The sequence below is a fragment of the Medicago truncatula genome, chromosome 7, assembly GCF_003473485.1.
Source record: "Medicago truncatula cultivar Jemalong A17 chromosome 7, MtrunA17r5.0-ANR, whole genome shotgun sequence".
NCBI classification, from domain to species: domain Eukaryota; kingdom Viridiplantae; phylum Streptophyta; class Magnoliopsida; order Fabales; family Fabaceae; genus Medicago; species Medicago truncatula.
Window position 1 is genome coordinate 28972486 of NC_053048.1, and position 72089 is coordinate 29044574.

The 72089-nt window shown below is 32.5% G+C and overlaps 4 protein-coding genes across 4 annotated transcripts; 2 read left to right on the plus strand and 2 right to left on the minus strand.

Moving 5' to 3' along the window:
- Nucleotides 1–22979: 22979 nt before the first annotated feature.
- Nucleotides 22980–24176, plus strand: LOC25498495 (F-box/kelch-repeat protein At3g23880). The gene has a single exon (XM_013593419.1). It carries the CDS (start codon nt 22980–22982, stop codon nt 24174–24176), a length of 1197 nt encoding a protein of 398 aa, XP_013448873.1.
- An 8852-nt stretch (nt 24177–33028) lies between these two features.
- On the plus strand, nt 33029–36202 carry LOC25498496 (scarecrow-like protein 9). Its single transcript, XM_013593420.3, has 2 exons — nt 33029–33173; nt 33523–36202. The coding sequence occupies exon 2, from the start codon at nt 33600–33602 to the stop codon at nt 35826–35828; it is 2229 nt and encodes a 742-aa protein (XP_013448874.1). The 5' UTR covers nt 33029–33173; nt 33523–33599; the 3' UTR covers nt 35829–36202.
- Nucleotides 36203–38823: 2621 nt separating this feature from the next.
- Nucleotides 38824–43553, minus strand: LOC25498497 (uncharacterized protein At5g02240). Its single transcript, XM_013593421.3, has 7 exons — nt 43050–43553; nt 40825–41096; nt 40444–40480; nt 40247–40344; nt 40087–40148; nt 39510–39633; nt 38824–39179 (listed from the first exon to the last, which is right to left on the minus strand). Exons 1-7 carry the CDS (start codon nt 43324–43326, stop codon nt 39060–39062), a joined length of 990 nt encoding a protein of 329 aa, XP_013448875.1. The 5' UTR covers nt 43327–43553; the 3' UTR covers nt 38824–39059.
- Nucleotides 43554–47118: 3565 nt separating this feature from the next.
- LOC25498498 (uncharacterized) lies at nt 47119–50829 on the minus strand. The gene is made up of 9 exons (XM_013593422.3): nt 50676–50829; nt 49712–49786; nt 49564–49629; nt 49355–49452; nt 49148–49185; nt 48922–49009; nt 48320–48655; nt 47654–47719; nt 47119–47532 (listed from the first exon to the last, which is right to left on the minus strand). Exons 2-9 carry the CDS (start codon nt 49770–49772, stop codon nt 47380–47382), a joined length of 906 nt encoding a protein of 301 aa, XP_013448876.1. The 5' UTR covers nt 49773–49786; nt 50676–50829; the 3' UTR covers nt 47119–47379.
- Nucleotides 50830–72089: the final 21260 nt, after the last annotated feature.

Consider the following 72089-nt stretch of genomic DNA (forward strand, 5'->3'; position numbering starts at 1 on the left):
TTTACGTACATTTGGGTTCCACATGACTCGAGAGATTATTCTAGGTTGATTTCTTTCAATCTAATATGATGAGATTGATTTCTTTCAACCGAAATTTAGCCATAAAAAAAACAACATATGATCAGATTGATTTCTTTCACCAAAATTTAGCCATAAAAAAAACAACATATTGATTTCTTTTCAACCTAGATTGATTACTCTGTGAGGGAATATTTCACTTGACAGATATACTAAATATAGAATGTAATTTATAAAAAACGTCCACAATTAATTAGATATGAGAAAAGATCTTTATGGAGACTAGTAGTTAATTAGCTTTGGAATTAACTAATATAATTATTTGCAAGCTATAATTATTTACAAAAAGTAACATAAAAAAACTTAAAAATGTTAACAAGGCACAACTTATTGCGATCAAAACCCAACATCACAACAGGAAATCTCCACACACCTATGAAGGATTGCAGAGAACCAACACAATCAATTGCTTAAAAGTTTTGACAAAGAAGACTTACAAAATCGATACAAAACAAAGGTTCCAATAAGTCTTAGAAAAAATTTCCTTTGCAGCAATATTCATATCTTAATCAAATGGTTCTGCAAAAAAAAAAAAGACTCAAATTTCATTTGCATACAAGATTTGACCGAAATCTAGGAAAGGATTTTAGTGATAAGCTTATCAAGGAGGGATACTTTCGGCAACATGACAAGTAGTATTGATGGCGACATCAGTAATAGCGTCTTTATTGTGAAAGAATTTTTTATTTGACCCCATCTCCCACATCTATAGGTCAACTATCAAATCATCCATTATAAGATAAGATATGGAATTTTAATTACATTTCTCTTCGATTGACTTCGACTTTGGGTGCAGATACACTACACTGCATAGAGAAGTTATTTTGAAGTTTCTATTTATCCTTTTCACTTTCTCAACTTTATGCTTATGTCTAGGTGTGAGAATGAGAACCAAAGTGAAATCAACAACTTAAAAATAGAGGTTCATCTTCACTTTATAGCAATGAAGAACTTTGTTGGTCATTACACACAAAAATTGAATTACAACAACTTTACTTTTAAAATTTGGATCCTTTTCTAATGTATTCTTGACCAAATTATCAATGTGTTTCACGTCAGGTATATGGATCTTACTCTGAATGCGTCATACAATAGGCTAAGAGGTATTCATCTTTAAAAACATCAATCGCGACAGATTAAGGTTATTGATTATCTCCCAAATATGATTTCGATAAAGTTTTCCGGACAATACAACTTTCCTTTGGTGTTTTTACTTTGGCATTGGACCTCACCATATTAGTGTTCTTATTTATCGTGTTGTTTGGAACTCTTTATCAAAATCATATTTGGGCGATAATCAACGTTCTCAATCTGTTGCAGCTGAAGTTTTTAAGGTTGGAAACAACTAAACATATTGTTCAACGAATTTAGAGCAGGATCCATATGCCCTGTGGCTATAATTTATAATTTGCACGAAAAGACCATAAAGCTTCTTCACTATTATAAAAGAGATTTTCTTAATGAGCTTTCTGTCCTCGTAGATTTCACTTTGGTTCTCAATCTTACACCTACACAGAAGCATGAACTTGAGAAAGTTAAGGAGAATTGGTTTAAAAAATGTTTGAAAATAAAAAAATTAAGGTGAAACTAAACCTATTGCACACTCAAACTGAAACAACCTCGTTCCTTTGTTGCACTTATCCACATGATCCCTATAAAAACCTTTATTTATTATTTTGTAAACTCTTAGTAATCATAAAAGTATAGGGTTTTGAATTGTTTTTAGTTTTTCGTAAATAAAAGATTAAGATTTCACCTGCCATTGAATCGTGATTGGGCGTCTGAACAAACTCAAATTCATCATAACGACGATGATTCATCATGCAAGAGGTTTTATTTTTATTCATATTTATTCTTTAATATCTTTTTATTGTAATTAGGTCATAATGCAACTATATGTTTTATGTGGTTAATTTTATTTATTGTGTAGATTAGGAAAAAGAAGAATGCAGCAAGTGGAGATAATTCAGAATCTGGAGCAGCAGGTACCTTTTCAATTAAATGTATTTATGTTGTTTCCACCTTTTTTAATTTACTATGTTTAGAATCAAAAGTTGTGATCATGAGAAATGTAGTATATTACGAATGTGAAACATATGACCAAACTTGTTCATTTCCATCCAACTCAAAGTTTAAAAACCATTTGCATATAGCCACATTTTCACTCTTTGGCTTCGTGTAAGTGTTGCTCCATCTTCGTAAGGAGTAGCACAGTTGTTAGTATAATATATATTTGTACGAATGCCCACATTCATTCACTTTGACAATTTGTAGCTTTGAAATTATTGTCGTGGAATGATTATCGGGATGTGAGAAAAATGTTGCTGATGCGTTACCAAACGAGCACTTATTGTATATATGCTTGGTATACACCTGAGAAACTGTAATTGCATGTTTGGATCGAAGCGTGCATTAGAAACAGAAACCCTAACAACCCTTAATTCAATTGTCTATTTATTTATTCATTTATGATTCATGGATAATGTTTGAACATAATTTTTTGGGGATTTTGTGGGTCAGGTCAAGGAGCGGGTGAAGCAAAAAGGGCTCTGTATCATTGCAATTATTGTAATAAAGATCTTGCAAGACAAATCCGGATTAAGTGTGTCGTGTGCCCAGATTTTGACTTATGTGTTGAGTGCTTTTCTGTTGGAACTGAGGTGACACCCCACAAAAGCAATCATGCTTATAGGGTCATGATTGCTTTTGTAAGCATGATTGCTTTTGTGGGGTGTCAGCTCAGCTCCAACAGAAAAGCACTCAACACATAAGTCAAAATCTGGGCACACGGCACACTTAATCCGGATTTGTCCTGTAAGATCGTTATTACAATAATGGCAATGATACAGAGCCCTTTTCGCTTCACCCGCTCCTTGACATGACTCACAAAATCCCTAGAAAATTATGCTCAAACATTATCCATGAATCATAAATGAATAAATAAATAGACAATTGAATTAAACGTTGTTAGGGTTTCTGTTTCCAATGCACGCTTCGATCCAAACATACAGTTAAAGTTTATCACGCATATACCAAGCATATGCACAATAAGTGCTCGTTTGGTAAAGCGTCAGTAACATTTTTCTCACATCCCGATAATGATTCCACGACAATAATTTCAAACCTACAAATTGTCAAAGTGAATGAATGTGCGCGTTGGTACAAATATATATTATACTAACAGCTACGCTATTCCTTATGAAGATCGAGCAACACTTACACGAAACCAAAGAATGAAAATGTGGCTATATGCAAATGGGTTTTAAACTTTGACTTGGATGGAAATGAACAAGTTTGGTCATATGTTTCACATTCGTAATATACAACATTTCTCATGCTTACAACTTTTGATTCTAAACATATTAAATTAAAAAAGGTGGAAACAATATAAATACATTTAATTGAAATGGTACCTGCAGCTCCAGATTCTGAATTATCTCCACTTGCAGCATTCTTCTTTTTCCTTGACCTACACAGTAAATAAAATTAACCACATAAAACATGTAGTTGCATTATGACTTGCATTATGACCTAATTACAATAAAAAGATATTAAAGAATAGATATGAATAAAAAAAAACCTTTTGCATGATGAATCATCGTCGTTATGATGAATTTGAGTTTGTTCAGATGCAAAATAATAATTCAAGATAAGGGAAGATGAAATCTTAATCTTTTATTTACGAAAAACGAAAAACAATTCAAAACCCTATAATTTTATGATTACTCAGAGTTTTTTTTACAAAATAATAAATAAAGGTTTTTATAGTGATCATGTGGATAAGTGCAACAAAGGAACGATGTTGTTTCAGTTTGAAAATAAAAAATTCAAAACGTTATCTATAGGCAGTGTGGTGTAAGTGCACACAAAGTTTAAGACAATTGAAGAGAATCGTGATGAAAAGTATATATGTTTATCATCATATAAAGGATCATTTTATAGAACACAAAGATGAAGGGAGAGAGGGTCAAATCAAACTTATTTCACAAAATTCTTGTTAGTGAATTGGAAGGAGGATCTTGATTTGATATGCTAAAATTTGCTCCTGAAAAAAAAAATAAAGAAATTTAATAAATCAAAAGTCCACACAGCACAAAATTAAAAAAAATAAAATCAACTTAATAATTTTATGTTGAATGAAATCAGAGATAGAAAAGTAACCAAAAAAAAAAACAGAGAGAATAACCTTGCCAAAGAATTGCAGTTGAGTATTCTGTTGTATCGTTTCCGTCGACATGATTTTCTTTTATAGAGTCAAAAAATATTTTTTTTATTATAAAATTAATTTCATTTTTTTTTTTCTTTGACCGCAAAATTATTTAATATTGTGTTTCCTTTTCTGTTAATTTCACCTTCCTATTATAAATCTTTTTCTTTGACCGCTAAATTATTTTAATATTATGTTTCCTTTTGCAGCTATTTTCACTTTCATATTATGTTTTTTTCTTTGACTGTAATTAATTTATTATTATGTTTCCTTTTCAGCTATTTACACCTTCCAATTAAGAATTTTTTTATTTGACCGTTCATTTTTTTTAACAATGCAAAATGAATTATATTAACTATAAATTAATTTAATATTGTGTCTCCTTTTCAGCTATGTTTATCTGCCTACATGCAATGGATATAGAGTATCGTTGAATTGACTTATTTTTAAGCTTATGAAAGATAGCTTATGCAAATAAATAATTTTTTATGTTAATTTATATGTTTTTACTAACAAAAATTATATATAAGTTTTTATGTTAATAAAAGCTTATTTATTTTCATAATATATTTTGCATAAGCTCAAATATAAGTCAATCCAAATGGGTCCTTAGTGTAGCACCCCGATTTTCTTTATAATTATTTTTTTTATTTTATTTAATTGTTTGATGTGTTTTAATTGTTGGGTTACTTGGTTTTATTAGATATAGAGGATTTAATGGTATTTTGGTAATTTTAGAATCATGGATATTTTAGTAATTTCGGCATGTAAGATTATTATTGAGGTTAGTAGCAACTTGGTAGAATTATTAGAAAAGATGTATAACGTAAAAAGGGATAATTAAGTGAATTAGAAAGATGGAAGTTATATGTTAGTAAGAATAAGATTGAGCCCAATTGATATTAGAAAGTTGCTCTAAGTGATATATACAAATGTCAGGAAAACACAAAAAAAAAAAATCTAATCCTCCTGTGGAATATGACTCATACTCATCTTCCGCGGAACCAACACCTCCTGCATAATGCCCTCCATAACACCGAGAACGAATGAATTTTAAAACACATCAATGAGCATCCAAGTGATGGGGATGTTTAGAAGACATGCCACATTATCTACTACTGTGGCGGTCATCTTCCCAACAGGTAGATGGAAGATGCTAGTGTCCTCAAGCCAACTCTCTGACATGGCAGAAATGAGCCCATGAGTGATGTTGTCTTACCCACTCTTAAGGAGGGGGAAAGACCGAAATCATTCACCGGCCCCCAGAGCCAGTCATTTTCTTCTCTTGGCAGCGGAACTGTCAAGTTACTAAGCCTAAGCTTCATCCCGTGCGAGACACTGGTCATCGTATGGACTTTTGAAATTGATATACAAAAAAAAAAATAAACAAACAACAACACCATTAAAAATAATAATAAGTAAAATAAACATGAAATATTCTAACATAAATTTTAATTCTTAAATGAGGCGTGTAATTTAAATGAACGCGCGTAATTTCGTTTGACACGTAATTTAAGTCAATTTAAATCATAAAAAGTAACATATAATTAAAATAAAATAAAGCAATTATACTTACTTCGAGATCGACCCAGAACCTGCATGCCATATGTTTACTGAAGTTCGGTAGAAGTAACAACTCATAAGATCCCCAAGGAAAGCCTTGTAGTCCAGCCTCGAACTCCATCCTTGGCTCCTCCTAAGTCCCACTCATAAAATATATTTTTTTATTATAAAATTAATTTCATATTTTTTTCTTTGACCGCAAAATTATTTTAATATTGTGTTTCTTTTTCAGGAAAACATATCAAACAATTAAATAAAACAAAAACAAAAAAACTAATCCTCATGTGGACTATGAATCCTCCTCCTCTACGGAACCGGCACCACCTGTAGAATGTTATACTCTGACTGGATGCCCTCCATAACGTCGAGAACGAGTGGATTTAAAAACACATCAATGAGCCTCGCAGTGATGGGGATGTTTAGAAGACATGCCACACGTCATTAGTGTGACGGTCATCTCCCTAACAGGAAGATGGAAGTTGTTGGTGTCTTCATGTCATCTCTCTGACAAGGCACAAATAAGCCATCTGGTGATGTTGTCGTACCCAGTCTTAAGGAGGGGCCAAGACCGGGATCATTCACCGGATCCAGAACCAGTCATTTGCTTCTCCTGGCACTGGCACTGCCAAGTTACTAAGCCTAAGCTTCTTCCCGTGCGAGACAACGATCACCGTATGCGACTTTTGAAAATGAAATACAAAAAAAAAAAAGATAAACAAACAACAACACCGTTAAAAAAATAAAAAGTAAAATAAACATAAAATATTCTAACATAAATTTTAATTCTTAAATGAGGCGTGTAATTTAAATTCTTACACGTCAATTTAAATGAGTGCGCGTAATTTTAATTGACGCATAATTTAAGTCAATTTAAATTGATTTAACATAAAACTTTAAATCATAAAAAGTATCATATCTTTAAAATAAAATAAAGCAATTATACTTACTTTGATAGAAGCAAAAACTCATAAGGACCCCCAAAAAAGCCCTGCGCTCCAGCCTTGAACTCCAACATCAGCTCCTTCAAAGCCCCACCCTCCTGCTAGTGAGCCTCACCCTCTTGCTGGTTAGTTTGCTCCTATTGAGGCTGATATGCCTAATGTTGATGTTGAGGTTGATCCTGATATTGCATCGGGTCCACTATCTGGACGCACCCGCCTGTGACGGTGATCCCTCCACGTCATCATCCCTACCAAACCTCGTGCCCAACCTCTCTATCGACCAGCCTGAGGAGGGCGTTGTGCAACCTTTTTTCTCTGTGCACTCCTTGTAGCGGACTCCATCCCTGCTCTAAGTCTGTCAGGCATCTGAGACAAATCTACAAAACATTTCAAAAATAAAAAAAAAATCAATAATTTATTTCATACGGACATTGTGTCATTTATAACAATTCAACAACAACACTTAAATTTTGGCAGTGTCATTTCAGTCCGTAAACTACCACATTGCAATCAAACTAACTATAATCAACAATAACAAACCAATTTCTAACTAATTTCATCATTAACAATCCAAAACACAAACAAAATTTCATTGAGACATTTTAACAAACACCTAGAGTTCAACACAATTTCTAACTAAATTTAAACCGAAAAAGGGAAATGCAAATACTTACTTAATTTTGTGGGAAAAATTGAGTTTGATTGGCGCAAGAATAACAAAACTCGCACTTGAAGGTGAAAAATTGCACTAGGTGATGTTTATGAAATGTTTTGCAAATGAGTGTTATGTTTCTGACTTGCTGCATTATAACACCAAGCAGCGTGACTTAATTCACGATGGGTTTATAACCTTTGTTAGTTAACTCGCGCTGAAAGTACCTAGTGTGACTTTAGTCATGCAGGGGTATTTTCGTCCATTTAGTTGGGAGGGAGTGTTTTTTTTATGAGATAAGAGCTATTCTCTTGATGCTAAGTGAGTTAAGTCCAATAGGATGAGTATATAAGACTAGAGAATAGTCATAACCCTTGTTTTGAGATCCATTTGGTAAGTTCACTAGAATGAGCCAAAGTGAGAATAAAGAGAAAATTGAGAGAGAAAAAAGAAGAAAGAGACCCAACAGGAGAAAGAGGTAGAACAAGTTTGAAGATCATAGCAGAGGGGAAGATTGGAGCATAGTCTCTACCTTAGAGACCCAAGTTTATCTTCACCATTTAGAAATTATGAGTGATTGTGTGGTTTTAGGTCATGTTTTGTTGTTGTGAATTTATGAAATTGATGTTAATTTAAGTTAATTTTTGTGCTCTGATTAAGTTTCTAATTTAGTTAATTTTTGTGCTCTGATTAACTTAATTAACTTATGAACGGAGCAAATACCTTAATGGATATCCATAGATAAAATAAACAAATATTTTAACTACCTGCAAATAATGGATACGGATGTGGGTTTAATGGTATCCGCATCAGCAGATATCCATACACGTTATTAAATTGAATAAATTACATAAATAAACTTAATATCTTTCAACTTCTAAGGAAAAAACCTCGGTATTGTGAGGGTTATTAGTTATTACACGACTATTTAAATTTGTATTAAAATCCCTTAAAAGGAAGTGAAAGTGGTCGGGATTGTTGAAACAAGAAACTTTGTTTTTGTTGAATATGATAAACTTTATTTATGCTTTTGTTAAATCAAAGAACTTTACTTTTATTAAATGTAATGAACTTTATTTATGTTTCGTTGAGTCAATGAACTTTGTTGTTTTTGTAATGTATAGATATTATGTTTTTCTAAAAAGAAAAGAATATGCATGAGATGCACTTTTGTTTTTAAATTATAGCTAAAAAAAAATTAACACATTTTTTTTATAAATGATATCCATGGATATTTGTATAAACCCGATGATACCTTAAAATTCGTGGATTACCTGCTAAATGGATATCCACGCGGATACGGATAGGGTACGGATTTCATAATTATCCAACCGAGCAGACAAAAATATTACACTATCCGTATCCATGGATATCCATTTACATCCCTATTTATGATTAACTAATAATACTATTGGCCACAAAATTAAAATTAACATCAAGACTTAAAACCGTTGTGATATGAATAGATAACATATAGCTTAAAAATTGTTACAAAACCACAACTATTATAGTAGTTGATTAGAGTTAAATATTTCGAAAGGTTAAAATGTAGTAGTGAAGCATAGATTATTGATATAGTACTAAGTGTACTTAAATTATTCAAAGATTTTAAATTTTCATCTACCTTACTACATTGACAACAAAAAGTTTCTACAAATATTTTCGAAGAAACTCTAATGAAAACTATTGGGCCATAAATGTCTTATACAAAAGGAGTACTATAATTAAAGAAAATGAGCTGCAACATGCCATGAATAAGCGAGATCTAAACATTGGAATAGGATCTGTAGGTTTAATCGGCATATCTATGAGAAAGCATTGAAGTAAAAGAAATAAGCATTGTATTATACAAATTACATGAGTTAAAAAATAGCTACTTTCAACAAATTGAAACCAAGCTTTCAACATAATCCATGAGTGTATTGGGAATTCTCGTTCTCTCAACACTATTATTTCTCGTATTATAGAGAATTGCCTGGTCCTCTACGGTGCTTGCAAGTATCAGTGTTTGACAATCCTCTGAAAGATGCAATGGCACCAAATAAAATATCGGACCTCCAAAGTAATCAATTTGAAGATTCTCATAACTAATTTGAAGCAGTGGAGTCCAAGACTCTACAACTCTAAAATCCATCATATGCCATAAAACAAAATGAGTCTGCTTCACATCATATGAAAAAGAAAGGCGTCCATTCAACACACCGATAGTTGGAAAAACTTGAGGCAATTTATCAAAACCTTGAGGCAGCCGCATCTGTGTGTATCTCTCAGTTCCTAAATCAAGTGAAATAATCACATATTTGTTAACAGAATCAATGGGAAAGTCGAAAACGGCCAACCAATTAAGCGTTCCTTTCAAATACACAACGTAATGCTGGCGAAAGTTGAACACTTGAAGAGGAACCGCGGGTAAATTTGTTATATTTCTCCAAATGTTATCACCCAAACTGAAAACTTTCGTCTCTAGTATCATCATATTTTTACAATGATAACCTAACATCACTACCTTATACGTGGATGTTAAATTATCATAACCAAATGTAAATTCATAATATATCGGTCCATAGTACTTGTTTCTAAAAAGGCGTATATACCCTAATTTTTCAGATCTTGTCCTTGTGGATGGGTTCCAAAACTGAAGCCATGCATCTCGATACCCAAGTGAATAAGTGAAAATGAGCAAGCAAATCAATCCATTGCATGAACCAACAATACGATGAACGTTAGATCCTTCGTTATCAATGTTATTGACAATAAGGTACTGAGGATCCTCATCGAGGGAAATTGAAGGGTTTTCAAGTAAATTGCGTACTGGGAACGGTATAACCCTCTCGATGTTAGTAGTGATCAGTGCTAAGTGAGGATTTTGTGCTGATGGTATCTTAGTAGTGACCAATGCTAGGTGTGGATTTCGTGCAGATTGTTGAAGGTGCATTTTGACGAAGATAGGATCAATAAAGAGGGAGTTATATGACTTACCCAAGCACCTCATTCGCATCATAGACTTCACTGGAAGGAGGGAAAGAACTTTAACAATCAGTTCTTTTGGGAGAAAGCTCCGCGACTGAGATGGAGGAAAATTCATTTTCATGACCAATGTTGGATTTGTGTTGAGCCCTTCCACCTTTAAGTTTTTTTATTGGGTCACGACCTTTGTGTTTTATTTAACTATGAGTTGTGAAAGCAACAAAAGATAAGTTGTCTATATATATTGATTTCTCAAATGAAATATAATTCATTTTTTAAAAGACATTTATTATGGTCAAAAATAAAAATAAAAAGTCATTTATTATAGTCAAAAGACATTTATTATGGTCAAAATAAAACTTTTTTTTTTAAATATAAAAGATCTTTAATAAAAGGGTCTTGCTAACCAAGACAATGGTTAAGAAAGTCAAAAGTAGCATGTTTGCATTGGTTTCAACAACATTTTGACTTTTAAGAAGTTAAATTTATCACTTCTCATCATTTTCCAATGCTATATTTCTAGTTTTATCCTCTTATCCAATGCCCAATGGTTAGCATTCTCCTTTAAAAAAAAAATTGGTTTTTTTTTTTTTTTTGCGTTAACATGTAAGTTCTCAAATGAAATGGGCTCTAGTAATCCGGGATTCGGCCATGACTTAAGGATTCCCAAGAAAAATGGGCTCTTGTGATCCGAGGTTTGGCCATTCGTCCTTGGTTAAGCTCATTAACCAGTTGAGCTCAATTGCTTGGTTTAAAAGTTTTTGGTTCAATTTATAAGAAAAACTCACAATTTTAAGGTATGTTTATTCCTTGAAAAACTACTTTAACCCTCATTTAATAAGTAAGGGTAAATTAGTAATTTGGTAAATAAGGGTAAATTAGTAATTTTATTGAGAGGTTATATATAGTGCTTTGGTGAGTCTTTGGTGGAGAACATAACCGGAGGGAGTTATGTTAGTACGTAGTTGGAGGGGATTACATAGTGGATTCAAAATGGTAAATTATCTCCGGAATTCAGTTGGTACCACATGCATGTAGAAGTGTCTAAGAACATTGCATGCACTTGAATTTTGTGAGATGTATCATAATTGAATGTGTGACTTGTTGAATATACACATTGATGAAATTTGATGAATGTTGTGATGACGTGAATTTGTGGTCTTGTATATGTTGAATGGTATACTATATTGACGATGTGATAATATATATGTGGAGCTAATATTTTAAGAATGTTGAATATGTACTTGTATATTTTATTTGGAAACGTTGATGTTTTATTTGATTATGTTTATTATGTCGATTAGTATCTAATCCCTAGTGGTCGTTCGGTTGACCACCGCGTCATTTCTTTGATTGCATAGGTGACTTGCAGGATTGAGGTGATTGTTTTTCTTTGATGCTTGAGCGATAACATGGAGGCTTCCTCGTTTATCTGTTTTCCCCTTAGAGTCTACATAGGATCTGATGTAGGAGTGTCGGTCTTATGACCTTATCTTTTGATACCTTTTGGAGTTTTATGTTAATTTTATGATGAGGATAATTGTACCATGGTGATGTATTTATGTGGAGTGACACATGCCAAGTTGAGATTTATTACTTTGGATTTGAGGATTATTACTTGGTGATGAGATATTATGTATGTTGAATGTCTTCCGTTGCAAAATTTTAAAGAAACCAAGTTATGCATGTTTTGGAAAAATGTAGATGTAGCATCTAAATCTCTTGAATTATTGAATTTATTGCATGATTATTGCTTCCGGAATTTATAGTGTTACAGAAGGCAAATCCTTGAAGAAAGTGAGAATCCTCACGAACTCCCCTACTACATCAAGTTGCCATACCCATATCCCAAGAAATTGAAGAGTGCAGGAAGTTTCAATTCAATTGGGAAGTTGTCCATAAAATAAGCTAAATTTGGTCTTGGTGAAGGCATTAACTCTATCTCATCGTTGCTGATTAGAAAGATAGAAGTAGTTCAGGTAAAACTATTACATGTCACTTTCCAGATATATCAATTAAGAATATTCCATTAGAAGTATTAGAGGATGCAGTGGTTGAAGCAGACAAGACCTTCGTGACATCAGAGACATAAAAAAAGGTGCAATGGCAGAAAGAGTCTCATTGTTCAAAAACAAGAAATGATATTAATTCTGAAATCCTACCAACTGAAACATGTGAAAAGTTACATCTGCATGCCAAATTCATGAACATCCTACCAAACAAGAGGAGAAGGAAGGAGGATATGTTATTTCTTTCATACAAGCCACCCTAACAGTGGTTGAGGCGACAAACTAATAGACGTTAAACAAAGTGTTGCATGGGAGGCAACCCATGAGATCCGTCAGGCTCAATGTTAGAACTTTTATTGGGAAGGCGTTGCTACACTTTGAACAAATAAGATATTGATGTTGACTGCAATTGAAAAATTTCAAAGTGCGTGAATTACGATCACACTAATCTTTAGAGTCATTTCGTCCCCATCAACTTTCTGATATTGGATGCAAATGAGATGTACAACAAATTCTTTTAAGGATACATTGTATACCATGATGTGGGTTTGCATAAACATAACAATCATATTTTTTTATAATAGTTTACAAAAATATATTTCCTACATTTCAATCATGAATTAGAGAAATGAATGATGATTTAGAGTGGTGTAAATGGGATAGAAAAGGCTTAGAAAGTGTGCGGTTGTAACTTCTCTTTTTTGAACTTGCAACCTTAAACGCATTTCCAACATGTACCTCCACTAGACCAAACAATAATACTCTTGTGAAAATAATTCACAATAAGTATTTGACTAACTAATACACAATAACAACCATCCAAATTTATTATTTTTTAAATATCTTTCACACTCAAGAAGTAAAATACGCGCTATATAGGAGGTAACCCATAATTTTTTTTTCTACAATTTCTTTCTTTTGAAAGAGTTTAGCTACCATGCAGTTGATTAACCTAGGAATAACTACTAAAATTATTTGCAGTGAATTAGCAGCAAAAGGTATCATTTAATTTATAAATTGTTGGTTATTAAAGCACGGTTGTAAGATAGAAATTGGCATCGTTTAAAAAAGTTGTGTTGAGTATTTCCAAAAGGTTTAAATATATTAGTGAAGCATATATTACTGTCATATCATTCAGAGAATTTTGTGCAACTAAAACAATAAGTGTGTACTTAAATTACTGATAGAGTTGGAGATTTTCAATCCTCTTTACACACATGAATAGACAAAACAATTATTAAGTAACAAGTTGCAACAAATGATTCCAAGAAACTTCTACACATAATTTGAAGAGAAGTTAGCTGAAATTAAGCATTTATATCCTTCCATCTTGATATGTATCATCAATAACATTGAATTTGCTCAAAGTTGAGGCTGTGAATCTATAATTTGAAAAGGAATCATGTTAGGCAAGAAAGTGAAACAAAAATACACATAAAATGATACAATAGTAAATGATCAATTCTTAATAGCAGTCATATCCAAAATAAATTATCTTCTACCGTGATACAATTGTACAAGTCTGTACCATAGGTGATACAAGGGATTTTTGGTATAAATAAATAGATAATTTTCACTTCCAAAATCATGAAGGGTGTAATTATATTGGTGTAATAAGACCAAAAAGAGTATTCATTATTTATTGATTTGCAAAAATTATATGCTTTAAATAAGCAAAGATAATAATTGAGTTATAAACATATCAATAGGATCAATCGATTGATCCAGCATATCTATGAAAAAAGTTTTGAAGGAAAGTAAATAATCACATAACTGAAGAAGAACTTACTTTCAAGAAGTTGAAACCAAGCTTTCAACATAATCCACCATTAACCAACGTATCTTTTTGTTAATTCTAGTTTTCTTTGCTTTGCTAGTTCTCTCCGGTTATAGAGAATTGCTCGATCTTCTTGGTTGCTTTTCAATACTATCGTATCCCCATTCTCAGAAAGATGTAATGGTCTTAATATTAAAAGTGAGCTACTACCAATTTCATGATTCATTTGAATATTTTGATAGCTAAATTTAAGGAACGGGATCCAAGACTTATCTCGAAATTTCTTCATTTGCCATATCATAAAATCGGTTCCCTTTATGTCATGATAAAAACAAAGGAAGCCCTTCAAGACACAAACATGTTCTGGTACTGGTACAATTGACAGCTTCTTGTCAAAAGGTTTAGGGGGAAACATCCGTGAGTATGTCTCTGTACCTAAATCAAGCGAAACAATCACATATTTCAGAACACTATTATGAATCGAATGGTCTCTCATACAAGCCAACCAATTAACAGTGCAATTCAAATATACACTGTTACAATGTCCAGAATCAGAGAGCAAGAGTGTCCTCAGGAAAAGTTTTAATAGTTCTCCAAACATTATCACCCATGGTAATGACTCTCACATCATTACCGCCTGAATTTAAGGCTACAACTTTATAGGTGTCGGTTGAATTATCATAACCAAACACAAACTCATAAAATTCGCAATCATCATAATCGAAATCAGTTCTCAATATATCGGATATTGTTCTCGTAGCGGGGTTTCAGAAGCGGCATAATACTTTTTTAAATTTAGTACCCTCACCATGACCATAACCGCGCAAGAAAAGCAATCCATTGCATGAACCAAGAATAATGGGAACTACCTTGTCCCACAACCGGTAGTAAGGATCCTTAGGAAGGGTGATGGAAAGGTTTTCCAGTAAATGAGCAAGAGGGAAGTGTACAAAATTGGAATCGAGATCATCTATAAGGAATTCCGATGACAAGTGTGGGTTTCTTGCAGACCGGTTAAGGTGCATTTTGGCGAATTTAGGATCAGAGATAATGGTTTTCCAGGACTTACTGACGCATTTCAACTGCATCAGAAGTTTAACTGTAAGCCATGATAGGATTTCAAAGATAAGCTCATCAGGGAGGATTGGAGGCTGTGATGGACTAGATTGACGACAACAGCGACGCGACAACTTTGGTCGTATACAAGTTGATAGGAATCAAAAATGGATACAATGCTTTGTAGTTTCATGAACGTACAAGCGAGCTAAAAACGTGAACTTGGTTTTAACGATGAAAATGACTTATAATATACTCCCTCCGTTTCTAAATATAAACAAAATTTATTTTTAAGTTCATTCATTTAATGATGTATGTGGTTCATAAAATGACTAAAAATCCATAACATAGCAAAAGAAGGATAAAACCGTTACAAATCCTGAGCATTACAGTTGAAGAGAATGGCTAAAAATTCAAAGGGAAGCAATAAAAACTGAAATTCCTAAATCTTAAACTCAGCTATGAGCTTGTTGAGATTTGCCTTCGAATGATCTAGCTTGTTATCAAGAAGGTCCCCTTCGCTGGTCAATTTTGCTACCTCAGCATTTAGCCGTTTGGCATCTTCGACCTTCTTGATGGTAAGATATGCTTCCTTCCTAAGACTTTCATATTTTTCCAAGAGGGATTTTTTGTTCGACTTCAATTTTTGAATTGCCTTTTCATGTTCGAAAATGGCAAGGTCGTACTCTTCCATTTTCTTCTTGAAATTTGGAACTTCCTTTCTGAAGCTGGAAATCTTGGTCTTGGTTTCTTCCATTTTTAACCTGTGTATTTTTTTTTGGGTTAAGACCTTTGTGTTTTATTTAACTATGAACTCATTTATAGGAGAACTTTAAAAGACATTATAATCAAGTCTTTCAAAAAAAACTTTAAAAGACATTATTATGAAGTCATTATTATGAACTATGAAGTCATTATTATGGTCAAAAGACATTTATTATGGTCAAAATAAAACTCATTTGTAGGAGAACTTTAAAAGAACGTTCGTCAACAAATTGACCAAAAGTTTAAAAAAGATTTTTTTTTTTTTATTCCATTTCCCTTTGGTATCTAACGGAAATGAGCTCCCGAGGTTTGGCTATGAGGTAAGAATAGTTTGACTAAGAATTGTTTCACCCAAAAATTAAATTCGGATTATTTCGAACGATTCCTCCTTGATCTCAATTGTTTGGTTTAAAATTCTTTTGTTTAATTTATTAGTAAAAGTCACAATTTTTAAGGTATATTCATTCTTTAAAAGACTCTTTTAACCCTCATTTTTTTAATATTAGTAGATATGTTTAATACATTACAGATTTCTACGAGGGTATATTTGTGAAGTCATAAAAAAATTGCAAAAATTAATTATTGTCTTGGTTTTTGATTTTTATTCTTCTTGAATTAAGAACGGGAAGGAGTATTATGATCAAAAGAAAAAAGTCACGTCCCATTGAAAAAAATTACGTGGTGTTTTAACCTTAATTTTATTTTTTTAGGTACATTGACGAAATGATGAATAACCATCAAAACTCACACACATAAGTAGAGAGTTGAGGTTTGAACTCTGATAACGATGTTCGTCAAACAATTTCGGCATTTTTGAGAGTTGACCTAGGACTTGTAGATCACCCTAAATTTTATTTATAAAATAAAATAAAAAATTGTTATAAATATTATAAGTGGATGTCCACAACTCTTGTGCTTATCTCTTAAGTGACACCTTTGTTTAACTTCCAACTCACACCTGTACTTATCCCTTAAGTACTTAACTCTTATGTCATATCATTATATTTCTCTATAAATAGATATCACATGTAACATATTAGATATAACAAGAAAATAAATGTAATCCTCTTTCTTTTCTCGGTATTCTCTTTTCTTCTCTTTAATCTTGTTCTTCTTATTCTAATAGTTTTATAACACAAACTATGCTTTTTTTTTAAAAGACAAAAAAGTTATGTTGTTTGGATATAAAATGAAACAACACATCTAATTTGGATATACATATATACAATAAGATTAACCTATTCAGAACCACATTAAATAGACACTCCAATTGTGAAGTATAATATACGGGTGCCTATGGAGAGGGGTGGATATGGAAGCACCCTCTCTCTCTTCTAATTTTTTCACGGATCCGATTGAATAAATCTTAATAAATTAAATAAATTTTGTTGAAATGAAATGATATATAATTCTTTAGGGACCTGTTTAATAATTTCGTTTAAGGTGCTGTGTTGGAGATAAAAATTAGTGCTTATTAAGTATTACCGAAAAAATAATGATGTAGTCACAGGGGATCCATTTAAACATCCAATTTGAGGTGCTCTGTTGTGGAAGGTCTAAAATGTTGCAATTTATTAAATATCTAGAAAATACAATTAATTACAATTTCAAATGCCAGTAACAATTTTCGTATGTGTATTTGGATATAATTTAGATGGTTATAATGTATATGTCATCTATATGTGAACGCCTAAAAATAATGGTTAAGAAATTCCAAAGCACGATTGAATATATGTGGATTATTTTGGTTAAAAAGTTATGGCACTTTGTTATATTCACTACGATGATCCTCAGAACATAATTAGCAACTTATTAGTATAGACACACGTGTCAAGTAGGAGCAATAATTTTGTCATATTTGAGGAGAAAATATTGTGATGTATTAAATGTTAATTAAAGTCCAACATTGAAAAAAAGACAAAAGGTTGAACAATAAATTAGTGCATGAACTCGTATATTTAAGCCTTAAATTTTTTTATGAACATGGGTTATCATTCTCACATTTGTGGTTCCTCTTGCTCTAAGGTGTCTATCCATACAAGGGTTGGCTACCCCATAAGGCCCAACAGTGGTATTATATCTTGGTACAGCAATGTGGGGAGCAGGAGTGATTCTTAGTAGTGAATCATGGATACAGAGAGTTTGACACTTGATAGAAAGTTATTAATATGTTATGTGTGAGTTAAAATTTTACATTGTATGCAAGAGTAAATGTTGAGAAACATATAACTGATATGACCCGTATATTTAATACCTTGAGATATTGGATGAAGATGTGATGCCAAATTCACTTGTGTGATTTCTCTTAGCCGAATGTGAAGATACAATCTGTAACATCTCGGACGACTTTAAGCATTGTCGACTGACCCTACAAACCAACATGAGTCTTTTCAGCGTATTTTGTCCTCACTCACACGCTTACCGAGAAACTTCTCAGTAGGTCACCCATCCAAAGACTACTCCAAGTCAAACACGCTTAACTGTGAAGTTCTTTTGTAATGAGTTACTGAAAAGAAGATGCATCTTGTTTATATAGATAGTACCAAACATTTCTTATAAGCCTTCCTTCAACCATGTAGGCCCATACTTACATGACCTCAGGATCCCTCTCATTCGGATATGATTCGGTTCGTCTAGAAGCAGGCGGGAGCCGCTCATTGTCACGCCTTGTGTAACACCCCGATTTTTAATATTAGTTTATTAATATTATTTTTAGATAATATTAGTATTAATGTTATTATTAGTATTGGTTATTAGGTAGTATTAATTTAAATATTCATATTTATTTGAAGAATATGCAAGGAGAAAGTAAATGGGTTGGTTAGTCAGTTAAAGAGTGAGAGAAAATAATGTTTAGGAAAAAAATAGTTAAGTAGGCTATGCACAAGTCCCTAATATGAACTCCTAAGACTAACTTCTAGAAATTACTAACCCGTGGTTTGAACTATTATTATCTTGATCCTTCACTTAGTTAGTTTACAAAGTATCTGACTCACTCAATACCAAGTTTATAGGTGCGTCAAGACTTTTTATTTTCACTTTTGAAATCGAAAACTATTAGGTAGAGCAAACAGATGATTTGAGATTTAAAATACTTTAAAAATAATAGTAATAATTAATAATGATGATAAAGTGATTATTGTTATCGTTAGATGTAAGAAACTGATCGATAAGTATTTAACGATGTGTAATTGATGTGTTATTTAACGATGTTGTATTTGACGATGATGTTATTTGAAGATGTGTAATTTAAAGATGTGCTATATAAAGATGTATTATTTGAATATGTGTGATATAAAGATGTGTTATATAAAGATGTGTAGATGTCGAGTCATATAAAGATGTTCATTGTTGAGTCATTATGTGATGTTCAAGCATTCATGGTCAGTCCGATTTAAATATGTGATTTAAAGATGTGGGATAAATCAGTAACATAACTCTGATATCCAAAACCGGTACCACATGCATATAGAGTCGAGTTAGAGACATTGCATACATAATTGTAGGTCTATCTGAAGATGTGTAGTTAAAAGACGTGATATTTTAAGATGTGCAACTATTTAAAGATGTAATATTCAATGACGTGCTTCTATATGATTACGTGTGAATGATTTGTATTTTATTAATGTCTACTTGATATTCTTAAATGTTGTTGATTCTTATAAGTTATTAAAAAATGATTTGCACTCCAAAACTTTGGCTTAAAGTAAGAGCAATGATACAGAAACATCCTGATCTGGAAAACCCCCTCCTACACACCTTATGTGGCATTTTTTTTATTAATTTTAATGAGGATAATTTTGTCTATTCAAGAAAAAAAGAGGGGCAATTTTGTCCAATCAATTCTGCATATTTCTCACCCCACAGGCCACCAACTGCCGCCCTCCACCACTACCTTCCGCCGCCTGAAACCACAAATCACACCATCACCATCGTCGCTCTCAATACTCACCAGCAACGTCGCCGCCGTACTCACCATCGTCGTCCTGGTCCTCACCTCAAACTAACTATCATCCTCCTTCTCAGATCTAATCAACCACCATCACCTCTCTCACACTTTTGTCTCGCCGTCACCGCCTCTCTCCTCCGATCAATAATTGTGATGAAGGCAAAAAACGAAAACGACGACGAAGTCGTAGTAAGAAAAAAGACGTGAGAAGACGAGAGTAACGGTGGTCGGAGAGAAGAGACGGCGAGGAAGCGGCGGTTGACGGAGATAACAGTTAAGAGAGAAGGCGGAGAGGGAGAGAGAACTGAGGAAGAAGAGAGAAAAGGAGATAAGAGAGAAGGAGAAAATCAGAGGGAGAGAGAACGACAAGGTAAGATTTCTGGAGAGTGAATGAGAGAAAAAACAAATTAATTAAAATGCCATGTAGGAGGTGTACAAAGTGGTAGAGAAAAAGGTATGTTTATGTATCTTTTTCCTAAAGGAAAGCATGAGAATTTGCACTTGGAGAATGATTTTGAGTTGTCCAGCAAGCAAGAAAGAGAGAAGCACACGCTTTTGAAAGTTGTTGTTGTTGTTTGCGTGAACCAACTCATATGAAGTGACTTTGATGATGTCATGCCATGACATTTTGCTTATGTCACTTGTATACTTCAAGAGATAGATCTTTTTCTTTAATGGGTCAAAACATTCTTAAGGCTCATTTATTTGTCCACATCAATTCATAAGATCTTCCTTAATTTGGCAAGACTATTATTTTTTTGATGATGATTTAATGCTTTTGATCAAAAGTTCGAAACTTGTCCTTTTATGCGTGAATGGCCATGGAGATGCTTATGGTACAAGATTGTTCTTGAGAGATTTCTTAATAAAAACAAGTCTCACAAAAATCATTATTAAATAATAAGATGATTATTTTAAACATGTTTGTAATCTTTAAAATATTTAAAAGAGATTTTGCTTCAAAATACCCAACCGAGAAATTCGTCTTTATCTTTCCATGTTTCTCGACTTGAAAAGAAATGAGATATGTCCATTTTGTTGTCACGAAGTTTGGACACACCGGAATTGACGCTTGAATCTTCTACTTTAATGGGAGCTTCAACTTTCTTTGAAGCTTTGATCTCGACGAAATAATCGTAAACAATAAGTTTTCGATCAAATGGATCATCACCCGCATTCTCAACCATAGATATAAATAAACAACATATACTTACTAAAATAATTAATTAACTTGTATCTAATATAAATAATGAACATAAATAAATCAATAAAAAATAATAATTAGGCTGCATGGTTCTTCTTCCGCAGCGGTAGTCAGAAGAAAAAAATATTAAGAAAAATGACTCAAATGGTAACGAGTTTAACGATGCAATACCTATTTCTTGACGTCAAATGTGTGTAGAAACCTTCTAGCAATCCATCTACAATGATTTGGAACTAAGATTTGAAGACATTTTTTTGAAAGAGGGATTTTTTTTGTGGTAATGTGATGATGATGTAAGGTGATGAGTGAATAGGGAGATAGCCTATACTGGTTTTGAGGGGAAATCGTGACAGTACTTAACTACCACTGGAGGGTATTTAATATTTCCATGTGTTATTAGGCAGAAACTGAAGTCGGAAAAACAATTTTCTTAGGTTTTAGTATTGTTAACGAGTCTATAGTGATATTGGAGTTCCTTTTCTCTGTATTATGAATGGGTTATATCTTTTTCCTATTCATAAGTGTGGAGGTGACAGATGCTTCCAAATTTTGAAGTTTTCATCCCCTTTTCAAGCGTTTTTCCATTTTGAAAGTCCTTGGAACTTGAGATGAATTTTCCATAACTTGGATTGTCTTCAAAAACTTTCTAAGAACCATTGATATTCATTCTTCGTATCCTCGATCCATCATGTGATGTCTTGTTTGCCGATTTACATGATTTCTCACTAAAAATACTCATAACACATCAAGTTCCATGATTTTTAGGATAAAAGTGAATTATAGCGAATCCAATGAAAACAATAGAAAATGTTCCTCAAACCATGGATAACTCCTCTACATGACCTTTTATTTTCTTTCAAATACAAATAAAATAACTAAAAACATAGCCTAAAATATCATATGATGCTCCATCATTACAACATTTTTGGCTTCTCACACCAATGGTGATGCATCCGGTCATAGCGAAAATACGGCCTCATTGGCTGATGCATCATTTTGAATATCTGCAACCAATAGACATGCTTGACAACACGTATTAAAGATAATTCTTTTATTACTTCAGGTGAAAACTCTTGTGAGAGACGTCCAAAATAGCATGTTGTGACAAAAAACCTTGAACTAATACAACAAGCGCTAGGAACAACGTCTAATGATAATGAGGAATCTGTTTCGGAGACGCCGTTGGAAGTATCACCAAATCATCCACTTTTAAATAGCGTTGCTCAAGAAGACTTGACAATTATTCAGGAAGTTTTTGAATCTAGAAATGCATGCCAAAGAGAATATTGATAATATGGTTAATAGTGTTTTACTCTTTGTAATATATTTTGTTTTGACAAGAAGATTACCCAAACATATGTTTGGTGCATTTTTTAATTATCAATATTCCTTATTTATTTTTAAAAGAAAAAGAAAAGATTAAAAATATGCTATGGATTTGAGATCAGATTCATCTCCAACTTTGAAATTCATACCCTTGACCAATCTTTCCCCATTTAAGGCCCATTAATGGTATTTGGAAAAAGATAAAAAAAATTGGCCAAGATATTTGGAAATTTATTGACTGACGACTTTAAAGGAAAAGTATTCTCATATTATTCAAAATGTTCCTTTGAAGGAAAAGTATTCGTTTAAAGGTTTCACCATAGAATTTCCCATTCTGATATTATTCAAAATGTTCGTTTGACTTTTTGTATTAAAATCGTAATACAAACGATAAATCTTTGACAAAAAAATAACATATAAGTCATTTTCATCGTTAAAACCAATTCGTGCCTGAAACTGCAAAGCATTGCATCAACTTACCTCTCATGAATACCATACGACCAAAGTTGTGGCGTCGCTGTCATCGCCAATCTAGTCCATCTCAGGCATCACCCCTCCCCGATGAGCTTATCTACGAAATCCTATCGTGGCTTACAGTTAAACTTCTGATGCAGTTGAAATGCGTCAGTAAGTCCTGGAAAACCATTATCTCTGATCCTAAATTCGCCAAAATGCACCTTAATCGGTCTGCAAGAAACCCACAATTGTCAACGGAATTCTGGATAGATGATTGTGATTACAGTTTTGTACACTTCCCTCTTGCTCATTTACTGGAAAACCGTTCCATCACCCTTCCTAAGGATCCTTACCACCAGTTGTGGGACAACGTAGTTCCCAATATTCTTGGTTCATGCAATGGATTGCTTTTCTTGCGCGGTTATGATCATGATGAGGGTACTAAATTTCGAAGAGTATTGTGCCGCTTCTGGAACCCCGCCACGAGAACAATATCTGATATATTAAGAACTGATTTCAGTTGGGATGATTGGGAATTTCATCCGTTCGTGTTTGGTTATGATAATTCAACCGACACCTATAAGGTTGTAGCCTTAAATTCAGAAGGTAATGATGTGAGAGTCTTTACCTTGGGTGATAATGTTTGGAGAACTATTAAAAGTTTTCCTGAGGACACTCTTCCATTGAGCTCTAATTATGGAATTTATAATGGTGCATATTTGAATTGCACTGTTAATTGGTTGGCCTGTATGAGAGACCATTGGATTGATAATCGCGTTCCGAAATATGTGATTGTTTCACTTGATCTAGGTACGGAGACATACTCACAGATGTTGCTCCCTGAACCTTTTGACGAGAAGCTGTCAAATGTACCGGAACATGTTTGTGTCCTGAAGGGCGTCCTTTGTTTTTATCATGACATAAAGGGAACCGATTTTATCATATGGCAAATGGAGGAATTTGGAGATGAAAAGTCTTGGACACAATTAGTTCAATTCAGCTATCAAAATATTGGAGTGAATTATGAAATTTTTCGTAGCTCACTTTTAATATTAAGACCATTGCATCTTTCTGAGAATGGGGATACGCTAGTATTGAAAAGCAACCAAGAAGATCGAGCAATTCTTTATAACCGGATAACTAACAAAGCAAAGAAAACTAGAATTAACAGAAAGATACATTGGTTAATGGTCGATTATGTCGAAAGCTTGGTTTCACCTTCTTGAAAGTAAGTTCTTATCTCCAGTAAGAGATATACTATTGTGAATTTTTGTTATAGACATGCTTGAAAGTAAGTACTTGGTTTCAGTTGTGTGATTATTTACTTTCCTTCGAATTTTTTCATAGATATGCTGAATCAATCGATTGATCCTATTGATATGTTTATAACTCAATTATTATCTTTGCTTATTTTATAAAGCATATAATTTTTGCAAATCAATATATAATGAATATTCCTTTTTTTTTTTAAGCAATAGTTGTTAATCCTCTAAGTTAATCAGCTGCATATAGTTGCTTGTAGCTACAAAATTTATTTTCTCATCTCAAACTGATTGTGGACGTTTTATATATAGTATTCGTCAAAATTTTCTACAACAAGAATTCAAAATTTCCCTCGCAGCTTGTTTAAATATTGGTGCTCTAGTTAGTACGCTGTTTTGAAGCAAACGCCAAGAAAACACTGCAATCTTGGATGGGATAAGATTTTCCCACACCCTTTTGTAAGCTTTCAATTATCAGCATGAGGGACGGATGCATGTGCATCTCTACGTAGGCTTGTGCCTTCACTAAATTTTGAGAATTTTTTTTTAGATGGTAGTAATATAGTAATATATAGTTATAGTTGAAATATTAACTAAATGGCCCACACAAAACACAAACACTTTTCTATTGGCTCACACATAAACATACACTTTGACACAATTATGATGTATATTTTATGGTATCCTGGGAAGCCTTCGTCCTATGCCTGCCAAACTCTAAATTTAATTAAAAAAAAAAGGAAAAAGTATGTAGAGAAAAAGAGGGGAGACTAGACCAAAACCCTAAAAAAACAAAAGAAACAAAACAAAAGAAATAAAAGACTAAGAAAATCTATAATTGGATAGACCAATTATGGATAGATCAATTATGTCTCGATAGAAATCCATATGCAACCCAGCTGAAAGCGAATCTAACCAAATAGAACCATAGTTCAAGCCAATTATTTTCTTTGATGACACTTCTTTCTTTGATTTTTCAATAAGCTTAGTTCCTACACCTATGTTTGAGAAGAAAACACACATATTTTCCCACTTTTGTAGAGAGCGGCATCAATCAACAAATCATCATTGAATATAGTAGGAAGATCATAAAGATAGATAAATTTTCCTAAACAAGGATCCATAATTTTTGTGGCATCTTTTTTAATACTGCATCGGCATTGTCTGTAATCAATGAGGTTGATTTTGAGAGACTGATTTTGAGCTTCAATTGATAGCTTCTGAAGTTCACACATAATTGTGTCTACTCTTTCTCTTAGAGCAGTCCACTTATCTTCATAGTTATGTATGTGAATGGGATCATGTCTATCTTTCACCAGCTTGTTCAGATCCTCAAATATGTTCTCACATACCTCTTTTAATATAATAGAATCTAGTAAAAGGGTATGAGGAGGTGAGACATTTGTGGTTTGAGGTGTAGGTTTAAAAGTTTGATCTTGGATAGGCTGGATTGTGGATGAGGAAGGTATATCAATTGTTTATTGAGATGAGATGTTGTGGTTACTGTGAGCATTAACATCAGGCATTTCATCGTCAGAGTCCTTTGAACTGCATATGGTCCAATCTTTTTGATGAGATATTCCTGATTCAACACATTCATGACTGATAGAGGCTGAGACATTTGTAGGTTGAGTTTCAGTCACAGGTTCAACACTAGTATCAACTGTAGCTTCTAAAGAATTCTCAGGTTTTTCTACATTGATTGGTTCAACAATAAAAGTTATGTCTTCTAATACTGATATGGATGTATCAGAGACTGATTGGTCTTTGATTGATGAAGACTCTGGCTTGAGTTCAAGTTCAAAAGGTTGAATGGTTTCTGGTTCTTGTTGATTTATCGAAACATTAACATCGGGAGTTGTTTCAGAGGCTTTATCTGAGTTATGGATATAACCAGGTAACTCACCTTTGTAATGATTAGATAAATCATCAAGCACAGATTAATCACTAGTCTGGGTTGTTGGTTGAGTTTGAGATGATGTTGATTCAAGGTTATCAGAAGCTATCTTAACAGACTCATCTTCAAACTGCTCATCAGCAGGTATAGTTTGAAGTGGTTGTATAAATGGAGGTTGAAACAAATGATTTATAGGCAACTTTTACAATACTTTAATTTACTATTTATTGCTTCACATTTTTAATGATGTTGTGAATCAAAATGTTAGGGAAAAAAAAATATTATGAATGAGAACTAGAGAAAAATATGCATTAGAATCTTGTTTATATCATCAAAAAGGACCTACAATACCCCGTTTCGTTAATTATTATTTTTTTGTTTCTAGACGAATAGAAATAAAATAAAATATTTAAAGAGTGATGTGTAGATTTTAATATAAGAGTGGACGGAAATATAATTCAAATTTCTTTTAAGGAGGAGAATTAATTTTCTCTAAAATGCTTTGCATAAGAGAGATTAGAGTGTATATTGTAACATAAGAGGAAAGACTAATGTAATATTAGTATCTCTTAGCGGAGGATAGTATAATTTACTATTGTTATTTTTAATTTTAAGGTTTGTCTATCCTATGAAATCATCAAGACAACTAAAACCAGTAATTATTAAGAGTTTGATTACTATGCTCTATCAGGATACAATTATTTTAGGCTTATTAGATCGTTTGCTCCCTTATTTAATTTTATATTTTCATTTTGGTCCCACAATTACTAAAAATGACATTTTGATCCCTCACGTTTGTCTCTGTTTGCCAAATAAATCCAACTGTTAATTTTAACCTCAAATGATGTTTACGGTGAACCAACCTTAATAGTGATCCACCATAGATCCTATTAATTATTTTAATTTAAACCGTTTGATTTTTTTTAAAAGGGAACCATTGGATTATGCAGGTCTATTTTATCTTACGATGAACCACCAACACCTAATTTTTTTTCATTTTCTTCATCTTCTATATTTTCATCTTCATCAACCATTATCATTCATTCATACAAACAAACCCAGAAAAATAATGGGTAAAAATAAAATTCATTCAGGAAAGAACAAGAAAGAACCAAGTCTGTTCCATGAAACTTCTTTCTTCTTCTCCCAAATCTAGCACCATAAAAAAACTAAATCTGACCCATTCCATTCTTCTTGTTTTAAATCGCTGGAAACCTCAAATTCATCACACATGAATTCAGATTTAATTCTTTTCTCTCCAGATTATGGTTTTTTTTTTTCTTTTCGAAATCCATTTCTCATAGATTAGATTTCAAAACACGTTTTTTTCTTCTTCTTCTTTTCTTCCTTGGGTTCATCGTTTCCCCATATCAAAACACAAACAACAACATTCATTTCTTCTATATATTCGAAATCAGTATGTTGGTGAACCATTCGTTTCTTCTTTTCTTTAAATCTGACCCATTCCTTTCTTCTTTTCAAGTTCTAGTTTTTTAAACAACAACATTCAACATCCAAAAAAAAGCACCCTTTATAAAGATTCGAGGAATCATCATAATGTTCTTGGTGTTACTGTTGAATCTGGAAAAAGAGAAGAAAAATAAGCAAAGATTTGAGGAACCCATCAAAGCAATTGATTAAAAAATTACGAAAGATTAGATTTTTGGTTGAAAATCATTCAAGGGGAAATGGGAATTTCTATTGAATCTGTTGAATGTTGTTGTTATGTGTTGTTCTAATTTCTATTTTGCGAAGAAGAAGAATTGAAGAAGAGAAAAATGGAAGTTCAGTTTTGGATATGAAGAAGATAGGGGTAAATCGGTGATTTCACATGTGTTTGGTCTCATTAAGGGCAAAATAGTCCATTCACATGTGAAAATCTAACGGTCCCTTTTATCATAATTAGATCGAATGATTGAAATAAACAAAATTAATGAGGTCTACGATAGACCGCTTTTAATGTTGGTACACCATAGATATTTGGAGTTAAAGTTAACCGTCGAGATTTATTTGGCAAACGGAGGAAAAGATGAGGGACTAAAACGTCATTTTTATTAATTGTGGGACCAAAAAGAAAACATGAAATTAAATAAGGGACCAAACGATCTAATAAGCCATTATTTTATACATGTATGTGTAAACTAATTGTACACTAATAAGTATACTAATTAAATTCAATTTTTATTTATTGAAATTAGTTTATTAAAGAGAGGAGCTAAGCTGACCTTAAGTGGAATTGGAAAAAGGAAAATGATAAACATAGTGAAGAAAACATCCTGATGGGATTGCGATTTTTTTAATTGGCTAATCAAACCACTACCCATTTGGACGTTGTCTAAACAAGTTAAAGGTATTTTCGCCCTTTCATGTCAAATTTTAATGAGTCAGCTCCATTGATGAACAATCAACAGTGCTACGTCAGCTAATAAGTGACGTGAGAGTGATTAAGTGGGGAGAGAGACCAAGTTTAAATAATAAAATTTTGATAGGATAAATTGTCAGGATTAAGAAATATATTGACCATTTTTTAAATGACTCATATTTGCAGGGACTAAATATATATAAAATCTTTTAAAAAATGTATAGTACTCAGCAATTTGGATATCAAATTTGGTCAAACTCAACCTTATACAATGAGTCATTTAAATTCATCAAATATATTTTTATTATTCTCAAGTTTAGTCCCTCCAAATATGAGTCATTTAAAATATGAGTCAAATTTAGTTTTTTTTTTTTTTTCATTAGTGAAAAAGAAAAATAACATTTTGACAATAAAAAGTTATCTGACACCGTATTTTTATCTCTCTCAATCAAACTAAATTCATCAAATGTATTTTTATTAGTATCAAAATTTATCACATTTAAGTTGTTTAAACATCTTTTCTCCTACTGAAACATTTGGGACTTGGGAGGATAGAAAAAAGTAGAAGATATTCAAAATATGTGTGTGGAATGATGGACTCAATTGCAATTTTCATAAATATTGATTAAATGATTTACCATGGACAACACTATATTATATGCTAGCTCTTTTTTTTGGACAAATATATTATATGCTAGCTTTCCTCGTAAAAAAGTAGGCTAAAATATGGTTTTGATCCCTCCAAATATGCCTCATTTTGGTTTTAGTTCCTGTTTGTTGTTTTTGATTCCTGCAAAATATTTTGTTTTTGAAATTAGTTATTAGTCCCTCCAGGGACTATTTTCAAAAGTAAAATATTTTGCAGGGACCTTTTTAAAAATCAAAAGATTTTGCAGGGACTATTTTTCTAATAAATGAGTTCAATCATCATGTGCCAAATGTGCAAATCATCACAAAAGTGGGATCAGAGACCAAAATCAAAACGAGACATATTTACAGAGACCAAAAACAAAAACAAAATTACAGGAACTAAAACCAAAACGAGGCATATTTACATGGACCATATTTTAGCTAAAAAAGTATTATTGCCACAAAAAGTGTTGTTAGAACTTAAAATATATATTGTTGATCAAAAAACGAACTTAGAATATCGAAAAATACTTTGAGCCGACAAATAACATAGGACCCTATTTTATATTGCATGTATAAGAATATACGTGTCTTCCTCTCACTCGCTTTAGTATCGAACCTTTTCTTTGCATATAACACGTGTCGATTTCTCATACGCTTTTAACCTTTTATGAATTATTTTTTTGGCTACAATCCAGCATTGTAGACCTTAACTTCACATGCTCCCATGATGCTTCCCATTTTATCAGATTTCCACTTTCTATATTCTAAAGTAAATTGAGTCAGAAAATATATTTTAATTCCAAAAGGTCACAGGGTTTTTGGTTTTTTTTTTTCACCCATCAAAGCAACTTTCAACATCTTAATACATATACTTAAGTCACAAAGCTTGCGTTATCAAATTCGACTTTCTGGATGTCTGTTAATGTGTGTTATTTGAATAACTATTTGTGACAACTTTTAGAATAGTCATAAATTTACAAAAAAAAATATCCATTTAGTCACATTTAGAAGCAACTTTTATTTTTTCAGATTCATTAAATAAATTATGTATCTGGACTAGGTTATATTTTAGATACAACAATTATTTAATAAAACTAAAAAAGCAAATGTTTCTTATAAACGTGACCGAAGGAAGTAGATATTAACATAAAAACCAAAATAATAGAGAGAGAAAGTAAAAATATAATGTGAGTATGTGAGAGATCTGTCACAAAATGATTGTATAAATACCTTTTTTCTTGTTAATAAGTGTGGAATATGCTAGTCGAACTAGACTTTGTAAGATCTAAGTTTGATATGTTAAAAATTTAAAGGCTCAAGCGTTCTATCATATGTTTACTTTTTAGACCCGAGTTTTACCATTTGAAAGTCAGATATGATCTGTTAGTCTGTTTAAAAATCTATTTCATATGAATATCTTTAAATAAATAATGTGATCTAATAATCTAATGAACTAATAAATTAATGAGATTAAACTCTCTTTTGATATTTAACATTATTTTTTAGTGAACTTGACTATATATTATATTATATTCCAATCGTAGTTTATAATGATACATTTAAATTTGTGAAGAATTAATGTATAATAATAAGCTTAAATTACTGAAAGATTAACCAATTTATAATTTAAATCTTGTACAAAATATAATATAATATAATGATAAATAATACTATTCATATTTACTTAAGTTGATCAATCTAATAGACCTAAGAGACTTTTTTTTAATGGTTTGTGGTTTGACCTTCTAAACTAAATAGACTTCTAAAAAAGTCTAGGCATCATGTCATTAATGTAGAATAATTTTGTCAAACAACTCAATATTTATCTTTCTCATATAAAAATGGATTTGTTAACGAATGTCTCCAAAAGACGAGTCAAGATCCTCTCCATTTTGTACATTCTTCATTTCTTCCATTTGAAGAGATATAGACTCAATTTTTTTTTTGAAAAAAGTAAAATTGTATACTCCATTAATTTTTAAAATGAAGAAGATTCTAACCCCCAAAAGACATTCTTTAAGAATTCTAAATTAAGAAATTATTACTTATAAAGTCAAATATTTCAACTTTTATTACATTGAATGCGCGAGAGGTGTTCAAATTTATTATAATATCTCTTACTTGATATCCGATTTAATATAACTTTTTTTGGTGTGAATTGTTGTGGCATGTGCGAGTCGAGTAAGAAGTCTTATATTGTCCTAAGAGGATCTATAAACTTAATGTCTTGTGTGGTGAGAGGATTCATACATTCAATGTCTAATGTCTTTGAGATTTTGTGTTAAGATGTGGTGTCCAACTCATTTATATGATTGGTCATGACGGGAAACCCAAAGGGTTGGATCGATTCATTGGAACATGAAAAATCTCAAAGACATTAAGTGTATGGATCCTCTCACCACGCAAGACATTAAGTTTATGGATCCTCTTAAGATAGTATAAGACTTCTTACTCGACTCGCACTTGCCACGACAATTCACACAAAAAAAAATTATATTAAATCGGATATCAAGTAAGAGATTTTTTTTTTTAAAGAAGATATCAAGTAAGAGATGTTATAATAAATTTGAACACCTCTCACGCATTCTCTCTCCAACCCAACACTTTGCACTTCGCACAGATAGTAATACCAATCATTTAATCTCTTTAATATGGATATCTCCTACATACTAAGTTTTAAAGACGAAAGACCCCATAAGATATGGTCTCACTCAATTGTAGGTACCTATGAAACCCGGGTACGGGTGCGGGTACGATACGATACGATACGAGTACGTGAATATTTTTAAATTTAGAATACGATATGGCTAAGATACATTAACAAAAAATATATAATAAAACTTAATGTATATAAAATACTTGAAGAAAATAAACATTGATTACTCTTCATTATTATATTCTTATAAAAGTCACAATTTTTTAAAAATAATACATCTAATCAAAATAAAAAAAAATTAAAGTTTTCTTGTAAGTTATAGTATATTTAATGTTGATTAACTGAATCACCTCTCTCGTTTTTTTTTTTGAAGAAACTAAGAATAATATATTAAAACACAAACAGTCCCTCAAAGCACAAGGTGTGCCAATCACCTCTCTCGTTATCTTCATCTATAAGAAATATAATTTTAAGTGGTTCATGGAGAAACAATTCCGGGAGCTGGCACTTGGATTTGTTACCGTGTTGACGGTCGGTCCATTCACCTGTTTAAACCCTCACTGTTGGTTGCACATTTTCACTCTTCATATTTTTTTGTAACTTAGTTTCGCACCAGTACGCGGGTTCGCTAGGTTGTGCATGTGATTAGTGAATTTGTGTTAGAATAGATTAGGGTGGATCCGCTTGGTTTGTTATTACACGATGTATTCTCGTTTGGGTTATTCCTGGGTCAGGTTTAATGCCCCAAGTCTCTGTATCTCGTTCTTTTTATTTTATATTATTTTCCTTTGCTTAAAAAAAAATTCTATTGATGCACATCTTAATGCCCCCAGTCTCTGTATCTCGTTCTTTTTATTTTATATTATTTTCCTTTGCTTAAAAAAAAAAAAAAATCTATTGATGCACATCTAAAATTGAATCATATACATCTCAACTGAATGTTTACAACATTCTCACTTTTTACCTGTCATCTTTTTCTAAGATATGTATATGTGAAGTATCTTAAGAGTATTTTTGTGTATATGTAGAGTATCATATAAGTATCCGATAAAATATTTTTTAAAAATTAAAATAATCAGTTTCGATACTTTGTGATTATGTATCCCTGAGTATCCGTAGAATATCACTATCTGATATATATCAAATACGAATACGAATACGTCTTTGTTTTGGAGTATCCGAGCTTCATTGGTAGGTACACTTTTTAATTTTTTTTTATTAGTCTAACCTTTAAGAATGATTATTTTTTTTACTTAAAAAAAAAAGAATGATTATTTTTTGACATGTTGTAACAAACACATCTTAGTATGATATTTCAGCGCCCTTTTCGCACTCTCTCTCCTTTTCCTTCTTTCTCTCTCTAACTTCTCTGCTTGCTTGGAACCAGTGCTGTCTGTGTAGTGGTGAGGAAAGGTAAGCAACCAAACTTGTCTCCACTGCTTCCATGTCTTCTTTATTTATGTTTTTATGTTACTCTTTATTTTATAGCTTCACAGTTTGTATCTGCTTATTCATTTTTACTTTTTTTTTTTAACTATTTTGTTATGTTTATTTGATTTTCAACCACTTTATTGAGCTTCATGTTTGAAACTATAGCTCTTGGTGTATTGTATAGTTTGTATTTGATCAAGTGTTAAAAATATAGTTTTTTTCTTATGTAAATATCTTTGAAAGTTTTAATATGTTTTTTTTGCAACCCAATTCATGACCTATGTTAATAGGGTTTAGTATGAATATTGATGACTCTATTTTGATTTTGAAGGAAAAGGGTCATTAATTTGAAGACTGTTTAGGACTAAAGATTGAATTTTTATGTGAAAAAGCTGCAAAAAATAGATTATGATGGATAATCTTAAAGGGTTTTTTGGTTCAACAAATGAGATCCAGTTGAGGAATCAATCTTTACCTGTTCTTCAGAACCAAAGATTTGAAAATGGTTTCTTTGATCAAAGTATTGAATTTGGTTCCAATATGATACCTGCTGAGTATACACCTTCTTCAACAACGACCTCGATTTCGACACATGAGGAACCTTCTCCTGAGGAGTGTGAATTTTCTGATGCTGTTTTGAGTTACATCAATAACATCCTTATGGAAGAAGATATGGAAGATAAAACATGTATGCTTCAAGATTCTTTAGATCTTCAAATTGCTGAGAAATCATTTTACGAAGTTATAGGCGAAAAGTACCCGGTTTCGCCGTTAGAGAAACCTCAAAGTCTTAGTAGTGAAACTGATGGTGTTGGTGATAATTACTTTTTTGATAATTATGGTACTTGTGTTGATGATGGTGATCTTAGTAGCATTTTTACGAACAATTCTTTGCGCGGAAACTTGAGGGAAGCTCAATTTCCTCATAATGGTTTTCAAGGAAATAGCATTGCACAATCATCTTATAGCTCGACAAACAGCGTAAAAAGTACTGTGGAAGGGACTCTGGATTCTCCAGACAGTATTCTACAGGTTTCTGATCAGAATAGTGAGAGTCAACCAATTTTGCAATTTCAAAAGGGTGTTGAGGAGGCTAGTAAGTTTCTCCCTAATGGAAACGGCCTCTTTCAAAATTTCGATGTTGATAAGTATTCGATGCGAGAGCCTAGAGTGATGAAAGATGAACTATCGGTTAAGGTTGAGAAGGATGAGAGGGATTCTTTTCTTTTTGGATCCAAGGGAAGGAAGCATCCACACGGAGGAGAAGTAGACATTGAAGAAAATAGAAGCAGCAAGCAAGCAGCGATCTACTCAGAACCTTTGCTGCGTTCAACTATGATGGATACGTTCCTGCTTCATAGTTTAGGAGATGCTAAGACGCATTTTACGGCTCGTCGCGAGGCGTTACAAGTAAAAACAAAGATGATGACATTGCCAAGTAATACATCGAAAGCTTCAACTAGTAGGAAAGGACGAAGTAAAAAACAAAACGGGAAAAAGGAAGTGATTGATTTGAGAACACTGCTTGTTCTTTGTGCACAAGCTGTGGCGGCAGACGACCATAAAAGCGCACATGAGTTGCTAAAGCAGATCAGACAGCACTCGAATCCTTTTGGAGATGGAAATCAGCGGTTGGCTCATATATTTGCGGATGGCCTTGAGGCACGTTTGGCTGGTACAGGAAGCCAAATTTATAAAGGACTAATCAGTAAAAGAACATCTGCTGCTGATTTTCTGAAAGCTTATCATCTATACCTTGCAGCTTGCCCTTTCCGGAAGATGACTAGTTTTGTCTCGAATGTCACTATAATGAAATCCGTCGCAAGTTCAATGAGGGTCCATGTTATAGACTTTGGTATCCTCTATGGTTTCCAATGGCCTACTTTCATACAAAGAATTGCATTAAGACCGGGAGGACCGCCGAAACTTCGTATTACAGGAATAGACTTTCCACAATCTGGTTTCAGGCCTGCAGAGAGAATTATAGAAACCGGTAAGCGGTTGGCAGCGTATGCTGAATCTTTTAATGTGCCATTTGAGTATAATGCCATAGCAAAAAAATGGGACACCATTCAGCTTGATGAACTCAAGATCGAAAAAGATGAATTCCTAGTTGTTACTTGTTTTTACCGTGGTAGAAACTTGCTGGATGAATCTGTGGTAGTCGACAGTCCAAGGAATAAAATCCTCAATTTGATAAGGAGGATCAAACCGAATATATTCATTCACGGCATTGTTAATGGAGCCTTTAATGCTCCTTTCTTTGTTACTCGATTTAGGGAGGCGTTGTTTCACTTCTCTTCACTTTTTGATATGCTTGAAAGTATCGTGCCTCGCGAGGATTGGGAAAGGATGCTAATTGAGAAAGAGATATTTGGGAAGGAAGCATTGAATGTTATAGCCTGTGAAGGTTGTGAGAGAGTAGAGAGGCCAGAGACATATCGGCAGTGGCAAATTCGTATTCTTAGAGCTGGGTTTTCACAACAGGCTTTCGCGAAAAGCACAGTAGAAAGAGCAGTGGAGAAAGTTAGGTCTAGCTACCACAAGGATTTTGTAATCGACGAAGATAGCAAGTGGTTATTACAAGGTTGGAAAGGGCGAATCATTTACGCACTTTCTTGTTGGAAACCTGCTTGACAAGTAAGATAGTCCAAGTGCACCTCACTAGTGCTTTGTGAATTAGTTTTTGACATATGAGGAAAACAGGTACTGCAACCATCCCATTTCTCAGCTCTAGTCAACAATGCTGGTTCTTGTCATTGTTGTTCAATGTATTTTGAGCTAACAATTTAATCTGATAACTTAATAGTGTATGCTCAATATGTATGATCAAAGGTGAAAAAATAAGATCATTTAGGAAGTAGACTATCTATGCCATTTGGCTTTATGATCATTTAGGAAGTATTTTATTTGATAGCTAAATTGAGGATTGTCAAGTGGACATGATTCAATGTAATGTTATTGATAACTTTGACATGGAATAAAATATATCCTTTAATTGATGTTACTCATTTTGAGGTTTCTGTCTTAATCCTTCTGATAGTTTATTTATATCTTGTGTTTTATATTGTAGACAGAATCTAATGAGCCTTATGCTCTCTGTTCCTCATTAGTACTATGGAATGCACACCATATGGATTGTTAACTGTGTTTTATAACTAGGTTTGGTTTTAAACAGGGTTTAGACTCAGGTTTTAACTGAAATAAGTTTCAAAACTGGTTCTAACCAAGATTAAAAAAAATAAAAAATAATCATGGACTTGAGTATCTTGTAAAACCAAGGTATTTTTGTTTGTGTGTAACTGTGAAGACTAATTTATCGAAGTAATTGAATTCTAGTTAGTGTGTGTTTGGATCACCCTCAATCGCGGTGAAAACGCATGAGATTGAAGCTAATGCAAGTGCAACACTATGGTGGCGGTGATTCATCGAACATCCAAACTAACGCTTAAACGATTGACATTCTTAACATATAATTTTTCATACATACTAGTTGGATCAAATCTGTAATCAAATGGTTAAGAGATTTAAATACATATTATTTATATCACAGTGCAATACTCCTTCTAGTTTCCAATATAAGCATAAACCAATGGAAAAAAAAAATGATGTATTTGGTCTAAAATTTGAACCAAATATATCAATATTTTTTATTAGTTTTCGTTTTTATTCGAGACATGAGAGAGTAGTATATAATTTTAATATTTATAGTAAAAACGTTAATAGTTTTCATCAGATCAGATTGGTTACACACGTCAAAAGAATGGAAGATGCCACGATGATTTGTCACATCATATAGTGACAAATCATTTATAATAAAAATATCATGTTTTTAGGCACTATATTAGAATACCAAAAAAAGGAAAAATGGAAAGAAATTGCATATTTACTTTGATTTCATGTGGACAGCAAAAACCTCTTTGATGCACTCCCAATAGTGGAAAACAAGAATAAGACTATTGAAAGTGACAATTTGTCAATATCAGTCAACATGTGCTTGGAATTTTGTGAAGAAGAAAAAAAACAAAGTCTTTAGTGGGGAATGCCAGATTTTTATTAGTCTATTATGATGACTTTTCTTGAACAAAACAAGCTAGATGACAAACAAATAGTGCAAATAATTTTGCAAAAGTGATTTTTTGAGCTTATAATTACTTCTGTGATTGCTAAGCTGCATGAAAAAAAGACCCTACGTCATTTGAAATGGTTGATAAAAAATTTCGAAGATTTTAAATAAAGTCACAGTTATCATGTATCTTAAAACATCTTAAATAAAGTCTCCGAGCATAGCTCAGTTGGTAAGGACATTGCATAATTTATACAGGGGTCAGGGTTCGAACCCCGAACACCCCACTTCTCCACATTTAATTGCGTGAGCTCCAGCCACTAAGCTATTAGACAAAAAAAAAAAAAAAACGTTAACGAACCCATTGTAAAAATAAGTGTTTTAGAAGTTATGCATTAATTCAATTTTATAAAAGTCAATATCGTTTTTATCAATATTAAATTGTTATTTTTAAACTCCTTAACATGTATCTTAAAAACACAAGTTAACGAGACATTTTAACCAACGGTCAATAAACTCGTATCATTGGAAGAAACTACAAAAAAAAAAAAAAAAAAAAACCATGACCTAGCCTGAAAAATGTTGACCAAGGAAAGATTGGTGTCCAAATCATTTAGATGGCAATCCAAAATGATAAGTGGAAACCCATTAAACTATCTAGGAACATGCCACCTATATTTCACTTTTTTTTGTGGATGACCTTTTGATCTTTGAAAGAAGCTTCCAACCACCAAGTGAATGTTATCCTTAGATGTGTCAATTTGTTTTGTGGAGCTTATGAGGTCCAAGGCATTTATTGAGAAGACTAAGAAGTTTGTCTTTACTTATGTCAAGCCTTATCTTGCAATAAGAGCTTGATCAAAGGACTAGGTTTGGTCTCACAAAAGGCTTGAAAAATACTAGGTTGTAAAACCAATTGGCCAGATACAAGTGGTTAATATGTTTTAGCTAAAGGTCTAATCTTTTAGATAGTTCGTGAATTCAAACTCTGACTCGAACAATTTATAGTGAGACTTTACTTACCTACTGATCAAAATACTCATTATCAAAGCTCCCTTTCATTGGGATTTGGAGGATTATGACAAAATAAAACATGATTATGCCAATTCTTCACCATAAAAAGGACAAATATACTAGGTTGTAAAACCAATTGGCCAGATGCAAGTGGTTAATCCACTTTAGATAAGGTCTAATGATAGTTACTAAGTTAAAACTCTAACTCGAACAATTTATAGTCAAGCTTTACTTACCTCCTGACCAAAATACTCATTGTCAGAGCTCCTTTCCATTGCGATTTGGAGGATTATGACAAAAAACTTGATTATGCCAATTCTTCACCAAAAACAGGACAAATATACTTACGACTACTTACTTCCAACAAGGAATTTAATTTGAAATTGTAACATTTATAATTATCAGTAGTGTATTTTATAGGAATTTTATCAATGTAAAACAAACCAGTGAACATGTCTCATCATACAGATAGATTTTAGTTTTTGTCCCAAGAAACTACTTTTTTCATTCATATGCAATGATTAACATCTAGATTCATATACTTGGACGGAGTTACAAATGCTTAAAAACAATTAAAATGATAATGAACTATTGCACTGATAACTAGACATGAGTGTTTCTCAAGTTTACAGAACTGGTAAAGTCTACAATTTGCTTTAGATACAATCTTTTTCTAAATTACCAAAACATAATGTAAATTTGCTTTGGATAGCACTAATAGTTGTTTTATGGTTCAATCTCAAATGTAAATAACAAGCATTTTAAGATAATGACATCGACATTTGAAATCAAAAACGAGTAGTGATCTGGGAAAATAAAGCCTTAAAGTCCTTTGTTGGTGAACCTGTTCCCTCGGGTTTTGATGCCAAATCAAATGCCTTAAATTGAGCCTCCTCAAAATTTAGTGCCTGTTAAACAAATTGAATGAGAGGACATTCAAATCACATAGATGAGCAAAAAATGGTGGAATTGTGTTTCGGTAGAGATAAAGTGCCAGCGTTGTCAAATAGCAGCTATAACAGTCTTATATTGCTCGAGCATAGTGGAATCTGAACAAACCACTATTGTTCTGGAATATCTTATTTAGTACAAAGTTTTGTCGAATAACGGCTACAGTGGCGCTATAGTGTAGCATAGCAGAATCTGAACAAACAGCTAATTTCTGCGATCTGCCATTGACAACACTGGAGAGAGCTTATTTGTTTCCATATACAGATTATAATGATTAAATAAGATACCTGAAGACAGACTTCTGCAACATCAGGTCTAGCTATGGTTCTGATGTCAGTCTTTAGAAGCTCATCGTCCTTCCCTATGACGAGTTCACGGATACCTCCCTCCTTGTCTTGCAAGCCACCAGCTCTGACGCAATAGACAAAAATGGTTTCGTTATATATACAATTCAAGTAATTTCCAGTTAGGTGCCAAATAAAGTGTCGTTTTATAAGAAAAAAGGCTACATACATAATACATATTGAGCCTATGTATCAATGTAAACTCAAGATCATTCAAAAAAAAATATATCCTGATAATATCAGTGTTGACTGCAAAATTTCCCTTGTGTAGCAAAGGTCATGTGAACTAAATGTATCAAAGTTTTATTTTATTTAAAATACAAATCAAGGTTATTAAAAAAATAAAATTTAAGGAAAAGATCAAGCCATCTAAAGTTTGATGCATCTTTCCACATAACATACCAAATGTTATCCAACAAAATAAAATACAGGAAAAATAAATAAAAGAGTCCTATATATAATCGTATACAGAATACCGGAATCATACAGATATTGTTCGGTATAATAGAAACCGGTGTACCTTATAATCGTATATGGAATACCAGAATCAGCAAGATATTGTTCAGCCTTTCTTTTCCAAACCTACAACCAATACGAAAACAACATTCGTTACCGAACATGCATTTTCATAAACGTTGCGCCAGAATTGTGTTGAAGGAAACCTTACAATTTTTACATACCAATATATTCCCATCACCCAAACTGTTCAAAGGATGGTTAAGGTCTGTTCCACCCATAGACCCTACCAACACAATCTGCTTTACTCCGGCAGCCTTAGCTGTTCATGTATGGAGAGAAAAATTACTTTCAATACAATAAACATTTATAAGTTTATATTATGATCTATTTTTAATGCAGAAAAGGCATAGATTCTCACCAGCATCTATTTGATTTTTCTGTCCGATCCAGTCAACCTAGTAAACAAAAATTACTAAAATATGAATAAAAAAGGATAATATTGTCAACTTAAGCATGGCATATGGAATATGTATTATGCCGCTGTTTGGTTTGACTTATTTGAGCTTATCTACAGGCTTATTTGAACATGCCGCACAAGCACCTGTGACTGTTTGAGAGAGATTTTGAAAACAGCTTATGACATGTTCAAATGTTGTTTTCAGCTTATTTACATAAGCTCTCCAAGATTACTTATGAAAAGAATTTGACTTTATTTTACCTTTTGTTGAAACAGTTTACACACTAGCTTGTATTATAAATGCTTAATTAAGTTGTTTATCCAAACAAAGCCTGACAGTACCTGTTCAGGGTATGCACCATCTTCAAAATAGAACTCGGGTCTTTTTCCTTGAGTTGGATCGAATCCAGGTTTCATTAGTGGTACTCCACTTGTAAGGATTATGAGAGCATCTATACCTTGAATTGCAGGAGCAAGACTTTCGGTATCTCTGATATCACCAATAAAAACATCATCCGCAGCACCAATTTTCTGCTTGCTTTCTTCTGATCTAACTAGCCCTCTTGCGATGTATTCGTTTGGCCTCTCTTTTAATTTTTTATAAACTATTTGTCCTGAAAAATAGTACCAATTAAACCACATTAATATAGATCGACAGGATATAGAATTTTTTGAGCCTTGGAATAGAAATATCATCATGCTAAACTTACTTGTCTTTTATATTGTACTTTTGAAGACAGGTTTATAGTCTGTGGTTAGTGTATGATTCATAATCTAACATTCAGGTAAGTTAGTTAGAAAGTTTGATTCAAAATTATGTTACAACCCTTCAAAACTACACATCTTAGCATTGTGATTGACAGAATCAAGAGAATATTTGGAATCATGTAATAAGCTAAAAAGAATCAATCATACGTAATTTAAGAATTGTTTCATTATCGATAAAGGAAAGACTACCGACAACCTTAAGTGTGTGGAAATTTCATCAAGACATTCTGAATGCTACATCAAAACTAGATTCAAATAACTGTAACCACTTTCTATATTGCAAACAAAACCTCTGTAAACGAAGGGTTTTAGGATAGTATTATACATTTCCAATTTCAAGCCAAAGGATATGTCCAATACAGCTTAGTGCAATCACTACATAGACACTATCGACATTGTGACCTTATTATATATAACTAATGTGAACTCGGGACTCAATCACACCAATAAACTTAGAGGTGTGGAGCAAGTATCAATGACAACTAATAACCAAGACAGTCACAAACTAGCAACCAAGTGTAAAGAAAAACCTCGATCGTACCAAAGAACAACAAGATAAAGAGAGTAGAGTGTAGTGAACAACACACCAAGAATTTGCTCCCTCAATTCGGGCCAATAAATGACCTACGTATGGAGGAGAGAGATCATTACACTTCACTATCAAAGAGTTCTTTACAAAGAGTTACAAGAAACCAACCCTTATCCTTTGATTTCCTATGAATCTTCTCTTTTGGTCTCCCAAGATTCACCCATGTAGTTCACAAAGACACCTCTCATGTGTTTCCCATCTTTCCAAAGCCATGAATCTTTTCCCAAAAGGCACCAACCGTTTCCAAGAGCCCCCTCTTTTGGTTCTCTAAGATTCACATTTTGACCCTTTAAATCTCACCCAAAGACCCTCAACCCCTAGCCTCTAAGCTCCCTAAAAGATGCTCCCAGTATCATAAAGGTTCACAATATCACGTTTTGACAAACCAAAACATGCTCCCAGCATCACCAAATCGTGCCACGATTTTTCCAAGACTTCCAACATCAATTTTGAGTCACTTTTCAACAATAACAAATGCGGTCACTTCACGATCCTTAATATTTCAAAGAATTTCAGTCTAATGAAGCGACTTCAATCACAGTCAAATGTGGCCATGAAGACATCAAACTAAATCTCCATGGCCTGGCCTAGATTGCATTCATAACTGTTTTATAATACCTTGCATATACAATGTTCTTCTTTGTACATCTAATCTAAGTTTGTTTATGGAAGCAAATAAATTGTACTGTGAGCAATACTTCCACTTATAAACTCACGTTCAAGACTAGACATCTGTTAACGGAAGACCTTATATCATCTTAAAATTTATGTCAGCTCTAACTCAAACCTACAAACGGCATGTAATGCGAGGAATGCCTCCCGCTTATAAACTGATTTTCGGGCCTTATTTCATCAATTGTGGGACTCTTAACATTATATTTGCAGCAGAAGTCACTAGCATAACCCATAAAAAATCAGAAATTTTCGGTTAATGTAAAGTTAGATACATTAACCCCCAAATCAGAAATCTTAATTTTCAAGACCACTAAATTTTACATATATATTCCAACAATCTACCCTGCACTAAACCTAAATTAAAACTCATATAACTCTCATGAAATCCAGAAACCCTACATTTAAATTCCTATGTTTACACACATTTCAGCAGCAAAATCAAGAAACAAAAACAAAACATGAAATGTCATTTTCTATCCAAAAACTCTCTAAAACAAACAAACAAAGAATTTAAAGAAAACCCACAAAACCAAACCTGTACGACCACCAGCACCAGTAACAAGCACAGTACTCTTTGAAGACTCAGCCATAGCAACAACAACAACACTTCTTCTATTTCCACCTCTCTTAAAACTCCTTGGTAATGCAAGTGAAACCAATGAAGTAGAATAACAAGAAGAAAGCCTTAATGATGTAGAAGAAACAGGTAAATTAATTGTCCTTGCCACCAATGAATATTTATGGCATTGGTTAGGAAAAAATGTGGTAGCAGAAACAAAAGGAACACGTGTAGTAGTAGCCATAATTAACATCAAAGTAGTTCACACAGTAACATCGTTGTTATTATTAAGGGAAGTTTTGAAGTGAGTGAAGAATGAAAGATTTTAGTTCAACTATATTATAAATAGCATGTTTTTATTGTTGTTTCTGATTATGGTTGTTGCTTCTCATGTTGGTGTAGCACTAAAGTAGGGTTTTTGTTGCAGTTTATGTTTACTTTCACATTTCTTTCAGATTTTCTTATCCCTTTACCTTATCTTAGATCATCACACGTTACGTGACAAATGTAACTTGCTACTATTTTTTAAACTCTGGTCTTTCACAATTTTCTTGCATGTCAATTTAGTTTGTTACAAAAAATAATACCGAAATTCGTTCATGAAAATTTTATCTCGAGGACAAATTAGTTCCCAACTTGTTATAAAGAGAGATTAATTTGTCCTCAATTTAAAATTGTTATGGATTAATTTAGTATTATTTTTTGTTAAGGATTAAATTGGAGCATAAGAAAATTGTCGGGAGCAAATTGAATTTTCAAATATATACCGATCAACGATAAACTTCGGCCTCTAGTTTTTTTAAATAGGATAATTAAATCCCTCAATGTGATGATCGTCAACCATATGGTTTTTCCACGTATTTTCCATGTTTACAAGTGTTAACAATACAGATACAAAATAGACAAAGAGAGAATAACACAAAACCATTAAGCTTTTATTAGAGTTAGAATGACATTCTTAGTACAAAAGGTTTTTCCTGATTTTCTGGGGAAATTTCAGAGAAATTTGATCAATTAGTCTGAAAATCAGATTTTTAACTAAGAATAGTCAACAATGACCTAAACCATAAGAATGAGAGTTAGGAATATTATCCATGTTACAAACAAACTCAGAATTTATGCTGATATAATTCAGATTATAATCCGAACGGTTTTTCCTCTAAAAAAGGGATGTTTATGGGGTCTTCAGAGTCTATAATCCAAAAAGCAAGTAACGCGCCCTATTTTTTAAGGTTATCGAATTATAAAATCCAAATTGGTGAATTTTTTATTTTTTTTTCACCCCATAACAAAGGAAAAATTCAATTTGGATTCTAAAATCCGAAAATCACATGAACATTTTCGTAAAAAAACATAGGGCGCGTGAGAAGATGATAAGGTGGGAAAAGTAAAGGTGTTTAAACTTTGCCAATCCATTATCTCCTCTTGATAGTTGATTTGGGCTTAGAAAATTGCTTTTCTAACATCCAAAACTTCCTAATAACACATGGACATAACCAAAAACACCTTAACGATAGTTAACTACCGTTGATTTATAACTAGAAAACCGAAGGTAGTTTACTACCGCTGAATTTTTTTGGTCATTTCCATGTATTATTAGGAAACATTGGCTGTCAAAAAAGCAACGGTCTTGGGCTTAAGCCTGTTTAACCAACATGGTGTTCGACTATCACAAGCCCAGTGGTCCAAATTCATATTTGTAACGCATTTTAAGAGTAGAAATGACCCCTCCTTTTGCTTTATAATATTTTTTAGGACAGTCCTAACCGGTACCTTTGAGGTATTGATTAAACAACTAAAACAAGTCTCCATGAGTTTAGCTCAGTTGGTAAGGACATTGCATAAAATATGCACGGTCCAAAGTTCGAACCCCGAACACCACCAAAAGAAAAAACAACTGAAATAAGTAAAAAAAAAATTATAAAAAATGTTGTAATTATTACTTGATCAAAAATCAAAACTTATATTTTAAAGATAAAATTTCTATTTATGAATTCTTTAACCATTGCTCTAGGGACAATGGTTAACAAAACCTTATTTTTTTATATATCATCGTAGACTAACTTAGGGGTAATTATTCACCTATAAGCTTCCAAATCAAAGTTTTAACTTCTTGGGACCTACAAAAAATATAAACACTTCTTGGGACCTCTTTAAGCATAATATTTTTTTATTTGAACGATGGGATTAGCTAGTTAGACTACTGAATTTCTTTGTTGAACTTAATTAATTAGAAATTAACATTGCTATGTAGAGCTATGATGAAGACTGTTATATTAGTTTATGTAAGCAACTTGCGTATCAACAAGTGTTCTTCGTGAATTGATGTATGTTATGCATTTAAAACACGTTATAATTAACCTACTTATAGCTTAATGGTTTGTTTCATACAAATAAAATAGAGTGGCAAGAATGTCAATGACCATTTCATCATCTTCAAATATGATTGCTATGAATGATTGATAAAATTAATAATTTTTTAGACAATTAATTAATTCATCATGCGGAATGATTTGTTGATAATTTATTCATGAATTTGATTGAACGTTGACAACTTACGATGACAAATAATTGAAAGGAATTGAACATAATTATATAAGGGATAATTTTCTAAGTGAAATGCATGATAAAAAGTTTAGTAAAAAAATGCATGGTAAAAAGTTTCCATAAAAAAGAATGCCCGGTAAAAAGTATGAAAATTTTGCATAGGCTTTGTTTGTAAGTTTGGAGGGGAGGAGAAGGAAAGGCTCTCGGGGATAGAAATATAGGGAAAAATTGAGAAATCTTTCACATTTTTTAAAAGAGTATTTTTTTAGAGAGTGATAAACTAATGCTTATGATTAATATATTTTTAATTTTAAGAATATTATAACATATATTAAATTTAAAAAATTCATAGAAACCTTCTCAAATCTCCCAAAATCCTCCTTCAATACAATTTTAAGGTTCCCCAAATGAGAAGAGTTTTATATTTTGAAGAAATATAAGCCCCCAAAGCTCCTCCTCACAATGTCCTCTATTTCTTTCCATTTACTCCTTCCTTTTTTTTCAAACTCTCTCCTCCATTCTCCTCCAAACTTGCAAACAAAGTCATAGTACACCGGAAGTTGGTCGAAGAATTCTAGAAGCTATGCATTTTGGCCGCTAGAATTTTGTTATAATATTTTCTTGTTTATTTTTTTTTTTTTGGCGTTAACACTCCGGCTCATAGAGGAAAAAGATTCTGTGTCTCCGTAAGCTTAACTCAATTGGTAAGGACAACGCATAATACATGCAAGGTCTGGGTTCAAATTCCAGACACTACAAAAAAAAGGGTTCTGATAATCTAAAGATAGCTTGCCAAAAATTGTTACATCTATAAATCGAGGTATGAATAATGCATAATATATGAGATAAAGATAGATTGCCAAAAGTTGTTACATCTATAAGTTGGGGTGTGAGTTGGAATCCACAGTACCTTACCTTGTTTGTATTTAGTCTGTGTAAGTTTTCGTATTGAATTATTTGAAAAGAGTGTAAACAACTCACTTTAAGAGAAAACTTTGACATTAGTGTTTCACTTAATTATAAGATATTATAGATGTAAGCTTTCACAATCTAACAGTTGTATATAGTCATTTTTTTTATAAAATTTTCATATAATATAGTAACAAGTTTATTAAGAAAATATATTTATATTATATATTTGTTCCCCGAACCAATGTTTGGCTCCTTCACAATGTGAGGCTCAAAGTTTTTGGTTCCTATGGCCATTTATACGATAATGACATCTGTGTTAGTTATATAATTATGATATGTAGTGACATCATATCAATCACCATAAAGTTTTTTAGCTTAAAATTTTGTATAAAAATCATTTTGTTTTTATAAAGAATTATGCAAATATACTCATTGTTCTTGTTTTGATTCCATTTTTTGTTTTCATTTACCTTTACACTTTGTTTGTTTCTTAAACTTGGTTCTTTCTCCTCTTTGGAGGTATGTAAAAAATTATTGGCTCCTTACATGAGCACAAGTACACAAGGCCTAAAAGGGAAATTTAATATTTTATAATAATATAATTTATTATAACATGATCAAAACATATACATAAACTTAAATTACTTTATTATAATACTAATAACACATCTACATCAAGTACAATTACTACATCTCAACAAAGGGAAATTTATTTTTATTTTCATTTTTTTTCATCTGAATTTTGAATTTTTTTGGCATAATTGATTAAGTAGCTCCTTGTAGCATGGAGCCGCGCTACCCGTGCTGTAGCACGGGTATCTCGACTAGTTAAATTAAATTGTCAATCCTAAGCAGTCACAGATGTCTCCACAGCAAGCTTGTTAGGATAACCAACTTCTGATTTAAGTTCAGATTCCCATAATTCTGGCACTGCTTCTCTAAGGTTGTGAATGCTTTCTAAGGCATAATCTGCACCTTTAATTCTCTGTGATTTACCAACCTATAAACAATGATGTGTAACAATCAAATAATTAGAGGTACATATTTGTTTGGCATATTACATAATTTCAATAATTTGGCAATTAGATACTACTATATAACAAATATTAGCAATGGCTTACCAGCACAGTGTCAAGTCCCACACGTTTCCCAGCTTGTATGTTTCTGGCACTGTCCTCAAAGAATAACTGAAAATGACATAATAACAAAAAATAATTAGGATCATTGTTATAAAAAGTCCGCGACCACAATCTGGGTCGCGAGCATTGATTTTTTTAGGTCATTGTGAATATAAGTGACGCTGCATTATGAGGTTGTACCAACCACATTTAAGTGTGATAACAATATTTGGGGTTCCGATGCAACCTCAACCCTGACTGCAAAATTAGATCGGTTTGTTGTAGCTTATTTAAAAAAAAAAAATATATCATTATTTTTAAATATATTTTTTAAGAGATTTGCTTTTTTTGTTACAAAATTTAGAGAAAAAAAAAATTAGATTTTGAAAATAATCTGACAAATACTGCAAATAGAAATTGTTTGTTTAGAGTAGCTTATTTTGAAAAGCATTTTGATTGATTTTTATATTTTAAAAACCGATTTTTATTATAGCAAGTAAACAACAATATAATTTTATCATATTTAAATTTTTTTTAGTATACAAATTCTAAGTTATTGAATGTCGATATTTTTTTAAAATAATATGTAACAAACGGACCCTTAAATGCTGATTATTGATTTTCTTAATTTTTTTTTAAATGATGAGTGTAATAGGATTGTTTTCTTACAGTTCTTTGTGGGTCAAGGTTGGCTATCTTGAGAGCCAACTCAATAGCATATTCTGAAGGTTTGCAAATAATTGGTGTCTTTGGCAAAACTTGACTTGGATTGGATTGTGCAAAATGACCAATAATGTCAAATATTTGGAAGTTACTAGCACTAGTATTTGTGGTATGATTGGCTATGCTTGAACCTACAAACTCAATATCATCTTCATCATCAGAAACACTGTTCTTGTGGATGGGATTAAGTGTCTCAAAGCATATAACTCCTTCAAAACAATCTTCTAATCCAAGCCTACTTAGTGCCTTAATTGCATGAACTTTGTCTGCATTTGTGAAGATCTATAGGCAAAACACAATGAAAAGATCACATTAGATTTGATTCAATTTTGAATAAACCATCAATTTAGTTATGTAAGTAGTCGTTACAGTATATAAAATCGGTCAATTCAATCATTATAATATGAGAAAATTTGTCAATATAGTCTCTAACATCTTAATAGCAGAGACTAAATTGACCGATTTTATATCTTTTCGAACTACTTATAATATTTATATACTTTAGGTATTAAATTTGAGGGAGTGTGGAAATAAAAAAAAAAACTTACTAGTTTCCTATAAGGTAGGCTTAGCAAGAGGTTCCTTAGAATTGGGTCTGGTTTCAAATTCTCATATGGTAATCTTCCATGAACAAAGCTGTAGTAACAAAAAAAAACAAATATCAATTTCATAAATTCAAAAAACACACATAAGAATAGTTAAAAAAATTATATAAAATAGTTACTAATTTAGAAGTGATGATGTATAAAAAGTTTGAAAAAGAAAGTCATGTACCTGTGATATTCATCATAGTCAAAGTCATATCCAATTGCCTAAATTGACAACAAAAAAAAACATAGGTTGTCAAGTTTATGCAATTTCAGCTTAAATATTTTCTATGAAAACTCAGTATCTGATGTAAGATTGATTGATCTGAGAGAACCAATCCCATCGTCAATTTCAACTTAATTAAAAAGGGAAAAATAAAAGAATCACACATACCCTTAAACCAGCCATAGTTGTTCCGTAGTTTTTGTAAAGATGGTTGGACAAGTCATCAATTATGCTTCTGTCTATGCCAAGCTTCTCAACCATATAATCTATAAATCAATGGTACATACAAAACAACATTAATCAAGACCAACAAAATTACATGCAACAAAAAATCATCAACACATTACTAAGAATACTATTGGCAAAGAAATTCACACCTTTAATGTTTTGTCCACATGCTTTTGCAATACCACAGCTTAGTGGATACAAAGTATCATCTAAATCTGGTGCACAAAAATTACAATCATAAGAATATGAACACTAATTATGTGATTATTACATGATTTGTCTTGCTAAAATTCTTACCAAATAGAAGACAATCATATTTTTGTCTCTGAGCTTGTCTAAATCGACCCTCGTACTCCATTTCAAGCAGAAAACCTTAACAAAAGAAAAAAAGTTAGCACTATGTTGCATGATATTAATCTACCTACCAAAATTTATATAGGGATTCATTGTTAATTGTGATTCTCAATTTACATATCTTAGTGGCTTATGTACCTAAAAATGTTCTTTTTAAAATATTGACTTGGATTAGCATCACAAAAAGAATAATAATCATCATAAAGGAAAACCAATCAATATTTCAAGATGCTAATCAAATCCACTAGGGATAAAACTTTTGTTTTGATTTTGAGTGGAAAATTCACAATCATTGAAAGAGAATGAATTAAAAAAAAAAACTTATACATCAATGCCCTTTTGTTGAAAGAGGACAAAAACAAATATGAGAGAGTTTAAAAGCTTCTTTCAATTATTATAACTTAGCAACGAAAAGAAAATAAAAATAAAAATGGACCCTTTAAATCATTAAGGAAATAATGACGCAAAGCCATACCCCATTATTATAATTCTTTGAACAAAGTTCATCATGGGATATGAAAACTTTAGGAATCATATAATTCAATCACCCATTTAATAAAGTTTCTTGATTAAACTATGTATATAAGGTACTAAACATAATCACAAAATATTTAATATCAAGACTTATAGTAAAAAGACCAAATAAAAAGTTCAAACATGTCTAGTATCTCCATAGTAAACTTGTCTACCCTCTAAAAACCAGAGGTATGGTTCTCAATTCCAAGTATATATTTTTTTTGTTACATTCCAAATATTTATTCAATCCATGATTAGTTTTGATAATTAAAAGGTAAAACCTCAAAATCACACACATAGTTTATATGTTTTTTTTTCTTCATTTTTTTAATGAATCATTATGAACAAGAGCATATAATAATAAATAGAAAATTTGAAGTCATTGGCTTACCAGAAACAAAAGAATGAAGTAGTGAGAGGATTAAGGAAAAGGGTATGAAGAAGCAAAGAAAGGTTTATATAGCAATAAGCTTAGTACAATGGTTGTATGAAGAAGGATGTAAGGTGAAGGGGGAGGAAAAATGAGAGGCAAGAAAGAGTATTTATAGATGGAAGAATGATTGGTTATGTGGTAGAGATATTGGGTTACAATATTACATTAAATTATTATTTAATGTGACCAATGAAGTTCACACAATGATTATTTTGATTTTTTTTTATCTAGGCAAGATAGTGACACCAAAATTTAAATTTGTCACAAGTTTTTTTATTTTGTTTTGCTTTCACATTGGATAGAAAGAAACAAGTCTAGTTCACACATACTAGTGTATTAATTTACAATCTACCTCTACGGTGTGTAGTTGCTTGTAAATAAAAGTATTAAATGAAGGGAAACATAACTATCACGTTTTGTGGTAAAAACAAATTGTGCATTAAATAACATGAGAAATTAAAGTATCAACTAATGGTCCTGGTAAGTGTTGGGTTTTAAGTGTGAGTGATTATGTCATATATCGAATAGGAATGGAGGAAACGTTAGATATATAACAGAGGGGGTCTATATATCTAATGCCTTAAGATTTTGGATGAAGATATGATGTCTAAGTCTCATAGGGTCCTGGTCTCCTAGACGTTTAGCCCATTGACACTCTCGGAGCTCCCCTGTCTAAGTCCCATAGGATCCTGAACATTTAGTCTATTGCTACTCTCGGAGCTACATTAACTTATAAGAATAATTCGATTGGAAAAGAGAAAGCACCTTCTTTGTTCCAAAGGTTACATTAACTTATAAAAATAATTCAATTTGAAAAGAGAAAGCATCTTGTTTGTTCCAATGGTTCTAGTAATAGATTGTCACTTAAATCAGGATGGAAACTACGTACCTATAACATAATAATTAGAACATTATTAATAAAGTTAGAGAATATTACATAATTAAAGGGATGTTAAACCTTTTTTTGTTGTTGAAGGGATGTTAGACCTGCTGGTACAATATTAATTTTCAATTTTCTTTTTACAAAATCTCTTCGTCTTCAACTATTAACTTTTCATGTTTCAATTAATTTTAATTTGGCGAAATCTAGAAATTGGTTGTCCGCGATCATTGCATCCTCCGATTTTCGCCGCCGGTCACCATTGCAGAGAAATCACCATTCTAAGAAAAATTAACATGAACTTAGAAAGAAAGAAAAAAGAGGAAAAATTCACAAAATGCAAATAATGTACCGAGAAAAACGATTATAATTAAATTAAGTTCGTAAATAATCAACGTAATTTTTAATTCACTTGTTAATTGATGTTGGTTTTTCTAAATCCTTAACTAGGAATGAAATCAAGCATATCATCAGATTAAAAAATAAATAAAAGCATTTTATTCAAAATTAATTGTTTTGCAGCTCATGTTTGATTTGTGATGACTGTTTTGGATGTTTTCTAAACCCCTCCCATCCAAAAACGCACCTTAGTTATCATCAAAATAAACTTATTCAGAAAATGAGTTTTTCTATATAAAGCGAAGAAAAACATCTTGAGCACATTTCGAATCGAAAATAAACCAATGAAATATCAAGGGTGAGCGGAATTCATAGAAAGTTGGATCGAATACACATCGTGAAAAATTCGTGGGATTCCAATTCGCGGCAAATAGCTTTTACCTAAAATAAAAGTTTATTACCCAAACAAATTTATACTATTTCAGAAGTGGTTTGTGCATTTTTTTTTTAAGTCTTCATGAACACCCTAAGATTTAGATAATATCCAATGCACAATCTGATATTTAAAATTGATGATTGTTACATATTGCATTATTGGAAATGGCTGTTGTAGGTGCAACATGTAAGAATCATTCTTTTATTTTGGCCAATACTAATAAGGGCTTAAATTGAGGTGCACTAAAAATGAGTTAAGTAATAAAGTTAATTTTATATTTGGAAAAAACTAGTAGAGTTTAATTTTTATGTGACATTATAAGTCCACTAAAAACAAAGTAAAAACCAAAATAGAGTTCTACTACAAAAGATGCTCTTCTAAACAAGGAGCCCTAGCAAAAAAATGTCTAGCACACGGTTTTTCTATTTAGTTAAAATTCAAATGAGTTACACTAAATCATATAAACTCGATTAAAATTTAATAAAATTTACTTAAATTTCAATCAATTAAAGAGTGTGTGTTAAAAATAATAATATTAAGAGACGAGTGTGTTAAAAAAACATAATGCTAACATAATTAAAAATATGTCAAATATCTCTCCAGGTCCTTTAAGTTTCATGTTTATTTTAGATATATCATTTAAGGTTCTAAGGTTTCAGATAGGTCCTTTAAGTTTGGAGTTTGTTTCGGATAGGTCCTTTAAGTTTCTAAGGTTTCAGATAAGTCTTTTAAGTTTCGAGTTTGTTTCAGATACGTCCTTTCTATCAACCTCCATTAAGCCAAAGTTGATTTGATAGAAAGGACATATCGGAAACAAACTCGAAACTTAAAGGACCTATCTGAAATCTTAGAAACTTAAAGGACCTATCCGAAACAAACTCGAAACTTAAAGGACTTATCTGAAACCTTAGAAACTTAAAGGACCTATCTGAAACAAACGTTAAACTTAAAGGACTCAGGGAGGTATTTGGCCTTAAAAATAAATAAAATAGTTCTAGATTATTCTCCGTTTTTTTTGTGGTGGTCAGAGTTTGAACCTTGAACTTTGCATATATTACGTATTATTCCTACCAACTGAGTTAAACTCACGAAGACTGACTATTTTACCAAAAAAAACAATATCAAATGCAATAAAGCAAGGAAAAACATATTCTTGTTAATAATGTTGCATCATCTATCTATCATTGTAAAATGTAAACCACAAAATAATAATGTTGCATCATCGATCTCAACTTTTGTCCACAAATTTTCTAGCTTAAATACACCAAAATAACACTTGGTCAAAATCAAATCTCTAAAAATATTTCATATCAATGAAAAGGGCATTTACTACCCTTTAACGTGTAGGACTCTTTTTTTACCTAAGTACATGTTGATGTGGGGGAAAAAGATTGCTGACATTTTGTTGTACACCCAAGTTGTATCCAGCTTGATTTTAACTTCAATAACAAAACCTTGCTAATTTAGGGTGGTGAATTTGAATGAACTTTGTTAAAATAGGTATTTGAGCAAAGATATTTTAGGGCATTTTGGTCAAAAAAATTAAAAGATAGTGCTGGTTTCATGACCATTCATCTGGACACTTCTGGATTCTCTTGAAGTACGTAAGAGGACTAAAATAATTGGTAAGTAGTACCTTACAGCTAATAGGACCTTCTCTTTTACATTAAGGACAAATGTTACGGTTTGTGCAATTTTGATCAATAATGATCACTCGTACATGCGCAATATGTACTATAAAGAACTTTATATTACCTCTAAAAAAAAAACTTTATATTAACCTTTTTTTTTATTTACTTTTGTTTTTACAAGGTAGATTTTGCCACACATGAATACTTTTTTTTTTTTTTTTTTTATAAACCTGATGTCCTCTGTGTGCGCAACTGCGACGATTAATTTCTCAAGCCTTGCGAGACTCAAATGGATGACAAACTAATCCTAAGAGTTTTAACGTTGCTGCGTGCTTAAGGCTGAATTCAAACTCATGACTTTGGTTAAGCTATAAAAAAATTTATCATATCATCTAAGCGTTCTTAGGTACCACATGAATATTTTAAGACTCTTTTTTTTTCTTATCCTATTAATTTCTCACGCGTCTTATGCAGTTTGAATTATATAATCTAAATGGCATAAACACCCCAAAAAATCTTTAAAATAGATTAAAACATTTTAGATTTTAGAATTCAAATAAGACGCGCAGAAAACTCATGGGATGAGAAAAGTATCGAATGTATATGGCCGGTGGGTAAATATTTTGGGCCCTTAGTACTTAGAAAAATGATCATATGATTCAGGTGTCCACACACGGTTTTACTTCTTTTATCATCACAAGAAAGGCACAATCTCAAATGGTCCCCTATGTGGTTTTTTTTTAGCCATGAACATGATTTTGATTTTTGAAAATGTAAATAATTTTTTCTCTAATAATGACTTTGTAAAATTTTAATTCTCACTAATTTGTTTAACTTGGTGTTTTTCATGTTGTAATATCGCACAAGATTAATAGAGTGTGGTAACATAGTGAACCCTTGGTGTTCCTAAATCCTAAGTGTGAGAGATTAGGACTCAAAATTTCTAATCAATAAAATTAACTCAAACTCTGGACCATTTATAAAAATCCTAATTGGATTTTTTTTTTTCCTTCAAGATTAGCACAAATATTTTATGCTAAGTTGCTAACTATAATTGGATAAAGACACATATTTGATTAATAAATAGCTCAAGGTGAAACTATTAGTTCCTTTTACTTGTTATGGAGTGGGGTATGTTATTAGCAATTTATCAATGTGGATTGAGTTAGATTTCTAAAGCATGATGATCGAATGTTTTAACCATCTACACCAAGATGTCTATAATTTTTGTGTTATTTTAATTTTTCTTATATTATTGTAGAGATTTTGTTTCTTCTTGTTTAACAAACTATTATTATAAAAGTATGAGACAAACAAAATGAGAAGACTCATGCTTTAGTCAGGGTAATCCAATCTTTAGTTAACACTCAACTTTTTTTTATTGATATCCGAGTATGTATTGAGTCAATTATTTCCAATGAAATTAGTTCATAAAAAATTCAAATCCAATCTTTAAGCAATCCTCAAATTTAATGTTGTCAAAGAAAAGAATAAGTTCATAAAAAGTGCTAAAGCAAAACAACAACAATTAACACAATTAACATAATCAAATATAGGCTTAATTGCATGTTTGATCCCTTATGTTTATTTTAGTTTTTAAATTGGTCCCTTATGTTTTAAAAGTTTCAAGTTGGTCCCTTACGTTTTAAAAGTTTCGTTGGTCCAAAACGTTACTCACGTTGAAATAAATTAGTCCCTTCCGTCATTTAACGTTTAAAGATTTGGGTTGACAGTATGGCTCATAGAACCTTAACATATATAGAAAATCAGTTTAAAATATTTTTTTAAATTTTTTTGGTTTTATTAAACTCAATATCAGTTTAAAAATTTGAAGGTCTATAAGCCTCCGCTAATTGCGGCAATTTGGATCAGCCGAAACTTAAAACCGACACAAAATTGTATAAAATCTCGCAAAATAGACCGGCCCGCCCCAGCCCATGAAGGGCTCCGTCACTGAAGAGAGACCCACACTCTTACCCAAAACCTTAAGGCAATGGGTTTATGGGTCCTCTTACTTATAAGGTGTTCAACCTTTACTCTTTTATCCGATGTGGGACATATTACTCACACTTGCATACAACAACACTCCCCCTCAAATGTTAGTCTATCACTTTATCGTGCTCCCCCCAGAGCGGAAGCTTTTTACTTGCTTGTATTGTCGTTGCTGCACAAGGAGCCACTTGCTTCTTGTACCGTCTTTGCTGTTTTCTGCACAACTAACCGGTGGCCTTGGTCGTACCCTTCGTCGGACCGGGGGCTCTGATACCACTATTGGGTCGTTGAGGGGAGCTCGGGGGACCATCCACATCGAGGCCCGAACAACCCCACAAGCAAGAGAGACACCACACTCTTACCAAAAACCTTAAGGCAATGAGTTTATGGGTCCTCTTACTTATAAGGTGTTCAACCTTTACTCTTTTATCCGATGTGGACATATTACTCACACTTGCATACAACAACATAATCTTGTTATAAAGCATAATTTTTTTACATCCATTCAAAAATTCTTACCAACGCACCTTGAGCAAATCGTTTTTTAAGATCACTCCACACATCAACTGCATTTTCCATGAATAAAACATGTTGAACAATTAAAGGGGAAACCAAACTTAGAATCCAAGAATAAATGACCATATTGCAACAAATCCAAGAATAATGATAATTGGAACCGCTGAGAACTAGAGAAACTGTTACAGAAGATGGATCGTCAATGGGATGACAAAATACAAACTTGATTGTTAAGAAGAACCTCAGAAGTTCCTACGGTGGTGGCATTGCAAGTAGACATTGAAAGAGATGAAGCGAAAGAACCACTCTAAGATTGAGAGGCTCGTGATACCATGTTGAGAGAATCAAAGATCGAGAAAGAACAAATAAAAATGAATGAAAATGAGAGAAAACATAAAATGAATTGCATTGAATATTCACATGCAGCTGGAGTTGTGAAGCTTTCAAGTACTTATACTTTTTTTTTAACAACAAATTTTATTAAAAACCAGATCACTGTCCAAGACGAACAGAGAGACCGGTCATTTAGAATACAAACAAAAGGCGCCGTATATAGGCGGAACACAAAAAAAACACACCATAAAAACAGCCCTACACACAACACCTAGTCAAACCCTACCTTCAACACCCCTAGGGACAACATCCACCAAAATACACATCACCACCTAAAACAGACTCTTTCACGAAACAACCACTGAAAAACGGTATCCATAACCAGCATCACCACTACTCATCCAAAAATAACACCCCTTAAAATGAAACACCATGTCCTCGTCACCAAAGCTGGGGCACTATTCTAAAGATCAATCAGTTTTCACCACCTCTCAACCTTCGGTCCGCCGAAAGAACACCTAAAAAATCCAAAATCAAAACTTGAACCAAAAAACTAACTCCCGATCACGAATCAAAAGCGATTGACCTACCAAACCACATGACCAAATCAGAAGAGCACCCCAAACTATCTTAATGATAGAACACTCTAAGCTATAAGTTGTACACTACCATTCAATATCATCAATATCTCTTCCTATAATTAAGGGAATCGGTTCTAACAGATTTTGAGTTAGAAATAGTTCAAAAGTAGTGATAGCTTGCATTGCAAGTCACTGTAGTCTATAGGAGCTCCTATTCTAATATCTTCAAGTAAACTTGACTCTGTCATGTTTGTATCATTCTTCCATATAATTAATTAGTTAAAAAGGAGAGTAATGTTCTATCTAGAGTTACATCTGAAATAAGTTGATCAAATCTCAAAGATTTTATTTTTATTTTTTTTATATATTATATTTTCCATTCTATAACAACACTTGATTCCACTTGATTTAAAGATATAGAAATTGAACCAACAGAGTGTTAGTCATTTCATTATGTTCTAATTGATAATGATATAAAACAAATATCTTAGTAACCCACTAATTAATTAGTATAAATCTACAACTTCAACATCTCATATACCTAATGAATTGCCGTCCCTGACGAACCGAACTTCACCTTTTGCTGTTGCATCACTATCACCTAAAAAAGTCAAGTACATTGCCAAGGACATCATCTAGCTTGCAAACATGAAAATATCCAATTTCTATGGAGAGGGAGTTCAATCATTTTTGGATCAAGACAACTAGTTCTTATTTGCATCCTAACTTTTGAAATAATGGATTCAGATATTTTTCATTTTTTTTAGGATATTTTTGTTTTGCTACATTCTTTAGATTTTGTTTTGAATCCAAGGGAGAAGATGTAAATATTTTTAGGGTTAAATGTGTTTTTGGACTCTAATTTTTTTTTTCAAATTTTAAGTTTTAGTCCCTCTAAAATTGTTCATCTGTTTTTGTTCTTTGAAATTATTTCCATCGCCACTTATAGTCTATGTCTTTAAATCAACTCATGTGTATACTTCATATTTTTGAATGAAATTTTATAAAGATGTTTTTAATATTATAATATTTTCTTCCACAGTAAATTAGAATTTTTTTACAAGATATGAATTTTCAAGCGCTAAAAACTTAAAAATTTATATTTAAAAATTAAAACTTTTGCAAGAGAGAATTTTGTAACATATTAAATATGACTACAAAAAATAATTCTAAATTTTGAATGATACATCTAAGTTTATTTAAATGCAGAGACCAAAAGAAGTGATAGAGAATCTTTTAGGACCAAAAATTGATGAAAATTTTTAAAAAGATTAAAAGTTGAAAATTTTATAGAGACCAAAACTTATTTAAAAAAATTTCTTTATGGTGGTGTGACTAATATTTAAAGTGGAGTTAACTACAAAAGACATTTTGATACTAAGTTATGGTAATTAGGTTAGAACTAAAAGTTTTTTGGCTTAAATGCTCTTTTGATCCCTTAACTATTTAATTGATATTGCTTTGGTCCCTTAGCTAAAAAAAAGATTGTTTGAGGATTTTAAGTTTTTTTTTAGTCTCGTTTTGGTCCCTTCTGTTAGGTTTCCGTTAGTTTTAATAAAAAACGTTAAGTGTGAACACGTGTCACCTTGTCATTGGCTCTGAGATTTTTTTTTTTTTTTTTATAAAAAAAAAAATTATATTTTTTTATTAAATATATATATATATATTTTTTAAATATATATATATTTTTTATTTTTTTGTAAAAAATTCTCAGAACCAATGACAAGGTGACACGTGTCACTTTGTCATTGGCTTTGGGATTTTTTCAAAAAAATATATATATTTAAAAAATAATAATTTTTTTTTTTTGTAAAAAAAAAAAAAAAAACTCAGAGCCAATGACAAGGTGACACGTGTCCAGGAGTTAACTTTGTTTTAAACCCTAACGGAAACCTAACAGAAGGGACCAAAACGAGACTAAAAAAAACTTAAAATCCTCAAACAATCTTTTTTTTAGTTAAGGGACCAAAGCGATATCAATTAAATAGTTAAGGGACCAAAAACACATTTAAGCCAAGTTTTTTTAAGGTAGGTTAAAATTAAGAGTTGTTCCTTATATAAAATTATTAAACAGATTGTTTGGTTGGTCATTTGACCCCCTACATAAAATTAAATAAAAAAAGTGTTTATGGATAAGATGATTGAGGTACGATTCAATCTTGACGGTCCACAACCACCAAATACAAATTTAAGAAAAAAAGTTAGTCAATTATACTTTAATCTAGATGTGGCCCCGCATCATCTACATCATTAAAACCATATCCCAAACGATTCAAAATTGAGTCCACAAAACAAAAGTGGTTTGTACTTATTTTTCTACAAGGTCTATATTTATTGTTCTCATCCAAATTTTACATGATCTAATCTAAATCATATAATTTCATTTATGTTTAGAATCTTTTTATGTGGTAGCTAGGAACTAGAAGTACCACCAATAATAGATTGTAATTTCTGTCTTTTTAGTGATGATATTATTAAAATTCTGCCAAAATCCAACGTAATCTAACATGTTTGTAATATGTGTTTATAATACAGCCAGCCATGATCTATAATGAACATGAGCCCCCACAATGCAGGGTACACACGTCTACACAAACAAACGCTATTATTATTATTATTATTTATTTTATAACAAAATAAAAAAAATCTATGCAATGAAATTCATTCAAGACTTTGGAAGTGATTGCATAATCATCAATAAAATTTCATTGAAAGCCCTCTATGATTGAGGGCTTGAGAGGTACAGATATAGGAGTGACAGAGTTTTCAATAAAATTATTCAACGACCAAGAAATTCAGCATAGAGATATAAACAATGTGGGGGAAAAGTTAAAGAAAAAGACAAGGGAGTATCGAATTTGTAAGATGTTTTGCTTGTGTATATTGAATGTTTATGTAAGACAATAATTTTAGAGATCTTGTGCATTTGATGCTTAGATACTTAATTTGATCTTAAGTCTTAACTTAACACCATCCTTATATGATGCAATATAGCCCCTAAATTCTTTTACTAAGTTTGGTGGTTGAATGCTTGGATCATTTGACAGCTACGCGGGCATATGTTTTTAAATTTAGTTATAGACAGTTGTATGCATGTATCTCAATAAAATTTGGTTTAGTTGATGTTGATAAAGAGTTGACCAATAACCTCTAAAAAAATAAAGATTGACAAATATTTCGCAATATGAAGGCGGCTTTGATCCTTGAGTTTGTTTGACTCTGGTGAGCTTTCAGTATCATCGGTAGGTTTCATACATGGGTTGTTTTGTTTTTGGACGGGGGCCTTGTGTTGCGGTGCACTGCTAGAACTACTTGCTTTGCTAACATGATTTGAATCTTTGGTTGCTGCACTATTCTCTTTGTCATCAGTATTGTTCTGTAGAGAATACCTTTCGAAATTTGAGAAATCTATGGGGGATTTCTCTATCAATTCTACCTTCAAAGCTAGGTTTGACGCTTCAACAACGATCCAAACGGTCTGCAATCCCATCTTCTCTTGCAACGAACCTTTCAATCCACTAATATAACGAGCCATTTTCTGATTCTCAGGCTCGCCCAATTCTCGGTCGTGTACTCTGTCATTGATCACTTGCCCTAAACACATTCAATATACATCTTATACAAAATTTGATCATAATCTTCAGGTAAAAATCTTTCAAGAATTAACTGTTTCATATTTCTCCAACTTTGAATAAGGTGTTTCCTTTTCCTCTGCCTCTGAACAACAAGCCTATCCCACCAAACAGCCGTGGTGCTTTTCAGCCTGATCGCAACCATCTTAACTTGCTTGTTTTCCGGAACGTCCATGACGTTAAAAAATCTGTCAACATCGATATGCCAGTCCATAAATTCATCTACTCTCATCGTTCTGTGAAATAAGGGAATATCAGCCTTTATGCGGTAATCATGGTGATTCCCATGTTCACTACCATCTTCAGTCACGACTTCCACCTCCTCAGAACTCGAATCATCAGTAATATGGTCGTTATTACGAACCATAGTAACCGGAGTTGGTCCTCCTCCCCTGTTCTTATTTTTTCCGTTGTTGTCGTCGTTGTTGCGGTTGTTGTTAGCGTTGTTGCTGATGTTGTCGTCGACCTTAGATGTCAACGCCGATATCTGATATGTCAGAACTTTGATGGTTGCAGTTAAACCGTCAAATTCTGCCCTAAATTTTTCCCTCGTAACTAGTTGATCTCTCATGGTTGAATCACGTTCACAAAAGAACATGGGAAACCTGCTCTGATGCCAACTGACGCAGAACGGAAGCAAGGATTAGCAAGCGCTAAACCTAAAAGATAAACAGACAGGTTGCAAGCGACAAATCTATCAAATAAGGGTTTCCGGAATCCACAAGAATTGAGAAAAGTTCTCGATTATTTTATTTATTGAAAAGTGCCTCTTAGACTACCAAAGTTCTATTTAAATAATAGAGGAAATAACAAACTCGTATGAGCCGAAAAATAACAAACTGAAATAAAACATAAAAATAATAAATATACTGAAATATTAAAATGCGGTTTTAGGCCTTCAGATGAATTTGAATACTCGTGAGGTCTAGGGCTTTCTGAAAGAGTATAATTCGAGTCATTTCGACATCGGATGCCAAATTTGCGCTATTCCAAGTGAGTCTTTCTTACGCGCCACTTCACCTTTGATACGCATTGCCAGTTTGTCTACATCAACAATGGAAAAAATGGAAGAAAAAAAATTAAAATGATATTTTCTTAGAACATTTAGTCAATAATATACTTCACTCCCTTGATCTCCGGGGACGATATGCCATTTCTCCCTCCATTTTCTAGTTTCATTCTTCTTTCCTCGTTTCTCTCCTCCTAGAGTTTGGGGAAGAGATACCATCATGAAACTTTCAATGCACAAGAGGTTAAAACAAAACTTAGAATAAATATAGGGACCGATTAAGTAATTGATTAAATTTCAATGTCACCCGTTGTTAGATGCCACATAGTTAAGGGTTATGAGTTATGACTACCACATGAGGAAAAAACAAACGGTGTTTGTCGATCATTTGGCATAAATGACTAACAATATTGTAACATTTGCATGTTCGGGACTGAAACAACTTTTTTAATAGATAAAGGACTAAAATGAAAATTGAAAAAACATAAAGAACCACAAAACCTAATTAAAACTTTTTAATTTATTATATGCATATAGCATGTAAGGGGGAAAATGGAAAGAGAAATGGACCACTACTTTGTGATCCTTTTGTGTCCCTTAGAAGATACTTATGTTTTTATCAATGATTCAATATATATGTTGACACTTTGAGGTGTGATGTGGGCTACTCTTCTTGAGTCTCTTTGAAAGCTTCATTTCCATATTTCCTACCCATAATAATTCCATCCACTTGAGTTAGCTCTCATTATATCCAATTAATTAATCTAAACTTTGTATATAAGACATTAGTTTTTTGTTCCAATGATGTCGCAGCTCGAAAGCTGACTGCTTATAAACCGTTGAATTGAATATCAATTAATCCTACTAGATGAAAAAATAAAATTGAATGGTGTATGGGACCTTTTACATATAGAACTACTAAAAATAGTACCCAACAAAAGTTATCATGTCAAACCAAGTTGCTTGGGCTCCAGTAGCAAGAAGCTTCTTCCAAAGATATATTGGGGGAATATCGGGTTCGATTTTCAGGGGAACAACATTTGACCAGTGCGCATGCCTTTACGCATGAGCCGGATTAATCGTCCATCATTGATGGGTTGAAAACCGGTGCGAAAGAAAAAAAAAAAAAAAAAGTTATCAGGTCTACTACAAGTGATTGGTGGGTATGATATGTAAGTATTATATTACCTTTGCATATGTACAAACTAGTTGATATATCGTCTTCATTCATTTCATTTGATTCTATTTTTTGTTTCATTTGAAGGATTTTTCAATAGAACATTAACATATCAAATTGTGATTGATTATACCTCTATATACTTTTTGTTGACAAGATTTACCTTTCATTGCTTGGGAAAAAGGAAAAGTTGATTGATTAAGAAAGCTACAACAAAGAAGGCAACAAATTGTGATGTAGAAATTAACAAATAAAATATAGCCACAAAAAATGGCATGACACAACAACTAATATTTTCTTTACTTTCACATTGACCTTGAACTTCTGGTAAGCTCCTAGATTTCCTAGTTTACACATCATGCAGTTGATTATATAGCTTTTCTTTTTATTTTCTTGTGCAAAGTTCAGAAACATATTGACTAAAAATATTTATTAATGCACAATTTGGGCAAGGAGATGAAAAATTTAATGGGAAAATGTGAAGTCTTCAATGTGATCATAGTGAAACGTGGCAAATGTTAGCAGGGTATATACCTAGTGGAACTGCAAAAACCACAAGACACAAAGTAAAACAAAACACTAATCAATGTTAAGAGTCCCACATCGGATATGTGATGGCTTGATAATCTGTTTATAAGTGAGAGCAATTCTCACCTCACAAGCCGGTTTTGTGGGCGTTAGGCTCAACCACAATTTCTATGATGGTATAAGAGTCTCTCCAAGATCCATTGGGCCACCTGCTATCAGGTTTCAGCTATCGGACCACCCACCATTTATGTCTACGAACCAAGCCCAATAGTGTTGGTCGTGAGGTGGTGTGTTAAGAGTCTCACATCGGATATGTGATGACATGACAATGTTTTATAAGTGAGGGCAATCCTCACCTCACAAGCCGTATTTGTGAGTTTGTGTTAGGCCCAACCACGATTTCTAAGAGAGCATGTAATGCATTTTCTTTATGGCTAAGTCTTTTTTTTAAATAAAAATAAACATATACAGAGACTAAGGGGACATTAGACCTGACCCAGGTACAACAACCCAAAAGAAAATACATCGTGATAAAACAACAGCCATAGACAATTCTACCAAAACAAACACTTCTTATGGCTGCAACTTAGCGAACTCGCGTACGAGTACAAAACCAAATTAAAAAATAATACAAAATATCAACATTTTGTTTGGATAAAAAACGGTTAGAAATTGGCGAATGGATCGACCAGCCAACACGGTATCAAGAAGATCCACGTACCAGCAACCCCCTGAACAAAGCAGCAGGCGTAAATGCTCTTTCGAGCGTAGATCCCAAAAAACCCATAAACTGAGATGGATAAGAGGTCAGTACTGGAGTGAAGGCAGACCTGATGCATTATGCCTATAGACTTGGCGACGTCGCCAAATCTATAGGCATAAGGTAAAGAACTTTTGCATAAAGTTGTTTACAGACTTGTATTAATAAGTTTGATCATTTAATTAAATGAAAGATGATGAGATATATTGATTCAATTGTAGAAAATACATTTATGCATGATTCAAAAGTAATTTATTTGTACATCTTAGATACATGGACCGTTTGGATTAACTTATTTTAGAGCTTATGTAAAACATCTTATGCAAATAAATACGTTTTTATGTATTATTTATAAGTTTGTTAAGATATTTTATGAAAAAACAGTTTATGAAGATACAATTTTCGTTAGTAAGAGCTTATAAATTAAAATAAAAACTTATTTATCTACATAAGCTATTTTTCATAAGCTTAAAATAAGCTCTATTTAAACAGAGCCATATAATTCTTTATATATGTCAAAGTTATTTTTATATTTTTTTTACAAAGTTTAAAAAATTCCAGGGTTTAGCTTAGTTGTAGTTTTTTATTAAAGTAAATTATTTGACAATTATTTAATTGTCAAATGAGAATCAAAGTTTGTGAAAGACTATCCCCTAATCATCCTTTTCAACCACCAATGATTCAACCCCTCAACTTTATTCCTGCTGATGTTAATAATGAATCATCATCATCTCAACCCTCTTCAACCAACCAAACTAGTGAAACATCTGTCTTAGAGACTCTGATAAGTCATTGTTCTGGTGAAATGCCAGATGTTAAGCCTAACTTACAAAGAGCCTCTGAAGTAGCTTCTGATGAAGTTGCTTTAGAAAACCCCCAACAACAAGCACCAAACTCACAAATGGCCCTAATTACCTCCGCCCCTGAACATGCTGTTCCTGAACTGAACAAACTGTCAGTGAATCTGATTTTATGATCACATCAGAAGCTTCTGATGTTGAGGATGAGCAGTTAAACTCTTCCTCTACTATGATTGTAAAGCTTGTTTCTGATCATCCTTCAATAAACAGTAATCAAACTCAAACCTCCACAAATGACCAACCTTCATCATCAAACTTAGCCATACAACCTTGTGCTCATGCCAAACCAAATATCCCTTCTCCACCCACATTGTTTCTTGATTCTACTATCTTAGCAGATGTGTGTGAGAATATATTTAAGAAGCTGAACAATCTGGTTAAGCAAGAAATAACCTTCTTCACAAGGATAGTTATGAGAAACTTTGGAAAAGGCTAAAGGAGAGAGTTGACTTTGTCTTGAATGAGCTACATAGAACATGTATGGATGCTCAAGACTTAGCTCAACAAAAGCTTCAAGATTGGCTAAAAGGTGTTAATAGCAATCTGCAACAAGTTAAAGTTCTAAGAACTTGGGTGCAAAATCCTATGTGCTTAAGAGAAAGGAATGCTACTAATTTCATTCCTACTAGTGTGCATCCCAAGGAATTGGATTTGACTTGGTTGAGCAAGGTTAACTTCAAATCAGCTTCTACCAACTTGGATCTGATACAAAGATATGCTGATTTGGAAAGAGAGAATAAGAAGCTGAAGAAGGAACTCATGGAATAGAAGCTACTCTTGGTTGAATACAAGTCATCCCCTGAAGCAAAGTTGGAAGAAGCAAGAGTAAGAGAAGAGAATCTGATCAGAAGCAATGAGGACTTCAAGAAAGAAATGAAGCAGCAATAAGAAGAGACAAACAAGATGTTGAAACAGATGATGGGCATGTTCAGCAAACAAGCCAACCCTTAGTTGTACACATTATTTTAGCTTGTTTAGATTTTTACTTAAGCTTCTTTGTTACTTTTTGTGCTTTTGACTTCAATTTTTGCATCTGATCAATTATTTTGCTTTTGAACAAGTTTTTGCGCTACTAATTAACTATTTAGCTTCTGAACGTAGTTTTTGCGTTACTTTTTTTTTTTAATGCTCTGATATTTATATATCTTGTGTTTATAGAATTTTTCTCACTATTTTTTTTTAAACTCTTTCTTTTTTGTCTTTAGTTTTTATACTTTTTGTTGATGACAAAAGGGGGAGTAGATGTATAGTATTTATAGGCTCTGAGCCCCATTAATTTAATTCTAAACAAGTTAAATTAATAGAACCTTCTTCTTATCTCTTAGTCTATTAATGTGAGATTATTTTGAGTGATATTTCGTTTTAAATGATTAATTTAATTAACTTGGATAGAACTCAGGGGGAGCTTACAAACCTCACCTTAAAGTACTATAGGACTTAGGGGGAGCTTACAAACCTCAAACCCTTATACTCAACTTGTTAATTAGATTAACAACAATTGCACATTTTAAATACTAATGTTTGTCATCATTAAAAAGGGGGAGATTGTTGGAACAAAATGTGTTTAACATTACCCTTTAAGAGTTTTGATGATAACAAGGTATTAAAAATTGTCAATTGGATATGCTAATATTTGTTCAAGTGTACATGACCATAGAAAAAAATTTGACATCTTAAATAGGTTCTGGAAGAACAAAAGGAGAGCAAATGAATCAACAAAAAGGAAGCTTGAAGTGCTCCAGAAGAGAAGTGCTCCTGAAGTAAAAGTGCTCCTGAAGTGATGACGTCATTAGAAGCAAGGTCATCAGAAGCATCTCATCAGAGGCAAGATCACCAGAAGCTGAAGTTCATCAGGAGATGCAAGACTTAAAGCTTCAAAGGGTGTTCAATAGATTTAATCTCGTTTAAGCATTGCAGAAGACTGTAAGAGTGAAGCAACAACTATTTTGAAAGGATTTGAAGGCATTGGATGCTTGTTCTTCAAAGAGCGTTGACAAAGTACAATTGTACGAAGTGTACAACCACTACCTCCACTACTCTGTTTTTGTCTCTGCTACATGATGAGTCAATAATTAGATGTTTTAGTTTAATATTTAGTTTCGTTTTAATTAGATTTAAGTTTATTTTATTTTAATATTATTTCCTTTTTGAGCTATTTTACTTCAATTGCATATTATTATATTTCATGAATGAATATTTGATGGATTGAGTCTTGGAGCAAAAGAAAGCGGTTTTGGAGCTGATTTGATGCGAAAATACGAAGATTCGGAGACAAAAATATATCTCCCCCAAGTCAGAAGCTTGGCACGGCCCGTGCTAAGGTTGGCACGGTCGTGCCACCTCCCAGACAGCCTTTTGCTGCTTTTGCTTAGATTCTAAGCTACTCTATTTGGTTTTAGCACAAAGCCCTTTGCTTGTGGAACATTCTAGTGATGTAAATGCTTAGATTTTAAGTCAAATGTAACCTATAAATAGAGTAGCTAGCCATCACAAATATTCATCTTTTATTTGGAATTCAATAAGTGACAATTGTCTTTTGAATAAAAGTTCTTTTCTTTTCCTTTACTTTCTTGTTATTTAATTTTATGCTTTCTCTCTTCTTCTCCATGTCTACGATGAACATGAGTGAGTAGACTTCTTTTGTCTTGGGATTGTTGGATAAGTCTAATGACATAATTCTAATCAAGCCAAGTCTTAAACCTTAATATTATGTAACCCTAGTTTCTCTTCTAAATTCACCGTTTTAACATGGATTAAATATTATCAAATTGTGGAAACAAAAGTGGAGGGTTTGATAATCATTAATCCATCATTCCAAATGTTAATTCATAAAACAAAAGTGGAGTTTTAATATTCGATCAAGTGAATTTAGACAAGGATTGCGAAACATGAAAATAGTCTAGTGAACCTTGAGACATATAGAGTTTTGAACTTCAAGGATTCTAATAGTAATCAACCATGAAAATAGGCGTGCTTGCTAGAGGAACACACTCACTGAGACCGATAGGAGATGTGATAGGCTTAAGAGAAACTCGTCTTTAGAAACTAGGTCTAAAATAAGGTTTTAGGTTTAATGGCTTGGCTTGTGAATGATTTGTCGCCTATGACGGACTAACGATCCCAAGGCTCTCTTTTTATTATTATTTTCTCTTTCAACCATTTGAAAACAACAATCTTGCAACTTGATTCTCCTCTAATCACCAACTAAAGTTAATTAAATTAAACAACTCTTTGTCGGAACGATACTCTTTTCATTATTACTTCGGTAAGACCGTGCACTTGCGGTTTTATCCCATCACTACAAGACAAGAAAAACAGCTCTACCTGTAACGATAACCATATCAGGCAAAAGATCATTGGTGATTGATCAAAGCTTCAAACGACTCTATTTTGATGTGCTGGCAATTCACAACGTCTCTTTCACAACTCTATATAAAGGAGTAAAGACTTAGAGAATGGCAAGGTCTCAACAATAATTTTGAAGTGTCAAAACTCTGCTGAAATTTTTCTGCATTCAAAAGTTCACTTAGAATTTCTTAACTTTCATATCTTAAAAATTCTAGAGTCTTAAGAGTCTGTATCTGATTTGTATTGTGAACACCACTGATTGTATATCAAGTGTTCAACCTCAAACATTTTTCTTTGTAATTCTTCTTGAATTTAGAAGTCTCTTGCAGTTGTGCTTGAGCATAGAAGTCTCTTGCAGTTGTGCTTGAGCATTTGAAGTCTCTTGCTAGTTTTAGCAGTGAGCAATTGTAATCAGATATTACATAGTGAACTTTCCTTGGAAGTGCAAGGGGGACAGGACTGACTTCCGGTTTATGGAAGGAACCTGTATAATTGCTTTGTGTCCTTCTTCTTCTTCTTCTTCTTCTTCTTCTTCTTCTTCTTCTCTCTCTCTCTCTCTCTCTCTCTCTCTCTCTCTCTCTCTCTCTCTCTCTCTGTTTTTATCAGCTGCATCTAGTTCTGAACATCAGTTCAGAAGTAGAACTTTATCTGCTTTTGATCAGTGTTTTCAGCATAGGAGAAAAAGAAGAAAAAGCCAACACAATTCAACCCCCCCCCCTTGTGTTTTTCTCACCTTCAGAACTAGTAGATCCTACATTGTTCAAGAAAATTGTGGGATCACTAAGGTATTTATGCAATAGTAGGCCTGATATTGCTTATGCAGTTGGTGTAATTAGTAGGTTCATGAGTGAACCAAGAGCTTCTCACTTGCTAGAAGCTAAAAGAGTGATGAGATACATCAAGGGGACACTAGAATATGGCATTTTGTTTCCTAAATGTCTGACTGAAGATTCTATGGAATTGATAGCTTATTCTGATGCAGATTGCTACGGGGATAAGCAAGATAGAAAGAGTACCTTAGGCTACATATTCAAATTTCTAAATGCTCCAATCTCTTGGTGTGCTTAGAAGCAACAAGTGGTAGTATTTTCAACCTGTGAATCTGAGTACATTGCATGTTGCCTAGCAGCTTGTCAAGCAGTTTGGCTTGAAGTTATACTTGAGGAGATGGAAATTGAGGTTAACAAACCTATAGGTTTGTTTATAGACAACAAATCAACTATAAACTTAGCTAAAAATCCAGTTTTACATGGAAGGAGCAAGCACATTGAGGCCAAATTCCATTTTCTTATAGAACAAGTAAACAAGGAAGCATTGAAGATTGTTCACTGCTCCACTGAACTGCAGCTTGCAGATTTGTTCACCAAACCTATGAAGGTTGACACGTTCATCAAGCTAAGAAGCATAATTAGTATGGTGAAAGTGGAAACTTGAATTAAGGGAGGATGTTAGTTTGTTAATTCAAGTTAGAATAAGTGATTAGTGACTTAATCAAGGTTGTTTGGTTAAGATCACATAGTAATCAAGTTAATTTTGTTTGTTATGAAGTTAGTTACATTTTTGCTAGATTTTATCATTAGGTTGTTAGGGTTTGAGAGAGGACTTGCTTCTCAAGAAACTCAATAACACCTTGTATATAAGCATTTGTATTGTGTGATTCACACCTTAATGAAATCGCATTCTTCATAATTCTAATCCCCTCATTCTCTATTCTTCTTATTCTCTCAATTCAAATTAAATCAAAACCCTATAAAGTCCTAGCTTGTGGAACAAGCATTGTAAGTTGCACTAACATTTTTAACACTTTTGCATGAAGATCTTGGAAACTACGGTTAACATGGATGAAAGTTCATTTTAAACATGGAAAATCAAAAAATTGAAAAATAAAATTAACCGATGCATACAAATTCAAAGACGAAACATTAACTTCAAAGCTTTGATGTCACGACTACATTTGCGGTACAAGTCATAGGTGTACTGATTACAACCCGAATCATGATTAGTTAGGAAGAGGTGTCCATCTTAAACCACTTATTTAATTCAATATCCAAATCAAAATTAAGTGATGCAAAGTGATTGTGAAAAAGGTGTGTGGTTCTATATGTTCACCACAAATTTGGGAGCTCTATGATTTACACATCATTATCGAAGATATGATATGAAACATGTGAATTCAAGGACACCTTCGTGCTTCTGGCTAACGTACGTTCAGCCATCATTATTCAATTAATAACAAAAACATAGAAATTTAAATTGGGAAACTAATGATAGTGATAGGTTATGATGAGGACAATATTTATATTTTTGATAGGAGATGATGAATGAGGACAATATGAATGATATGCACCAGTAATAATAATTTGGCATTTCAACTAAATGTATATGGCCATAGATTTGAAATAATACAAGTATACACCAAAGAATATGATCGATCAACAAATTAATAAATAATTAAATCAAACCTTGAAAATAAAGTAGGTACAAGATATATATTTGATATTCTCGTATCATATTCTAAAGTATATTCTCATGTATACGCTAATATTAATTTTCATGGACAGTTAGTGTAAAAGAAAATTACTCACAAACACTCATGTAATCTTACGGGTTCGGTAGCTTAACTAGTAAAGATAAAGAGTTTAAATTCGTGAGTTCAAACCCAAATAAAAGAGAAAAAAACTAATTTAAAAACTAATGTTTGATGGAACAATGTATGAAATTAGAATGAAACCAGCATTTAAAATTGAGTTCAATTGAAGAAGATGAAATTGAGATTCTAGGGTTTCTATGGTTTTGAGAGAGAGAAAAGATATGAGTAAAAGGCTTGTGTAATTTTATTGAATGAATTCTCATTTATTTACAACACATGAGTGAGTATATATACAACTGGACGTTGTACCAAACTCCTCTAACAAACTAACTACCTTGGTTAACACGCTAACCAAGGTTTATTACTAGACTCTGCTGCTTTTGAAGACATCAGAAGTTGTACTTCAGAAGATGTACTTCAGAAACTACACTTCAGAAGCTGTAAGTTTCCAAACTAACTACTAATCAAAGATAACGTTAAAACTAACTAAACTGAATTACTAAACCAATAATGTTGTCTGGTTGTTCGTTAGTGTGACCTAAAGTGGGATCCTAAGATTCAAGTTTTTCTTTCTTGATTAATTTCCTTGATCAGTTAAGATATCTTGGAGGCCTTGTGGTTATTGTTTTTCATTGATGGAGGTCTGGATGAGGTTTTTCTAGGCAGCATTGGGGTGCTTTCTTGTTTTTTTTTCTTTTTCTTTTCAGTTGAATGTTGGAGTTGAACTCGTGAGGCTTACCTCTCACAGTTTGTAATAACC

What these genes read in the sequence shown, in the direction of transcription:
- LOC25498496 (XM_013593420.3), top strand. Translation starts at nt 33,600, where the DNA reads ATGATGGATAATCTTAAAGGGTTTTTTGGTTCAACAAATGAGATCCAG.
- LOC25498495 (XM_013593419.1), top strand. Translation starts at nt 22,980, where the DNA reads ATGAATACCATACGACCAAAGTTGTGGCGTCGCTGTCATCGCCAATCT.
- LOC25498497 (XM_013593421.3), bottom strand. Translation starts at nt 43,326, where the DNA reads ATGTTAATTATGGCTACTACTACACGTGTTCCTTTTGTTTCTGCTACC. An exon ending in TGGGTGATGGGAATATATTG is followed by an intron (nt 40,149 to 40,246) that starts GTATGTAAAAAT and finishes TATTGGTTGTAG; the next exon opens with GTTTGGAAAAGAAAGGCTGA. An exon ending in TTGCAGAAGTCTGTCTTCAG is followed by an intron (nt 39,180 to 39,509) that starts GTATCTTATTTA and finishes TTTGTTTAACAG; the next exon opens with GCACTAAATTTTGAGGAGGC.
- LOC25498498 (XM_013593422.3), bottom strand. Translation starts at nt 49,772, where the DNA reads ATGGAGTACGAGGGTCGATTTAGACAAGCTCAGAGACAAAAATATGAT. An exon ending in GACTATGATGAATATCACAG is followed by an intron (nt 49,010 to 49,147) that starts GTACATGACTTT and finishes TTGTTACTACAG; the next exon opens with CTTTGTTCATGGAAGATTAC. An exon ending in TGGGACTTGACACTGTGCTG is followed by an intron (nt 47,533 to 47,653) that starts GTAAGCCATTGC and finishes CATTGTTTATAG; the next exon opens with GTTGGTAAATCACAGAGAAT.